This window comes from Salminus brasiliensis, chromosome 17 (assembly GCF_030463535.1).
Source record: "Salminus brasiliensis chromosome 17, fSalBra1.hap2, whole genome shotgun sequence".
NCBI classification, from domain to species: Eukaryota; Metazoa; Chordata; class Actinopteri; order Characiformes; family Bryconidae; genus Salminus; species Salminus brasiliensis.
This window is the reverse complement of record NC_132894.1, coordinates 26,604,576-26,675,999: the sequence shown is the minus strand read 5'-3', so window position 1 is coordinate 26,675,999 and position 71,424 is coordinate 26,604,576. Positions and strand designations below refer to the sequence as shown.

General features: G+C 41.8%; 5 protein-coding genes across 6 annotated transcripts in view; 2 read left to right on the top strand and 3 right to left on the bottom strand.

Annotated features, from left to right (window-relative positions):
- phlpp2 (PH domain and leucine rich repeat protein phosphatase 2) overlaps nt 1-11,902 on the bottom strand; it is a 35,713-nt gene extending 23,811 nt beyond the window's left edge. Inside the window, 4 exon segments of the mRNA XM_072660200.1 lie at nt 407-463; nt 7,206-7,284; nt 9,809-10,086; nt 11,571-11,902. Coding sequence (XP_072516301.1) covers nt 407-463; nt 7,206-7,284; nt 9,809-10,086; nt 11,571-11,759 — 603 coding nt within the window. The 5' untranslated portion in view covers nt 11,760-11,902.
- Nucleotides 11,903-19,273: 7,371 nt separating this feature from the next.
- On the bottom strand, nt 19,274-37,488 carry ap1g1 (adaptor related protein complex 1 subunit gamma 1). Its single transcript, XM_072660091.1, has 23 exons — nt 37,413-37,488; nt 29,181-29,384; nt 28,936-29,060; nt 28,437-28,578; nt 28,238-28,334; nt 27,988-28,064; nt 26,689-26,784; nt 26,472-26,552; nt 26,278-26,376; nt 25,960-26,015; nt 25,582-25,695; nt 25,334-25,474; nt 24,381-24,435; nt 23,992-24,114; nt 23,766-23,855; nt 23,004-23,128; nt 22,794-22,898; nt 22,099-22,240; nt 21,263-21,386; nt 20,955-21,056; nt 20,682-20,842; nt 20,474-20,572; nt 19,274-20,287 (listed from the first exon to the last, which is right to left on the bottom strand). The coding sequence occupies exons 2-23, from the start codon at nt 29,379-29,381 to the stop codon at nt 20,186-20,188; spliced, it is 2,457 nt and encodes an 818-aa protein (XP_072516192.1). The 5' UTR covers nt 29,382-29,384; nt 37,413-37,488; the 3' UTR covers nt 19,274-20,185.
- Nucleotides 37,489-40,910: 3,422 nt separating this feature from the next.
- znf821 (zinc finger protein 821) lies at nt 40,911-55,046 on the top strand. 2 transcript variants are annotated; one of them, XM_072660909.1, is made up of 6 exons: nt 40,911-41,368; nt 47,140-47,271; nt 47,408-47,517; nt 48,191-48,289; nt 49,540-49,706; nt 51,273-55,046. In XM_072660909.1, exons 1-6 carry the CDS (start codon nt 41,329-41,331, stop codon nt 52,141-52,143), a joined length of 1,419 nt encoding a protein of 472 aa, XP_072517010.1. In that variant the 5' UTR covers nt 40,911-41,328; the 3' UTR covers nt 52,144-55,046. The 2 variants fall into 2 exon arrangements, with proteins under 2 accessions (XP_072517010.1, XP_072517011.1); XM_072660910.1 differs by having other exon boundaries at nt 40,911-41,381.
- A 5,950-nt stretch (nt 55,047-60,996) lies between these two features.
- Nucleotides 60,997-65,876, bottom strand: atxn1l (ataxin 1-like). The gene is made up of 3 exons (XM_072660912.1): nt 65,777-65,876; nt 63,226-64,424; nt 60,997-62,527 (listed from the first exon to the last, which is right to left on the bottom strand). The coding sequence occupies exons 2-3, from the start codon at nt 64,303-64,305 to the stop codon at nt 61,184-61,186; spliced, it is 2,424 nt and encodes an 807-aa protein (XP_072517013.1). The 5' UTR covers nt 64,306-64,424; nt 65,777-65,876; the 3' UTR covers nt 60,997-61,183.
- Nucleotides 65,877-67,759: 1,883 nt separating this feature from the next.
- Nucleotides 67,760-71,354, top strand: hsbp1a (heat shock factor binding protein 1a). Its single transcript, XM_072660831.1, has 4 exons — nt 67,760-67,921; nt 68,579-68,645; nt 69,255-69,381; nt 69,490-71,354. The coding sequence occupies exons 1-3, from the start codon at nt 67,877-67,879 to the stop codon at nt 69,374-69,376; spliced, it is 234 nt and encodes a 77-aa protein (XP_072516932.1). The 5' UTR covers nt 67,760-67,876; the 3' UTR covers nt 69,377-69,381; nt 69,490-71,354.
- The last annotated feature ends 70 nt before the right edge of the window (nt 71,355-71,424 follow it).

The following is a 71,424-nucleotide window of genomic DNA, read 5'->3' as shown; positions in this document are numbered from 1 at the left end:
CGCTCTCGGGTGTAGGTCCTAATCAAACAACCAAACCATACACAATGTTGAAAATAAATAAATGAATAAATGAACAAACAGTCACTAGCATGCCAGAAGCTAGAGGTGCTCCGATCAATCCCAGTGGATCGGATCTAGACTGATCCAGGCATATTTAAGGGATCGGTATTGGCTATGACAAATCAATCTAGGTCCGAGGCTTTGCTTGCTTTGTATTCGGATCTAAACAGGGGACAAATAAATAGGGACATCCCTACTTTCAACAGAATCTTTCTAGAATGAATAACAAAAACAATGAATGAACACTGAGGTGTCCTCTGTCTTCAAAGACTGAGAGAATGTCACATGAGGCTAACATAAGACAGGAACCCCCAGTATCAACAGATCACACACTTAATTGAAATACTTCCTCCCACCACCCCACACCCATGCAGCTCAGAGGACTTGGCTGCTGCTCTGCTCCCTGAGCTCATCTTCCCCAGATGCAGTCAGGTTGATGAATGAGTCGGCTTTTGCCACATTAAGCTCGCCTCTTTCAATTTGATTATGTATCCAGCGTCAGCCGTGGCCTCGATTCAGCACCTCTAAAGGACACATCACACACACGCAGCTCCAAACTCTGCCAGAGCCTCAACACACTCAGGTTAATTGCTGTCAAATAAAGGACACACACAACTTTTACTTCCTTTGTAGCTTCCTTTTATGTGTTGTGGCCTGATGTGCCAGCAGATCAGACTCGGTACCTCCCTACGGAGATTTGCCACAGCTTGTCGTCTGCTCTTTTGTTCCTACAAACCTGAAGGAGCGGCGGAGGGATCAAACTGCAGCTCCATGCCCAGCTGAGTGCCTTTTGTTTGGAAAGCTGATAAGGAGCAAGTGGATGTGACAGTGCACTGGGTTGGGGTAAGATCGATAAGAGTGTCTGATTGCTGGGCTTTCCCACTCTCTGAGCTTGAGAGCTCTAGCTCTGGGGGCAAAAGTGGTGCCTGCAGCTATAGAGGAGGCTCTCTTGGTCAGCCTAAGGGGCTAAGGGCCTAACCTGTCAAATTCAGATCTTTAGAGCCCAGCAGGGATAGACAGATAACTAGATAGGGACTTGTCTGTCTGTCATAGGAGGTGGGCAATATGAAGATACGTAATGGTTATTGGCCTTATGTGTTTATCATGACCAATTCGAGAATTTCTAGAGAAACTGGATTTTAAGAACTATATGAATCTTTTAATTTTCAATTATTCATATTAATTAAGTATGTTAAGTATGGCAAGCCATTTTAGCCTAAAATGCCATGAGCAATACAAGAGTACTCATTTTACTAGTAAAACTTGAAATGTAATTTAATTGTAATTTTTCCTCTAATTTCAAATATTGAGTCAGCAGCGCATTGGTTATTTTTTAATGCACTATGCTCCTCGGCACTCAGTGACCTCCCTCTGTAACCATTTTTGCATGGTCTGCCACTTTGTGGCTAAGCTGCTGTAGTTCCTAAACATTTCCAGTTTTCAATAATACTACTTTAATTGGTCGTAAAACATCTATGAGGAAAGGAATTGTTCTTACTGCAACAGTGGCATCCTATTCCACTACCAGCTGGAATTCAGCGAGCTCTTTCGAACCACACATTCTTTTACTAATGTTTGTAAAGGCAGACTGCATGGCTAGGTACTTGATTTTAAACACCCATGGAAATGGGTCTTAATGGAACACCTGAATTCAATGACTAAGAGGCATGTCCCAATACTAAATGCATGTTAAACTAGTCTTCTTAAATCACAGTAGGCAAGCTGCTTCTAGAAGAAGTTCACACTACACTAAAGAGTTTCAGAGTGTCTTCTAACATCTTGACATTACTGACCCACAATAAAAAAAGATCGTCATCAGCTGTAAAGCAGCTTTTTCATTTGAGTGAAAAACCAAAATTCTCTTTCTATCTGCTATTATATCAACCAAACAATGTACTAACAAAATGAAATCATATGATGTATAATTCTGTACACTTCAAGTCACTTACATATTTTCTATTATTTATACCCCTTTATAGCAACCATGAACATATACACCCACCATATTAAATGTTAACATGTCCTTAAACCCTCAATTCTTAAACAAACCACACCACACAAGCACACACTCACTAATAACCTTCGAAGCACCTTGGCTATGTGTAAAACACAACAGTCCAGCCTTGTTTGCAAATTCTAATTGCAATGTATGGGTGGGGAGGTTGGAGACGCTCCAAAGATTACCCAAATGGGGTCAACCTCTAGCATGACACAAAAACTCCCAGAAGAAATGCATGACAAAAAAGACAAGAAAAGACATCAAAGTACTTGAACACTATACAGATTTTGTTGTATATGACATTTTAAAAAACAGAATCTGTGCCTATATAATTAAAATTCTATTTTGTACACAAAGATCTGAATATTGTCCGTATCGTATGTTATTTCAACCTTTCAAAACCAAAGCAGCATGACAAGCCTCAAAACTAAATGACATGCCATTTTTGGAACCAGTATCAGATTCATAAATGCGGTCACACCAAATCTAAGCTTGCAACATGCATTTCTAAATTGAACAGCTTACATGTAGTGCACTCATTTTCCTTAGACTGCCCTGACTCTGGAACTGCCTGAGCTAACAAGCATAAAGCAGTGCTTTTTGACCACATGTTTTAGGTGGAGTCACTGCCTGGGAAATGTATAAATATAAGCCTTCATCAGCGAAGACTGGACTGTAACTGGACATGCCTAACTACCTTTGTATCAACCATATGGAGCACCATTTCCTCCCCCGGGGTCTGTTGCACCACAGAGGCAGCAAGACAACTGACAGATCTCTGGATCTCCTCACTGAGTACCCACTCCTGCCAGCACCCTACTCCATACCTTTGGGCCCTTGCTCAAGCCTCCAAGCCTCTTGTTGACAGAAGACTTGGCTACGATACTGAAGTCTTGCTCTCCCTCCCTCAGAGACAGGGCAGGGGTCTAACTGAATCCTAGAGAATGAAATGTACTACATGTTGAGCTATCTGGCCAAAAGCTTAAAAGAGCCACACCACGGACCAAAATCTAGGACCATCCTGACTCCCACAGAAATTAGTTTGAAAGGAACATCCCATCTATTGCTTAAAAATGAACAGTCTAGATTCTTTAATCCATGTAAGATCACACATATTAAGCTTGCTTGCAGGGGGTTGCCATTGGGGCAGAAATGCTGGCTCTAGAATAAGCTAAAAGCAAAGAGCAGTTATGGTAATAATAAACATTAGCCTCCATCACTGATGTTTTAAACTAAAAGAAATTCAGCTAATGGAATTTTCAGAAAATGGTGCGATACTCTTATAGGAAACGAAAATGAAAGTTTAAATACATTAGGCTTTTAAAAAAAAAAAAAAGAAAATACAGAGACACACATGATTAAAAGACGCCATTACATTTACATTTACATTTATGGCATTTAGCTGACGCTCTTATCCAGAGCGACTTACAAGGTAACTCATATTACAGAGGTGGGTCAGTGTAGTGGCAGGAGTCTTGCCCAAGGACTCTTATTGGTGTAGCGCAGCACCCAGCCCGGGAATCGAACCCCAGTCTCCCACATGGTGTGGTAGCTCTGTGGCAGGAAGTGGTGTTATCTGTTGCGCCACACCAACCACCATTAGCGTTATGGGGTGGAATAGAAAACCTTGAACTATATCAAGAGGAAACATCTAAAAGCATCAGATTTGTAACTGCTGTGATCTTACCGGAAACAATGTCACTGACTGACATCATTTAGGTATGAAACAATGTCACTGACTGACGTCAACAGTTCTCGCTGGGAAAGAAACCGCCTGGGAAAGTCATTATACATCCAATAAATGTTTGGCCTCCTATCAGATCAGCAGAACTGCATTAATGACCCTTGCACGATGAAGACATCTCATCTAAATTACTTCATGTTGGCCCCTATCTATAGGAAAGCATGTTGACAGTTAAAAACTGAAGCTGATCCAAATGACTGTAATTCAATTACAGTGACAGAAAAGCCACCACTATGGGTTGAGGCAAAGCTCCTTACAACTGTCATGATACAACGGATCACCAATGTATGGAGCACGATTGTGTGGATCCCAAAGTGGACAGTAGAACGTCACAATATACTGTTTGTTAATCGTTAACTTGCCACTGGACTTTGCAATACTGATACCACAGAACACCACAATATGCACAAGCACTCTAATTAATCACATGTTGTTCCACTACATCCAGAGCTAGTTTTTTGCAATATTAATGTTATGTAATGGAAGTATATTGTCAATTTAATGCAGTCCTGGTGGATATCTGCAGAAGAAGCCACAAAGACATAAAGAAAAGCATAATTCTTCTCTCCCAATAAATCGTCTCCAGTTATCTGCTTCAGAACGTGGAGACAGTGTCCCCTCTCTTTTGTATCGGTATGGTCCCAGAGTAACACCTCTAAGCCTCTGCTTTCCTGTCTGCACAGACACATAAACACACACACATGCACACACTCTTTATTTAGTTTTCATTTTCTCCTCTAAGTTAAGGCTCCTGGCAGATCAATATCTCATTAACTGGCCAAAGCCAGTCCCAAAGATGATTTATTTCCTATGGGCCGCTGTGGCGGCCAGAGGCTCCAGCCGAATTTCAGTGTGGGGGGTAGGGTGGGTCTTGGGTCAAAGCTCCAGAGGAACACCCAGCCGGGACGAATGGAGTCAAGCCAGAACTCACATCTTTCTCCCCCAGGAGCTGCAGCTGGACTGGTTGACCCTCCACCCCCGACTCCAGTGCTCCAGGATCTTAAAGCTTGTGTTTTTCTAAAGCATGAACTTTATTAAGTCTGCGTTTATTAATGTTTGCTCCCTTACTTCTCCTTTCATCTCATGCTTTGTCTGCTTTGGCACAGTCTAGCCTCTTAAAAGAGGAGATGGAGGGAGAAGCTTTACAGAATGTTTTCTGCACAAAGAGATTTCTTCTCTCAATCAGTGGTATGTGAACATATGGATGGTTCTTGGCTTAGTACCACCTAGCTGCTACTTCATCTGAGAGTACTGAACTCTTATCGTACCGTTTCCCCCAGACCTTCAAGTCTTTCATGGAAGAGTCAATCCTGGTCAAAAAGTCAAGCTTGTCCAGTGACTAGTCACATATGGATGACAGTGCACCCTGACTTTCTCCTCCATGCCCCCCCCCCGGCTTTCCCCGTAATCTAAAAAATGAGCATAGAAAATCTCCCCGGGCCTGGTCAGCACACGGGCCACAAACCCAGCTGACAGCTTCAATACAGCCAGCAATCCTTCGGTCGTAGCTTCACACATCTGGCATAGGAAGCAGATATTGCCTAGATTTAGATATTGGTTTTAGATTGGATTCAGATTCTTAACATGAGCTCACATTGTAAAATAATAATTAGCATGTGATTTAAAAGACCAGGCAGCGAAGTCTTTCTTCATCTCTCTCTGGTCACTTGTGCTGCCGTCACCGTCTTGGCTACTCACTATGACACTGACTCAGCACCACATACGCACACACACTCTCCCAGTCTGGTTATTAATAGGAGCAGCATTACAGAACATCAGGTCCCCAGTTTCCTCTCAAACCAAAGCCTATCAGCAGCTTTAAGAGGATCATTAGACCTGCCTAGAGCCACACGCTGGCACAGTGTGAGTATAAAGAGAGAGTGTGTGTGCGTCTGAGGGCTCAGTGCACATCACTCTAATATGCTGTGCCCACCTTCCCCAGGAGGCTGCAGTGTACAAATGAACAGGGTGCAGGCCATTCGTCCAACATCCATAGCCATCCATCAGACTGTCATGTGGGGCAGTAGCTCACCACAGCAGCCCTGACAGGGACAGGCCACCTGGGGATGAGGAATAGCATGTCCCACTCCCACCACTATCCTGATGGATGGTCGTTTGCCCAGCACCCTGGACCAAGGGAGGATGAGAGTTACCCAAGGGGCTCTCTGTCCCACAACCACTGGCCCAAATGACCAGGACCTCCTCTTCAGGGCACCCCCATATGAGGAATTTCCAATTGCTTAGGCAACAATAGTTATGGCACTGAATTTTCAATTCAGTAAAATGGGTAGCAACACTCCAGCCTCTCACAAAGAACACTGTGGTTCAATTCCCAGTCAGGAATGCCAGTACTGGGACTTCCAAGTGGCACAAATGTCTAAGCCATTATCAGGAGATTGAGATATGAGTTTGATCCACTGTGATGCCACAGCTCTTAATGGCTGGGAGCCCAAGATCAGAGAGTAGAAATGACCTTTCTTTCTCTGGGTGAAGATGTCACTCCCTCCCCCTCACCCAGAACAATGCTAGCCAATGAGGATGTCTATTAGCTGCTGTAACATGAATGGCACTCAGCACTCTCATTGCCAAGTAACGTCAAGTTAGCATTAGTTCGAAAATAACTTTACCCTCCTTACATTAGCCTGTACTGGGGTTCAAGACAAGGAATCTTAAACCATGTAAATACTTGTAATGTAAAGTTTACAAATTAAAGTGTTTACAATATTTCTTTGATTTAGCCTTGTTATGGTTGCGTAAAAAAATGAATACATCTTCATTAAATTTGCGTTACACTCACTGCATTTCACATATGGATTATAGTAAACACATATTAAAATGTAAATGGCTAGTTATCACTAGACACTCTATTTGGGTGCATCCTTTCATCTCACTGCTGTGCTGCAAATGACAGTGGTGCACAGCCAGAGGGGAGTATCATGATAAATGGTAAGCTATCTGTGTGTGTGCACATGTGTGTGTCCGCTGCTTCCCCCCTTCAGGCACATAGCCCTCAATAAACCAGCAACAGGAAACACATTAAACTATGAAGAAAGAAAAAAAAACCTATAAATACGGCTTAGCGCATAGACTCGGCCACTAATCACACACTGACAGATTGGTGCTCTCGCTGTCTGATGGCTACAGAAACGAGAGCCAAATTGTAATAAGCTCGGCCTCCTTCTAGTGACATAAAGAGGCTGCAAGGATTCTGAATCTCACACACACAATTCCTTCGACACTAGGTGATAAGCACACCTATCAAGGCATGACGCTTGCAAAGTGTGTTGCTCAGCTCTGGGGTTTTAAGGAAGAGAGAGAGTGGGGGAAGGGGAGAAAGCTTTAACGGCACCCTGCCACCTAAGGAATTCAGCAATTTGTTCTTTTTTTGTGCTGTGTCAGAACAGGTAGAGGGTCGTGGTAACCCATGGTGGTCAAGTAGTCATATACCATTTGAAGAGGCCGCTCAGAGGAGTCTAGTCTCCTGCAGAGTTTATTGAGAGAGATTGAGAGAGAGAGAGAGAGAGAGAGAGAGAGAGAGAGAGACAAAAAGAGAGAAAAAACTGAATTTGAAACCAGAAGAGGCACATAATTATGGTCAAACATGGTTTAGTGTTTCCAAGCTCCAATATTAGCTCTGGTAGATTCCATGAGGACATCTCCTAACAACAGTGATGTCTTAATGAGATGTTTAGCATGTCAAGCAGACAGAACCTGTCACTCTGATAGTGGCATCTGGTGCGCTATATGGAAATTGTTCAGGCTCATGGTTTCGCTTGATAAAGTGTTTGGTTCATTCATCCAGGCTGACCCTGAAAAAGGCTTTGGCCTGTGACCACCAACAAAAAGCAATTTATTTCTATACTTTCTTTCTCCTTTGTATCAATATGAGCAGCTGGAGAAAAGTCTTGAAAATGGAATGTTTGTCCTACATATATGACATGTTACACCCCACCCCACCTCCCACTGTCCTGTAAAAGCAGTTCAACGGCCCTGAGACCAAATCGATCACTTCTACACTCCAAATGGAAAACAAAAGCATGTTTGGTACAATATGGCACATATGAATGAATGTTGCTTATTTGAATTAAAAACAAAAAAGTAATACATTTGTAATAATGTTTTTATTAATTCTGTTAGTACTTTCCTTACTGTGTGTTCTTGTACTGTCCCCTTAAAAACATACTACCACGTGTGTGTTCATGTGACTTGGCCCTGTCTAGTACTGCAACATGGAAGCAACATGGAGGAGAATTTTCTAGCCCAGCACTAGAGCAAGGCATCTGCAATGTACTAATAAAAGCACTTGAGCTTAGACACATACACACGTACAGACACGTCAACACCTACACATTCGCCTCAATGTACTTGGACCCTGTCTGTCTGGCCTCCACCTCAGCCCAGGGCTTTTTCCTGAAGACTAATGTGATTTCAGCCATTTCAGCAGGCCAGTCATCCTCACAAGGACAGAAAAAGGAGAAAGCATGACTCGTGTGTCTCTCTCCCTCTCTCTCAGACACACCTTCCAAATCTCTGCAGACGTTGCAGAAAGTGGACACTAGGACACAACAGGCCTATTTATGCCCATGCACACACAGATTCATGCAAAGCCACAAACACGGACACCCACCCACCTCCCCCCACACACACACAAACACACACACACTTACACTTAAATACACTCCTGCAGGAAGCTAAAGCAATGTCGCGACCATTCTCACTCCCTATATATTCTTTTTTTTTGGCATAACCATACTGTAGTTCCTCCTTTACCATTATAGCAGTTGTGCATGCTTGTGAACACGTGTCAACGTAACCTCAGCATCCTGTTCTAGGCAAATCAGGCTATTCACAGCATTCAGTACATTGCATCTGCGTGTCAGTGCAAGTGTGTCTGTGGTTTGTGGTGATCTGATGACTGCCGGTGGCATGCAACCAAACCTCACTATACCACTCCTCTCATTTAACAGACAACAGCTTTTTCCCCTTGTGGCCACAAAATGCCCAGTCCCTTCTTACTGGCATAGTCCACCCCCACCAAACATGATGTAGTACACTAATCACCCTGCTTCCCACACAACACAAAGAACACTAATATCAAAAGTAATACTCAAACAACACAATGAGTGAAACACACTAGAATGTGCATTTCAAAAGGTTTCATGGTAAACTGCACTAATCTTCACAGCTCAGTAGACTGAGCCATAAAGTTATGTAATTCTGCTCCACTTGGTTTCCGGGTACAATGTTGCTTCTCTAGGATCTGAGACAAATATGAACAAATCCTTTTTTTTCTGTGATATGAGCAGATACAAATATCACAAAGAGCATGCTCAGATTTTACAGCTGATTCTTTAAAGAGATCCTACTATGATCCTACTGTAAGTATTAAATACCATCTGTTAAGACCTTGTTGTTTCCAAAAATAACAAAGACTTTATGTATCTAGTTTATTTAATTCTAGATTGTATTAGTTGTTAGTTACCACAATAACCAGACTATGACTATAACAAGTGATTCCAAATAGTTGAATGGCAGTATTTATGTAAAGGTTTGCTGACTATCGGCTCAGTCAACAAACTGATAATTGAATCAGGGACGAGGTAAAGTGCATTCAGTCATAAAGCAAGTAACTGGCAGGACAGCTGTCACAAAAGGAATGACAATACACTGTGTATCTAAGGTAGTGCATCTTTGTGTACTGAGCACTGAAACAAGCAAGCGCTCAGCAAAAATAGCCTAAGAGGAAGTTAAAAAGCCCTTCCCAATCTCATCAGAAAGGCTAAGGGAAGGGAGACGGAGATTCAAAGTGAGAGAGAGAGAGAGAGAGAACGGGTGTAACCAGATTAGAGGTGGAGTTAGTGGAGTTCTGCTTTATTCTAGAAAACAGCCCTCATGCTTTATATGTCAGATAAAGAAGGTGGACTGTGACTTTGCTAAAAAGTCAGACCAAATGTGTGAGCATGTGAAGTACTGCTGGAAAACATCTGTGTGAGTGTGTGTTTTACCTGATAAGGTCTCCATGCAGCTGCAGGTACAGGCCCTGGCCATTGCGTTGTGCACACAGCTCCTCCACTGTTGTGCTGGTTGAACACAGAACCAGCTTAAGGTCCGGCTGTGCTGTAGACGTAGTCTGGGGTCCGGGGACTGGTGCCTGGGGCTCATTGGCCCCATATAGGCACACGCAGCCCCGCTGGGCATCCCCTTTCAGCCAGTCCCTCTCTCGTGAGCCAAAACGGGTTTTCCTGGTGACGCAGCCTCGGCTGCCATTCCGCTTCATGTTACGCTGCAATACAAGAGACAGAGGTGAGGCTCAGACCGCACAAGAAATCAATAACGACATCAATTCTGTTTTAGAACAACCCCAGAGCATCAGTGCACTTAACTTAAACAAGGTGCATAAAACTATCACCGCCTATTTTGATAACTGCCAAACCACATCGCTAAGTACAAAACAATAATCTCCACTGTACACTTCTGACAGTCAAATAGTGACGTGAAATGGTCCAGTGCACAACCATGGCTCATGGTATGGCGCGCCACCCAGCAACAGAGATCCTGTGTTAGAACCATCATCCTTGCTTTCCCTGATTATAAGGAGAGAGGGACTGATGGGGCCCAAATATTTACACAGGGCAAAAACGCCCTGGCGAGAGGCAAGAGCCAGGCCTGATTCACAGCCGGGCAGCCAGGCATCAGGTCATTAGTCAGCCTGATGAAATCATACTCCTACAGAGCTGTGCTCCCTGGCGGAGACGGAGAGAGGGCCTGGGCTGCCTGTGGCTGCAGCTGCTGCTGCTTCAGTGCCCACTGCACAGCAAGGGCTGAGCAGACAGCAGCCCACCATCCACTAAAGACACTCCTGCAGGCTTTGACAAAGATGAGTACGTTTTAGACACCAACACACACTCGCTGGTGCCATATATTTTAACACGACTATCCATCTAGCTGACTCACCATCACTAATGATTAAATGTCCCACTGCTTGCTATAACACTAGTGCAATGCACCTTAGCTCTGTACAGTAAGACCAAGATAACTGGCCTTTACAACGAAGGACTTTGCTTGTTTAATTCTGGCCTAAGACTTTGTACAGAAGGACTCAAAACGGGGAAGTAGTGGTGTTTATAACCTCCATTATACTGAGCTGTAATTACAAGCCCGTCTCCCCCGACCATCTCGACGAAAATCCTTCAGCTGTAGATTTGACCGTTGGTGTAAGCAAGCTGTATAGAGGACGACCCAAAAGACATTTCTACAGTCATGACCGATTCTAAACGAAATATCTATATGAAACCCGTCTCATTCTTGACCTTCTAGAAATTGCAATTTGTGTCAGCTTCATCGCCTTTCTTCGCCGTGCTGTCACGGGTTTCCCCTCAGACGTCCAGACAGATTTAGCGACAGTGCTAACAGGTTAGACGGGTGACTGTTGCAGTAAGTTAGCATGTCGCGCGCTCCAGCAAAAGGCAGTCAACGCGTTAACGCTAGGTTAGCGAGACAGACGTGACTGGGAGTGTTAGGTGTAAACACGGTGCAACCCTCATGCACAGCCCGGCTCCTGTCAGATATCATCGCTGAAGGGGGGGTCAATGGCGTGCCGAGGCTTTATCGATGCTGTTCACGAACTCATACGTAGGCTGCTTCGGCCCTCGTTAACGGGAACATCCCTCAGCGCCGATCATTCACGGCTCCCTATAACGTTAGCTAGCTAGCTGGCTGGCTATTCCGACACCAACGTGGACATGCTAGCCGGATATCTAACGTTACCTTTAACACCCGTATCCCCGTGCCACATCGGGCTGCCAGAGCGCTGCGCTCTCCTGCCGCCTCGACGAGCCCCGGCTTCGTCCGCGCAGCCGCCGCGCAGCTCTGGCCGCCGTCCTCCCCACTAACGCTGTTTTTTCCGTCAGCCTCGGCATTCTGCGCCGGCCTCGCCGCGTTCTCCTCGTCCTTCATCTCGCCTACATTTACGTCCCTTTTTCACCCCAAACGTCCAGCTGCAACGTCGCAGTCGACGAGCGGTAAATTCCAGCACAGGAGGCGGCGGAAACAGCCCATCCTGATTTGGTGAGACGCCATAATGGGACCGAATCGCACGGCTGTCAGATCCGCGCTCAATAAACAGTAGAGGGCGGGGCTAATTATTATTCATGAGGCACTGCCCATTCCGGGGCTTCAGATTTAATGAATTATTCATGTGGACGCTAACGCCCAAACAGGTGCTTCAGTACAAATGATAGAAGAAGCAACATTTATTAATCTGGTATATTGTTTATTTATATTGAATTACAAATAATAAAAACCAAACATATTTATAACGTATACCTGGGAAACATTCACTCACAATATAATCTATATCACCAAAGTTGTATCACACTCTGCTTATCATATGGATGGAAGAGCCTGGTCATCATAACTAGACATACACAGTTTGATGTTATGCATCACAAAGTTACTTTATCGGCGTCATCATCTTAATAATAAAGACTTAACTCAAACTTAACTTAAAGTTTATATACAGTGGTATGAAAAAATTTGGGCACCCCTGATAATTTTGATGATTTTCCTTTATAAATCATTGGCTGTTCGGATCAGCAATTGCAGTTAAATATATCTAATGGCAGATGAACACAGTGATATTTGAGAAGTGAAATGAAGTTTATAGGGTTTACAGAAAGTGTGCAATAATTTTTAAAACAAACTTAGGCAGGTGCATACATTTGGGCACCCTTCTCGTTTTATTGATTTGAACATTTTAGCACTAATTATTGGAACACAAAATTTATTTCGTAAGATCATTGACCCTTGTCCTACATACATACATAATCCAATTATGAGAAGGATGTTAAGGCGGCAAATTGCAAGTTTTCTCCTTTTTACATCTTCTCTGAAGAGTGGCAACATGGGAGCCTCAAAACAACTCACAAATGACCTGAAAACAAAGATTGTTTAACATCATGGTTTAGGGGAAAGATACAAAAAGCTATCTCAGAGATTTCAGCTGTCAGTTTCCACTGTGAGGAACACAGTGAGGAAATGGAAGACCACAGGCACAGTTCTAGTTAAGGCCCGAAGTGGCAGGCCAAAAAAAATCTCAGATAAGCAGAGGTGAAGGATGGTGAGAACAGTCAAAGTCAACCCACAGACCATCTCCAAAGACCTACAACATCATCTTGCTGCAGATGGTGTCACTGTGCATCGTTCAACTATTCAGTGCACAAGAATCAATGACAAAGTTGAAGTTGCGCCGGGGCTGGATACTTCAACAAGACAATGACCCTAAACACTGCTCAAAATCTACTAATGCATTCATGCAGAGGAACAAGTACAACGTTCTGAAATGGCCATCTCAGTCCCCAGACCTGAATATTATCTGTGGTGTGATTTAAAGCGGGCTGTCCATGCTCGGAAACCATCAAACCTGACTGAACTGAAGATGTTTTGAAGAAGAATGGTCCAAAATACCTTCAACCAGACTCTCATTGGAAGCTATAGGAAGCGTTTAGAGGCTGTTATTTCTGCAAAAGGAGGATCTACTAAATATTGATGTAATTTTTGTGTCTGCCTAATTTTGTTTAAATAACTATTGCATACTTTCTGTAAATCCTATAAATTCATTTCACTTCTCAAATATCACTGTGTTCTTCTGCTATATGATATATTTAACTGATTTGAATTGCTGATCCGAACAGCCAATGATTTATAAAGGAAAATCATCAAAATTATCAGGGGTGCCCAAACCTTTTCATACCGCTGTATGGTTTTAAAGTTAATATTTGAACCGAATGTGGCCACACACTTGTCACTTTTTTATAGATGAGATTAATATCTCATTAGAGATATGATATCTCTACTGTTGTTCAATATTTCACCTGATCAAGGTCCACATGAGCAACGGGGGCTTTAACAGGAGCATGCTATATATGGATAAGCCCACTTATCTAACCATTAGGCCACAACATGCCCTCAGCACCACAAGCATGTGGTGGTGATTCCACAGTCATCCGTGGCAGAGTCTAAGGGAGCAAAATTGTCAATACCCTGTCTGGGTGGGTAGGATGCTTGTTACTCTCTTCACATCATTCAACGTGATGTTGGGCGGCATTCTGGTAGCACTGTGTGACAGGCTATGACGTAGCTAGCTAGCGGGAGAAATGGACAGAGCTAAACTGGTATGTCACCACTGTCTCACTTTGAGGAGTTCACATGGTTGTGTTGGACTTAGTCCTATGGGCAACGAGACATCAGAACGGGCTTATTTTGGGCAATGTCACACTCCTGACACAGAGACTGAATGATATGTTTGGGTTACATCAATGTTTTTTGATGTTGCAATAACAATTTATATGAGAGGGATTTAGTGACTATAAAATTGTACTTTACATGTTAGTTAACACTGCTGGACGAAATCTCATATCTTGTCATAGATTCAATAATTCATGATGTACTGAGATAACCTTTCTGATACTGAGATTTACAGGTACGTCATTGTGTGGCCTCCTCACCAATGCATTATCTTGCTGTTCCTACAGTTCACCACAAGAGCGCAGCAGTGTAGCAACTTCCCAGGGCTTTTTCAGTACTTGAAGGAGGACCTGGGGTTATTCCCAGATGAAGATTCCTCAGGTAAGCCAATTAAAGACAATTAAAAAAGGAACTAAGGAACAATTGGGCATTATTTCATTTAGTCTCAATACATTTTCATTTAATTTTATTTTAAAGGATGTTTGAATGTTTGTGTGGTTAACATGGTACCACATTTATACATACAGTTAGGTCTAAGTATTTGGACAGTGACATAATTATTATTTTGCCTCTGTACACCACTTCAGTGGATTATATAGCAATCATGTGTAGACTAGCCATTATTTACATAGTCCTTCTATTTGAGACCATCATAGTCTCAAAAGTAATAGGATAATTGACTGATCAGCAGTTTCATTGCCAGCTGTTCCAGTCACTATTTCATGTCAAATTAAGCAGATAAACAGTCCAGAGTTCATTCTGTCAGAAGAGTTAAATTTGTATCTGGTAGCTGTTCACTTGAACTCTCAATAGTTGGTCCAAAGAGGTGTTTATGCAGGTGAAGGACACCATCATTAGACTGAAAAAGGAAACAAACCCATCAGAGAGATAGCAGAAACTTCAGGCAGGGCCAAACCAACTATTTAGTACATTTGTACAAATAAGGGATGCGCTGGTGAGCTCAGTAACATGGCCTGGAAGACCACAAAGACTAAACTAAAGAAAGTGAATGCAGAATTATTTATATCATATATACTATTACATATCATTTTTATGGTAATAAAACCTCAACAACATCTAGTCAAGCCATGTACACTCGCAAGGAGGTAGACGATCAAGATAAGCCTTCATGAACTTACAAAATACAATTTTATTACTTAAATATGCAAACCACTGGACAGAAAGGCCAGCCTGCTCAGTTCTAAAACATCACCATATCATCTGTCAAACATGGTGGAGCAACTGTTAATGCATGTACATGCCAGTGGAACTGGGTGACTGGTGTTAATTGATTATATAACTGCTGATAGAAGTAGCTCGAGTAGCTAAGTTCTGATGTGGAAAGTTCTGATTCAGTCAAATGCTGCAACATTGATAGGATGGTGCTTCATAATACAGATGAATAATAGAAAGATACCCAAAGAAACCCACAAGCTTCTCAAGGCAAAGAAATTAATGGCTCAGTCAGTCACCTGACCTCATTCCAATTGAGCATTTTCACTAAAGACAAAACTAGAAAAGAAATTCCCCCAATCAAGCATGGCCTGCAAAAATCTTTACGATTGTTAGCCTGTAAAAAGGGGGACTATGTTAAAGGAATCCAAAGCAGCTATTTTTTTTTCAAATCATTAATTGTGGTAAAAAAACATTTGACATTTGCATCACTGTCCAAATATTTATGGGCCTGTCTGTATAACCAATTATGTTTACAATCTAAGGTATGTTAACCTCACAATATTTACGTAAACGCTTCATTTTAATGCTAGCCTGTAGATGTTTTGTAGTTCATTAGCTCATCTTTAAAACTCTAAATCTAAAACTTTATCTAAAATATTTGTTAAATTGATGTAAACATGAAACTAAATATAAAATATTCTATTAAATCTTACTTTATAACATTCATTTCAACCCAAAACCTAAGCCTAGTCCTAAACCTAAGCCACGTTGAGAATCAAGTTTCTACAGATAGTTTGCTAGCAATTTGAGCATCTTTAGGGGACCATCAACATAATGTGGGACCATATTAATAATCATACTGCATAATGCAATGTTAGTTTTGACTTTTTTTTTTTATTTCTTGTGGTCATCATTTTCTCCAACCCAAAAGACAATAATACACAGCATAAGTCTAAAATATCCCATGTAATAGATTACAAGTTATTTTCATTCATCATCATCATCATCAATTATTTTCAGTCCAGCACTCACTCCTTGAAGACATGGGACACTGTGATTCAGTTCAGCATGTCAAACTCATTGGGGGGGGGGCTAATCAGGAGTATATCCACCCGTCCCACCCTGCACACGTTCAAATGTAGTCAGATAGCAGGTGTAAAATGGCTGGGGAGGAGGCACATGTATATAGATACAAGTCCAAAAGAACAACCGTTCGCTTTTACAAAGAGGGGGATCTGGATGGAGAGGGTAATCATCCAAGCATGTAATACATGGAGAGCGTTCAGCTGGTCAAACAACTACATCCAAATGAATGGTGTTATATTCAGGCCCTCTAACCGACCTCCAGCCCAGCAGGAAAGAAAGTCTGCCTCTTAATCAGCATTAACTCGAGAGAACAGAACACTGACCCAAAAAAGGTCAGGTTTTTTTTATGGAAGGATGTCAGGGAAGCAGGGAGAACCTTGTTTACGAATCGCAACTTCTCTTGCATTTTGAAAGGAAGTTTACAGAAAGAGTAAAAATGACAGTATTTACAGTTGTTTTTCACATGCAGCTCAGAAGCTGAGTCAAACAAACAAACCAAAAAAAACCAAAAAAACTTGCAGCCAAAGGTTACGCTCAGCAGCGTGAAGGTGCAGCCAGGTAAGTTGCTGTACCTTTTGCGCTTCTTGGGTTCTCTCCAACACACGCACATACTGTATTCACACACCTTTATGAGCTGATTGAAAGAAGCCTAAACAGCAGCAGGTTCCCCATCTTTTCTCTACATATGTACTCTACATTTGTAGTGCCCTTTTAGATATATGCCTTTCATTTGAACATTGTGATGATAGCTTGAGAAACACTGCATGTTGATAGTTCCCACATTAAATGTACCTAGTGTCTGGAACACACTGGTAAAGAAACATTCAAGACTGGATCGAAGACCTAAGGTTTGTTATTTCTTTCTGGCCTACTGTTTCATCAGTCCAGTAGTGACAAAAGGCATAACGTGGCATGTTGTAGATGGAATATGCCAATCAAGGTGGGAAAAGTCTCTAAAAGAATGCTTCTTCAGTGACTGACGGATTGACTTCATTAAGTTAATAACATCATACAGAGACCTGGCTTACTCAATCATGGAAATCAGTGGAGGCACAAAGAAAAGTCTGCCGTTTTCAGTAGGATGGCTTTTTCAAGTAATGCAAGTGACTCTTTGAAGTGTTATTACGGTCATATTCTAGTTTCTACTGCAGTTCTGCTGGCTTCACATCAGTCCTGTGTATTTAAATCAAATGGTGGTGGTGGGGGGAGGGGCACAGTAGGCAGACCAGAGCTCTCGCAGAACATCCCTAGATTGCATTGCAAGACCTCCTTTCAGTAGTGCATCACATTTACCACCATCAATCTCCAAGCTATCTACTCAATTAGCAAAAAGAGAAAAAAAAATTATGAAACCAAGTCAAAACCAAGACAAAACTGAAATACAGGGTTAATTCTTTACACTTGTGTACAAGTACAGGCCCTAACTAATCTCCACAGGTCTTCAAATGGGAGTTTATTTGATTTGATCTTTTTTTGTTGTCTTTTACAATTATATACAATATACAGGCAGCAGATAATACATTTTCATCTGAATAAACAATCAAACAGGGAAGTCGTTAAATTAGACTATGATTCTGTGTATGATTACTGTGCAGTACTGGAAGGAAGCTTTAGAAAATCTAAAAAAAGAAAAAAAGAAAAAGACAGTTGCATCTTTAAAGCCCTCAATATGTACAGAAAAAGCCCAAAGTCCAACAAGGAGAGACAAAGAAAAATTAAGTAACAGAATGCAGTCTTTCTCCATATACACATAACATTGCTGAAAAATATTTCCAAAGCCAAAAGGAGCATCTCTGATTTGGTCACCAAACTCAAATAATGAGGCATAGTGAATAATCATTTGCAAAATCTGGTCACTGGGTGTATCTCAAGACTCAAAAGAGGAGCAGCAAGAGAGCTGGGTAAGTTTGTTAGTGATGAGATGCAATTACAAACACTAAGCTTGTCCCCAAAACTGACTTGAAACCATGCAAATGACTTGATGAAACTGTCATGGTACTGTTGCCAGCTTTAAAAAAAAAAAAAAAAAAAAAAAAAAAAAAAAAAAAGTTAGAACTGATGTGAGGTATTTAGGTTACGGTTTTCCAACTGTCTTCTGAGAAAGTGACAGACAGCCTAGGATCCACATCACACACAAGGACCTGGACATACCTACGCCACAGGCTTGATATCGAGTCACAAAAAAAAGCCCTCTCTGAATAATTAGAATTTAAATGTAAAATGAAAGAAAACTCTTCTTGCACGCTCTCTCTCTCTCTCTCTCGCGCTCCCCCCTGTAGCAGCACCCGCTGGGCAACCTCAAGATGTCGGAGAGCTTCGGTTCTACCAGTTTCGGCAAAAGGCACATCGCTTTGAAATCAGGCAATAAATTTACTACCAGCAGAAAAAAAGGCTTTCAAAATCAGAGACAAAAAAACCCCAAGAACTAGGAAATCCATTCAGTGCATGTAACTACATTCATAATGGGTTTCACATACAGTGTATGTTTACACCTACACTGACCACACCTGGTTTGGAACTGCTTCAGTGGGCCATTGTTTAGTCAATTGATATAAATTTATTTCTAATATAAGACATATCTAGACTTCCAGTTGCTGCTTCTATATTTTGAGAATTGCACCAATATACTGTGCTGTTGTGCACAGACTTGCTCAAATAACTATTTTAAATCTCTAGCAGCTTTCAATACCTTAGATTACAAAAGCATGTGTCTTCTAACACAAGCATACAGGTGGGAAAAAAAAGTAGATCATCAAATAAGGGAAGAAGTATCTAACATGAGGGTTGTGGAAAGACTGATCCATCATCTACTCAGGTCTACTTAGTTTAACATTGGGCACAATCATCTCCTCACCTAACTACACCCAGAAGTGGGGTTTCCAAGTCAACCAGAACTGCCATCTCTTCTGACAAGTCTGTAAAGAAGCTCATTGTTCACAACCCCCCCCCCCCCCCCCCAAAAAAAAAAAAAAAGGACAGCGACCAGAGTGTGATTTAAGAACTTGTCAAGCATTGATGGACTTCCATAGTGCGTCTGTCAACCAATAAGTGCACAGAGATGCTTGTTGGTGTAGCAAATGATTTTCAACAAACACTGCATATCCACCACATAGGTTCTATTTAGAGCAATGATCTGATATTCTTTATTACAGGACATACGATAAGGAGACAAGTTGACTCTCGAGAGGTAATGAAATGCCACACAATGACTTCTAAGCCCAATCACAAACTGTGATCGACTCTGGACTCTGAAATGCCAGCGAGAGTTGGACAAGGTGCAAACATTCATAGACTTTGTTGCTCAGAGTTTATATTTCAAAGCATTTTTTTCCATTAAAATAACCCAATCCATCAACAGTTAGATTAAAAACATGAAAGAAAATCAAACAAAACAGACATACAAATCAAACAAGTGCTCATACCAACAAGCTCCTCTCCAGAACAACCATGAGTGTGGTATATTCCATCTACAGACAGCTAGTGTGCCAGCTTGAGGTGTATGTATGTGTACGTGTGCACAGAGGCGAGCACCTGGGTGCGAATGAGGAACCTTAGAGCAGACAGACAGAAAGAAGCACAGACTATGAAGAGACCAAATCAGAGAGAAGGGAAGGGGGTTATTAGTAAAATAGATATGTACTGAGATGTTTCTGGTGGATGGTTCATCATTGTCATGGTAATCTTCATCATGGTCTTCATACCATCAACTCTGTGTGTATGGGGTGTGTGTGTTAGGAAGATTCCACTGCTTCCCATGCAACCCCAGGGCAGCGATGTGCAGTGATGTCACAGGGGGATCAGTCGTGGATGGGGAAGGGCGATCTTTCCCATAGTTCCCTTGGTGGGGGTCTTTAAGATCAAGAGCAACAACAAAATCACTGCCAGGACTGAGGGGGAAAGTTGTTGACCTCGGCCAGGTCTTGAACAGGCGCACCTTTGAGGGTGTATGTCAGCTTGATCCGCATTCGCAGCTGTTGCTGTAATTTGAAATAAAGAGTCAGGCATACTCAAAAATCTATTGAGGAAAACAAACAAACAAGACAAGACACCCCACCCCCTTTCTTCCATAGGCTCTTGATACAAAAACAACAGCTGTATTTAAGTTCATTTATATGGTCACTACAGCAGGCAGAAAGGGCAAAAGTGTGCACTGGGGGCCTTACCTTCTGTGGGTTTAGTACCCTGATGACCTGCGTGACGCTTCCCTGGTTGAGTGCTGGAACAATATTACTGCTGGGGGAGAGGAGCTGCAGCTGGAATGTCTGTCAAAAATAAGAACAGAAAAAACCAAGAGCATGACAACAATGAAGGACGAGAGAAAGGGACTAATGAACTTAAAGTATGATCTTTCATAGACTAAAAGAATCAAACCTTTGGTACTGCAGCCTGAAATACAAAGTCTGTCATGTCTGCCTCAGTAGAGTTGGAGGCATGGATGGTGATAACTGAAATGTTGGGGTTGGGGTTGGACCTTTCAAAGGTGAATTCAATTTTTAGGCCATTCTTGTTGTATGCAGTCATCGGAGGAATGCCTGCAAAGGAAGAAAGATATTTGGAGCATGATGACTGCTTCTGGCAGGTTTTGCTGAGTCAGTGTCTAAAGGCACCATCACTGAAACAAATGGGGCATTGCAGTGAGCTCACCTGCTGCAGTGTCATTGAAGAGGGGTTGTGAGGAGAGACCATCCAGAAGGAAAGGGGGCTGGGAGATGGGCACAGAGGGAGCGGGGGCAGGGGCTGGACCACCTATGGAGGGTGGAGGAACAGACTGGTGTGGGTGGGAATTAGGGAAACAAAGAATCATGTACCTGTCACTAGACATATCTACGCTATGACGTAGCCACATTGGTGGGGGGTGGTCAACACAGAAGGAGCAGAAAGATGGAAGTCCAACATGGATGTGGTCTTTTAACTACAGGAGCAAGGTCAGGGAAGGTGGAGTGCTGGCCTACCAGACAAAGAGAGGTCCCCCAAAAGGTCAAGTAGCTCCCCTCCAGCTGAGGCAGGTTTAGTGGGTAGAGCCGTTTGGATAACAGGCACATCATTTCCTCCAAGCAAGTCTAATAAATCATTTGCCTGCACAATATAAAAAGTTATTGGAACCCGACATTTTTGTTTGTAAACCACCTAAAAGGATTTGAATTTACATAGTCCCTTCATTTTTACAGGCTCATAAATAATCAGACCTTCCACCATGTTTGGCTTATTAACCCTTCATTTCCTCTTGCAAAAAAAGGTCTGTATCTTGTTCCAGAACTGGGAAGATTTTTTTCCCCTTGTATTGTAATCTAACCATTCTGTTCTCAACTGTTACCAGAAGCTTGTATCTTGTTGTAAAACCTCTGCATTTATGTTTATTAAGGTGTCACTTGATGATGACACACCTACCTTCTTTGAGTTATAGACATGACAGATGTTGAAGGGTTTTTTCCCCCCCCAAAGAGAGAATTAAGATTATATATTTTAGTTGTTACGAGTGGTGCTAGCCAGTTAATTTCTTACGTACCAACGTACCAAAGTGCAACATTTCTGCCATTTCAGGAGAGGTTTGTTTTTGAGTTTTGAATCCCCTTCACCCTAATGATGACATCCATCCAACCTCCGAGTTGCCAAATGCAAATTTAACTACTTAATTTGCCATGTAAGAGAACATGGCACACCTGGTTGTCCAACTACTTTTGAGCCTGTAGAAATTGAAAGGCTATGTAAAAATGAAGTCCTAAATGGTTTAAGCACTATTCTTTCCTCTCCCCCCCCCCCAAAGCTAACAACTGAGGTGATGCCTCACCTGATTTGTAGGCTGGGTAATGCTGGGTGGGTGTTTTGAATCCAGCGCAGAAGATTCTGTCTCTCCATTGGTCTGTACAATCTCTGTAGGGCCATTAGTGGCCGTTTTCTCCATAATGGGCATTCTCTCTAATAAGGCAGGCCTTAGAGATGAGAGGAGAAAGATGTTAATCAAAAAGCTACCTAGTTAGTAAGCAAACATCAGTAGGATGCTAGGAAAGCACAGTCAAGTCATCTTAATCTAATAATGATAATATCCAGCTAGGGTACACAGTAATAAAATAATAATAATAAAAATCAAGAACATGTGTATGTTATAGATACATAAATCAGAAAGCAAATTGATGTGTAGGCCTGGGTAAAAATGAAAATAAGCCAAATTACTGTTATCTGCAGGAATTCAGTGATAACATTGCAATATTAGGAAGCATCTTGTGAGCGTTACAGTACTTCATGTTTGAGCCAAATGACCTTTTATTTTAGGCATCTCCCACCTCTCCGTGGCAGAGTGATTAATTAAACGATCGAAAGTTAATTATGCAACACCACCACATTAAATAATAAATTGGTAAAATGACAGCTTCTCACAACAAGTGTGGATGTTAATGAGAAAGCAGCGTCTTCTACACATGATAACTTCAGATAACTGTCAATTACATGATGACATTAGTTAGTAATGGAACACTGAGCCCTTACCTCATGTGATCATATTTCTTGAAAAGTGCATTGTACTCCACAGCTCTTTGCTGTAACTCCACATCTATGCTGCTGCCATATATTGACACGACTTTCTTTATTCGACTGGAAAAAGTAAATGTTTTTTTTTTTTAACATGGGAACTTCACACAGTAATCCAGCAGAGTCTATACTGAATTCTTATACATTGTACTTGACAATACTACTTACTTCACACTGCTGAAACGTGTGGACAATTTCATGATGGCAGTCAGTGAATAACCTCTGGTTACAGGGGTAGACAAGTTGGAGACAAGGAGACCTTCCAAAACATCCAAAACCTCATCTTCTGTAACCTATGATCAGAGGGCAAATTTAGTTAGTATGTACACATAGCAAGATGGCAAATGAAAAGAAAAAACTTAATAGGAGCAGATTCCTTCAGATACTGCATGACAATTAGGAATTAGAAATTAACATCATAGTAATTGTCTGCAGTGTGTATACAAGTGCGGTAAATAGGACTGGAAATTGTGGATAAATTTAAAAGAAAATGCACATTTAACGGTGCAAAAACATCTGCATTGATCTACACAATACAGCTGTCCACATATGGAAAAAGTGCTATTGCCAGAAGAGTAATCCTTCACAATATTCTCTACAGGTGGGTATGTGCATATGGGCCATACACCAAGAGCACAGTACAGGCCTGAATGTTTGAATCTCTACAGGGTTCTCCTGACTGATCATCTTTATTCTATGTTAATGAACATTGTCCTGACGTAGTATCCTTAAAGATGGTAATGCTATGACCTTCATAGTTAAACTAAACTGAACATCTATAAAGCAGGACAGATTCTAGACAGACGTGTTGGACAACACTCGCCACCATCAAAACACGCACAGAGGAGCTTTTGGAAAAATTGTGTCCCGTGGGCTTGAGAAAATGGAAGCAAATGAGGGAGAATCAGAGAGCAAGTGATGTAGAATTACCTGGATGGGTTCCTCCTCCTCACACTGGCCTGAGACCAGCAAGTCTCCGTATTCCCCTATACACCAGGACGCCACCTGCACCAGAGGTTGCTGTAGGAAAAGTCAAATGAAATACATTAATGTCCAAGACACCACAAGATCTAGCACTTCTTCCTGAGGTGATTGCATGAAAAAACACCCAAAAAAACCCACACACGTTAAATAAACGGGGAGGGAGAGGGTTCACCTGTGAGATGTCATCCAGAAGGGCTTTGTAGAGCCTCTGTACAGTGTATGCATGCATCTCCACACTGTTTGTGATGAGTTGGATGAGGTTTGGAACAGAGTCATCTCTGACATAACTCCCCGCCTACAATGACCAAAAAGTGTTCATATGTATCAGCAATTAAAAAAAAATTTAAAATGTACAGGAGTCACTATTCATAAAAGAGCTGTTGTCAGAACTGATGAACTCATCTGCTTTTGTTTTCAGTCAATGGATCACTCATCGTAATCATCATTCAACAGCAAGCAATGCAAACATTACTATAACATCTGCATTCTGATTTACTATGAAGACTTATACGAGAACAGCATGGCCTACAAGCAATGTGATTAATATATATATATATTTACCGTTGTTAACACCCTCATTATGGTGTCTATGTGCCATCTTTTGGAGGGTGCATACCTGGCAAAGGACAAAGGCATAATTTAAATACACATACCATGTAAGCGGCCTACAAAAAAAGTTTTTTTTTTTTTGTTTTTTTTTTTTGTTTTTAAGTGATGCTGTCAGAAATGAAGGTGTCAACAGCGTCATACTCTGACGATGGATCACTTATTTCATCATCACTCAGCATCTAAATCACTCACTTATTTTAACATTGACCTGTAAACAGTGAGGAGGAGCTTTATAAATCAACTAGGTAATTGGTTACTTGTATTTTTGTTGCTCAAGGTACTTCCAACCAATAGTGCCATTTTGTGTAATAAGTAAACCTTCCTCATTAGCTTCAGCTTCCACTGCAACGCAAAAGTATGTTTGTGCTTTAGAAGACGTATGGGGAAATGCATTTTAGGCTGTGTTCACACAACGCTTTTTGGACATGCACGAAACGCACAATAAATACACAATGCTGGTTTGAGGGTGGATATTGATGCGTGCAAGTCATTCAAACATGAAAGCTCAAGCGACAACTGCAAGCGGATGCCGATCTCTTCATCAAATGCAGCAAAAAAGATGCATGTTTTAAACAAAGTCACTTGACGCCTTGTTGTACCTTTATGGTTGGATATGTGGCTCAGTATGCAAGCTGACAATCAATTAGTTACTTCTTAATTTAGTTTAAGATTCCCATGACCCCTCCCCCAGAGTCTGCTAATGGGATATGCTGGTGTCTGCTGCCCATCAACATTGTTCTCACTGTAATTAATGACAAGTGGTGCATTTGTATGCATACAAAAACACCTGTATGAACAAGGCCTTAAAACATTTTGAAAACAAAAAGAACTTCGAACACATTAAAAGTCTCTCACGTTGTGGTTCTTTTGAGCACAGCAGGAGGACTAAACAAACTTGGACTTACTTCTCAGCAGCCAGGAAGACCCCTGATGCACAGTCAGCTTTGAACTCTGGGTCACAGGAGTCCAAGAAATACAGCAGCTCCTTCATCATGCCTCGGATGTTATTGCCATTTACCAGGGCAAAGCTCAGCTCCATTGCACGTCTGTAGAGAAGGACAGACCATAGTTGGTCTTTCATAACCGTGCCGTTCATAGTCAAAATGAGACTATAAAAAAAAAAAAAAACTAAAAAATACTGCTGATGAATTACCTTTTAATGGAGACATCCAGGTCTTTCAAACAGTCCACAATGGTGCTCCGATGCCTCTGCACTGCATTGTGGTCTGTCTGCACAGTTTTCAATAAGGACGTAAGAGCCACATATCTGTAGAAGGAATGAAGAAACACAAAGCTTTATGATGCAAAAAGCTTATTCTGTTTACTTCCAATTATTTAAAAGTGGCTTTCAGGTACTGCTGTCAAGGATTAATCTAGCCAATGAATAAGCATGGGGAAATCATGAGGTGAACACCTTAACCAATGCACCATTTAATACGTGGAATTTATATATGAGAGACAACTCATCCTTTACATCTATTTCTGTGCCGAATAATCTTTTTTCAATTCTCTATGAAAACAAAATGGCTACCTGATGTTTTTGTCATTGTTCAGAAGAAAGCGTCCCAGGATATTAATGGCTAATACCTGCAACAGTAAATTTATATTTGAAGAACACACAAAAGATCAAAATTTCAAAATCACTTTTAATATTAATACTTAATTATTTTGGTACACAACATCTAAGCATGTTTTTTAATAATTTAAAGATATCCAATGACATCAAGATATTTCAATTACATTAATTTTATAATTACATCTTTTCATGTTATAAAATATTATACCGTAAATCTCAGTGTTACTACTAACTTTTTAGTTTGCTGCTCAAACTGTAGTGCACTGCACTCACCCTTAATCCACTCTCTGATTTGATGTCCATAATGGTAAGAACGGTTTCATACAGGATTGCATTGCCTACATTTTTACTTGTTTCTGTGTTTGTCGCAACCTACAGGAAACAAAAAATCTGTATGTTTAATGGCTCAATTGCAAAAAAACAAAAAACAATTATATATGAACTCCGATCTATTTAAAATGTTTCACCTGTGCAAGAATGTCATTCATAGCTTCACTAGAATCGTCGTCACTCTTTCCAAGAATTCTTAGTAGCCTCAATATCCGCACCTGATATAAATTCAATAGACAGTGTGAAATTGTGTCTTGGGGATTTAGGATACAGGAAATAATTATCAACCCAGGATACAAAGGTACATTTATACAAATATCGAGATAGGAGCAGCATAAGAAAGGGGAAAAATACCTGCAGAAAGGGGTCACTGATGCCAGACACATCATGCTCAGGAGAGTAACCAGACATGATGAGGTTCTTCAGGATTCTCACCAATTGTGGAACCAACTAGAAAAAAAGTAAATAAATAAATATATAAAAAAAACAAGACTATCCAGGGAGTATAACAATGCATTAAAAATAAAACAAAAGAAAAGTTACACATAGCAAAGAAAAATGAGTAAAATAGGGGGTAAACTGTAAACTCAATGGGGTGGCAATCATCTTACAATAGTCTTTTTCCCAGCTCATTGGGTTAAGACAGCATTACCCAATCATAAAGCTGGAGAATTACCTACACTGCTCAGTGTTTCCCTGTTCCCAACACACCTGAATCAACTCAATATCTGTGATCAGCTGAAAGGGAGGTTTTTGCAGCAAAAACACAAGGATGTCCAGTGTAGGTGTACTCCAGCTCTGGGACTGGGAACAACTGTTAGAATGTTCACAGTGAATCAAATGAATGGTCATTAAAATATTTCTAAAAGGATTTACGCTAATTCATTAAGTTTCAGTTATCATCAATAGCCAAGATTCCACTTGCATTCAATCCCATGTTAGTTGTAGCTAAAAGCCTAATTTCACATGTGCTTATGAGGTAATCATATTAAAATTAGTCTTTCCACAAACCAATTGTTTTCAAATAAATGACAATTAAAATTAGTCTAATGGTGAGCGCTGGACTACTGAAAAATGTATGCAAATTATACAATCTTGTGATGACATTCAGAACCAAAACCAACAGGTGAAACAACAAATAACTTTGAAAAAGAAAAGAAAAATACTTTGAAACCAAGTAGTGAGAACTACATCTACAGTAACCACGGTGAAGTGAGTTTCTTTAAGAGCATGCACCAGCTATGAAACCAGAATGTCCTCTTACCTTTTCATTCTAACACAATGCAGGAATTGTAACAGACAAATGACAGAAAAAATATGAAGTAGATGTTAGGGGGGGGAACTAGAAGAGAGAGAGTTCACTTTCAGAGAAGAGCTTAAAATAAATGTTACGATCATGAGTATGAGAGGTGGGTGTGCTGGCACAGCTTAGGTTGAGGGAGAGCATAGCAATAGATACAGAGAATAGGAGAGGAGGAGGAGCGCCCATATTCACCTCCAACAAAAAATACCAGTGGTAAACACAGTGCAGGCATCAAAAAGAGCATCTACTAATTAAGTCAAACATACAGTAACAATACTACAGCAATGAGGCAAAAGTTAATACCCCTATCCCACGCCATAAAATCATGACTGCTGAGGATGGCCACGTACTTTTCTAAAGTGAGTAAGCATGTCCGGACTTCGTTCACACATTTCGGTGAGTAGGACAACAGATGTGTGGAGAACTCCTGCCAAAAAGAATTAAACATACAATTAGAGAAAGTTCTGTTTTTGATGCCAGGAACAAAAAACAAACAAACATGTAAACAAACAAAGACTGAAATGCTGCACTGACGTTCAGAAATCCAAAAGCCAAAATGACATACAAGATCATAATGTACAAGAAGACTTCATCCCTCACCATGATTTTTTTCACTGAGCAGGTTTTTCGTTGCTGGCAGAAACATCTCCATCAACTCCGGCACCTTGCGAATAACATGAACTGCACACAATGCTGCCTGTGGGAAGAAATTCATCTCACTTACTAGAAATTCACACATTCAGAAATTTAAACAGAAAATACTCAATGCCCCTCAGCAGGCTGGAGATGGGTAAAATACCTTTTTCCTCAAGTAGGAGTTTGATGTTTTGAGGAGCTTCTCTACTTCCCCAGCCAGGTCACGACACATTTCAGATGAACCCATGCATCCAAGAGTGCACAAGGCCAGCCCTTGAACATACTGCGTACTGTGATTCAGATCACTGCAATTGATAGAAAAGGGCAAAATGAGAAAACTAGAAAGCCAGGTCAGAAACAAAGATAACACTATGTTAAAGGTTACAAAACCCATGTTTTCGATGTGCAGATGTGAAGTGAGAGTTAGGTAGGGGTGAGGTAATGCAAAGAGACAGTTGTTGACAAAAAAAGGTACTGGGCGCCTGTGTCAGGGCTTTATAGAGCAGGCTAGCAGAAGAGTGATTACTGCATTAACCTAGGACAATCTGCACTTCATGCCCTCAACCCACTCTTCATGTCTTATGTAAAAACTCCACTAATCAGACAGCTAACTGCATCTGACGAGAACAATTGAACAAGTCACATTGTCGCCACTTTCTTACTTCTTAATGCAGTTTGTCATTAGTAGATGTACATCCTGCCTCTCATCCAACAGCAACATGGCCCCCAAGTAGCCTATTCGCTTGTCTGTGAACTTCTGTGATGCAATCAGCTTTAGGCACTCCAACTGAAAAAATCAGATTTGACACATCACAAATGGCAAAACTCAATAAGACAGCAAATAATGCCCTTCAGCAATCCCACTAGAAATGAAAGTATAAAATAATTAGTGGACCATTTGATTTACCTGCCCAAAATGTGCTGGGTATCCCAACATGTGCATATAAAGCAGCTTTGCCACATTTCTACAGCGGTATGTATTGTCTTCTTCTCTGAAGGATGACCTGATGGCAGCACACTCTTTCTGGATCATCTCTCGCTCCTCTGCCTGGGTCCGAGCCGTCCGGATGGTCCGGATCAGCTCCCGCAGTCTGATCGGAGCTGGCATCCTCTGCAAAAAAGACACAATGTCAGCCAGCAAGCCACTGAAGTAGTAACACTGGGCACACTTACAAAGATAAACGAGAGCTAACTCTACAGCGTCAGCAGACACAGACTGCAGCTGCAAAGTCCAGCAATCAAAAACCAGGGAGGGGAGAGAGAAAAAAAAAAAAAAAAAAAAAAAAAAAAAAAAAAACACAACTTTAAAATGTTAAATATTTTAAATAAATAAATAAATAAATAAATAAATAAATTCAAAAGAACTTGGGTTTTCAGCGAGATACTTTTCTAGACTAACCTACACCTTAAGCCAAAATATAGTACCAGACTTCTACACAGAATTGGGCTTTCAGTCCAGAGCCTGTACTTGGCATATAAGAACACCTGAGCCGACAGAATCATATCAACTATGGTAAGGACGAGATAAAGACGAAAATGTTCTGGGGTTTCCGCATAGTACAGCAGCCTTAGCACTGGCTTAATCATCAGAATATTACCGGTTTGTTGCCAGGGATTCCTCTTCACAATCATTCGGCTGACTTAGGACATTCAGAAATTAGCCTTTCCCAAGCGTTAAGTCACCCAATGACGTCACGTTCGAAGCAGTTCAAAAACGATGACTCCTATGACTCAGGGTAAAGGCATAATAGCCTTCATCCTCCCAGTGATGGTGCCACTGTGTAATATAAGTCCTAGCTCCACCATCCATGCCCTTTGATCCAATGCAAATTGCTAATTTTGAAATTACTAGCCCTTTGAAATTTAATGCCAACTGCTAATTTCAGTTTAACAAATTCACCTTAGTAGTTTAAATGGAATAGGTATCTCCTGTTTTACATTTCTTGTATGCATGATTTAAAGGGGCCAGGAAGGTAGTTCCATCCATCTGCATCCAATAAAATGTTTAAACATTGGTTAAAAGTAGAATTAAATGGATAACTCTGCTCTTTTTTGTCCTTATTCTAATGACCACGAGGAAGTGACAAGTGTAAGTGCCACAAACTTACATCTCTATTACATATAAACAGCATTTTTAGATGTGTACTGTTTCACTACAGAACCTGATTTAATGATTTCGAAAGTACTAGAAGCCGAACATAAATTACTTACTTGCTGCATTCACAACAAAAAACAAGTTCTTCCTTCAACAAATGGCAATTTCCAAGCTCAGCATGCCACAGCAAGTCCCTGATCTGTACCCAGAGGTCTCACTGTAGAGTTCTGAATATCATTAAATATCTCAATAGGAGCACAGCAATTTATGACTGACTAATGCTTTACACAGACTATACTTTTGCTGAAATATGCAGGAAGAAAGCAAAAAGGCAAAGATTAGCATGATCACACAGCATGATCAACAGCTGTGATGGATAACAGTAAAACCGCATGTGAAATTCCATTCCTTTTTCATGAGCCTTCAGAGGCATGCACTAAGGTTTCAGTATGCTGGAGTCTGATTAAAAATTAAAGAAGCACATGCGTAGTGGTAAGATTACATTCTCATCTATTTACACTCAGCTGGGTAGAGTGGGTATTATCGGCGACCTGTTTCTCAAACATTCGATATGAACCAAGCCTAGGCACACCAGAGACCAGCGGAATTCCTGCTGCACAAGAACAAGGAAACGGACAGGCTGATTTTTTTTTAGGAGTTTAATCTCACAGTGGGCCATTAACACAGGTCTCAAAAGCACTGATGTGTGATGATATTTTGAGACAAATGTTATGCTAGAACAAATAAAAGACTGGACAGCAGACTAGACATCTGGTCATGTAATAAGTGACCAGTCTAAAACAACTGCCTTTTTGTTACCTAACAAGGACTGTGCATACATTCAGAAGCTCATTTACCTGTCGCCCATTTGCAAGGTGTGCAGCACAGCAAACGGAAGCTAGTGTAGGATAGACTACCAGCCAGCTGTACTAAAATACAGATTAGGCTCCATCTTGAGCTCAAACTGAAGGTAGCCTACATGTGGCTTGAGTACCGAGGCCACAATACAGACTACAAAGTGGGATAGATGGCTCATGTAACTAAGCTCTTAGCTGTAAGCAGGGGATCTGGATTAAGAGTCAATTCTCTACAAATATGTTATGTATCGGAGACGGATAAGAAATTTGAATGTGTGCGCGCGCACACACACACACACACACACACACACACACACACACACACACACACACATAGCTGAGGGGACAGGAAATGACTCACAGCTAGCAGCGGCTGAAAGGATTATATTTAACGTGTCTTTCTGATTCTGACTTCGACATCAGAAAGCACAACAGCTTTTACAGAGTGACCAGCACGTTCCATTAACCGAGGGACAGAGTATGCCCAAGCACTGGAGCTGGCACCAGAATGAGTCCTGAGAACCTCAAGAGTCTTGAGAGTCCTTTGTTTATCACACCAATAGGCCGGGTGAGAGCATGCATTAATCACAACTGTCACACCAGGGGATCCATCAGACACAACAGCACAAAACATGCACAGAACATTTATTTCCCCTGCCTACCTACATGAGGAGAAAAGACAGGCTCCATGACTTGCCGTCACAGATAAACAACATTCTTTTATCTGTAAGCATGCAGCACATAATTAAGCTGCTACAGCAGGAGAGAAACTACAGTGATTACTTGCTGAACAAAGACATTTTCAGCATCTTACTCCCTCTCAGCATAACTGATGTTGCAGGGGAAAAATGAGTTTGCTCAATGGACAGTGTATAAGAAAACACCACTGAATGAGCACAGCAGAGTTTCTATTTAAGGCAGCTAAAGAATATTCAACCTGCCACAAGAACTAGATATGTCCACCTTACAAAAACAAGACAAACTCCAACTCAATCAGGACAGTAGAAAGGCTCATCAGCTGTACTTTGCTAAAGCTTCTCTGCCACACACACACACACACACACACACACACACACACACACACACACACACACACTAAGATCAAAGGCATTGGGACACCTATAGGTCACAGATACAGGAGCTTTTTTGACATCCCATTCTAGATCCATGGGCATTAATATGGAGCTGGTCCCCCTTTTGCACCTATAACAGCTTCCACTGCTGGAAAGGCTTTCCACAAGATTATGGTGTATCTGGAAAGTTTTGCCCACTCATCCAGAAGAACATTTATGAGGTCAGACACTGGCGATGGACTAGATGGCTTTGCTCGCAATTTTAAAAAACACCACACAACCCTATAGCATTATCCTTTCTCCGCCAAATTTTATAGTTGGCACAACACAGTCAGGCAGATAACATGCTCCTAGCATTTGCCAAACCCACACTCACTGCCAGATGCAGGTAGAGAAGCATTTACACCACTCTATGACACATGGCATTGTGCGTGGTGATGCATGGCTTGCATGCAGCTGCTCTGCCATTAAAACCCATGCCATTAAGCTCCTGGTGTTAATGTAAACGCCAAAATAGGTTTGGAACTCTGCAGTTACTTTGCAACTTTACGTAGTCTGCCACTTCACTAATGTGTTTAAAGGCAGACTGCATGGCTAGGAGCTTGATTTTATACACCTGTGGCAATGTGATTGAATGAGACATCTAATTTCGGTGATCAAAAGGTACTGGGACACGTGTTCATATAATGTACATTACAGCAGACACAAAGCATGCTGGCAAGATTATAGTCAACACCTCTAACCCTGGACATCACCTCTACTGACCACATCTTTAGGTGGAAGACTCAGGACCATCAAAACCAGTACAACTACAAATGCTAACTAGGTGTAGCGTGCACCAATCTCAGTGGACCCTTGTACATGTACTTGTCAAGTCACAAATGAAACTCCCCAAAACAAATTTCTTGTCTGTAATAGGTCATTTGTTATTTGAAGATAATTAATTCAGTTTTAAAGTTAGACTTGCCAATAAATGAGCTCCCAAAAGGCGCAGCCATCTAAACACTGGCCCAATTGCTGGGAAATCACTAGTTCACAAGGGGTTCTGGCCTGGCAGAATGGTACTCCATATGGGCTGGTAATCCATAGCCTAGTGCTGGATTGTGCAAACAAGGCAAAAAAACTAAACAAAAACATCATTACTTTAGACTAACAGCAGCAACAGCAACCAAACGGAGAGCATTAGAACAACAAAGATCATGTAGACGTTTTACTCCATCATCAAATGAAACATCCATGTTGCAAGTTTCCATTTCATTGATATCACAGAAAGCAATTTCTTACTTAAACTAAACATCCAAACCCAGACAGATGCAGAGTTATTTACTCCACAGTCAGTGATGACAAAGCTAAGTGACGCAAATGCACTTAAAGTTCTGAGTTCCACACTGTCAATTTGGTGACCTAGCTGCTATGCAACGTTTCCCCCATTCATAGATTTGTCTTAAAACTCATTTACAAGAGCAAATAACACCCTTTGAAAAATCCTTCAGGAAGAAAATTCCTGAAAATTGTCCTCAAAAGCAAGGCACACAAGTGGAGGGAAGGGGGAAAAAAAAAAACACCAGCTGATGACCCCAATGGCATTTTTAAATGAAATGTCAAGATGGTTTGCGTGTAATAGCAAAGAAAGAGAACCTTAGAGTCAATAAGTCCAGGCTGCAGTGATAAAGTAAGAATTCAGCGATCAAAGCAGAATGGGAGGTCACAGCACTCTGCATTCCTTAAAACCAGGAGCCGTTTTTCCTCATCCACTGCTGAGGCCTTCGTTTAGGGGGAAGGAAAAAAAAAAAAGAAAGAAAGAAAGAGCCTGTAAACATCCTGGGGGCAAAGGTAGAAACCAATAAAAACATTTAATTGACAAATCAAACAAGTGGAAATTCATATGTTGTCCCAAACACCAAATGAACACCACACAGTAGATACACTGGGTGACCAAGAAATTTTATACTCTGCAGCAGCAGGAAAACAACAGCTCAAAGGCTATTTTCACCAAAGTCAAGATTTGTACGGCCTTGCCGCCAGTCTCAGGACAAAGTGCACTGTTCCACTGTAGGTTGCTGGTCCCAGGAATTTCATACTATAGCCTTTAGGTTATTTGGTCAAAGTTTAAAAAAAAAAAAAAGAAAAAAGAAAAAGAGAGAGAGAAGTAATCAGGGGTTGCTGAGTTGTGAGGCTGTCTAAGCCTTGGCTGCCGATCCCAAGTGGTGCCAAAGCCATCCGTGGAGAAAGCAGTCCCAGAACGCACAGTCGGCCTAATATGCAGTGGTCAGCTTCAGGAGCTTCAAGAACATGCCATCTTTAATCCTTCCAGCACTGGTGGCATTGTGTGATGGAGAGTCCTAGCTATTGGTTAAGAACTGGAAATGACTAAAAATAGGATATAAAACTTTTTTTTTTATTATAAAGTTAACAGAACGGGAATAGGTATATTAAGTGATGTTCAGCTTTAATTGGAGGTTCTGTGTACACAATGTTATAGCAACATGATTAATACCACAACTGATTTAAACTGCACAAAAAAAGGAGCTGTGCCAATCTACCTATCTGAAATTGATTCCCTTTAAAGATACTACACATATTTCCCAAAAACATTTTAACAGCAGACAGAGCAGTTTGGTGCACAGAAATGTACAGATCTGATTCATACTCAAAACAAGTGAAAGTTATGAAAGGCATGTTCATTTATTTAAGCAATAAATAAATAAAAACATTTTCATTTGGCTACTATTTTTTGGTGTAATGTACCCAGCGAGAATAGAGCTAAAAGTGTCCATAAGCTTCATTTCCTTCCATTTTGTATTTGTCCTTGAGGGCCACTTACAACCCTTACATGTCTTTATTTTCCAAAAGAAAGGAATAATTACTTTTTACAAGACCATTTCCCAACCCTCTTTATTCTTTAGAACAATGCTGAGAACTGCAACATAAATGGACAGGGCTAACCTGAGGTAGGCTGAAAACCTGCAGTAGACTGCCACAAAACATTATGTCAAGTATCAGGCAGTGCACTCGTAACCATTTCATGTAATAACTTTGAGAGACTATCTTTAGCTCTATTAAATGCATCTGGTTCTTACTGCAGTCAATGTAAACTCTACAATATTTCAAATCAAGTCGCTCTGAATGACTGTTTACACATTAACAGTGAAAACCCACATCTCCCCTGGATGGAGAACCAGTTTCCAAACCTGAAAATAATGAGAATGTCAGACTTCATTCCCACAGTCATAAAACACAGGTGAGTATCTGAATTAAGAGACTGGGAAAAGAAGTGAATTAGGGGAGCATCGATGCATCTTTGCTCTCATCAGGATTTTTATCATCATTCACCAAAGCAGTCTACCTTTGCCTCAAGAGAATTGGCTCGGTCAGATGGAGGACGAGCCTAGCAACCAGACGAGGAACAAAAACAACCAAAGTCTCCACAGGGAACGGACCTAGTGACACATTCAGTACTGGCCCATTCAACACCAATATAGGCCAAGCAAGAATGCCACCACCACATCAACATTAATGGGAGAACTCCTCACTACATTCAAAAGCTCCAGAAAACTTTAAGACACTTTTCTCCTCATGTTGTGGTAATTTTTTTTAATCAAATAATCTAACAGGCACACATCCCGGAAACCTTAAGGGTTTTCTCCAAGCTTTCTCCTTTCTATAATACAAGTCTTACTGAATTACAGAGCACGTTAACGCTTCCTTAACACATCAGTTTGTCTGAGGTTTTACTACACGACACACAAGGGAAAACACAACATGCAAACCTGTACAACCATGAATGAAAGAACTGCAAAGAGGGTTGGCTTTTTTTTTTAACACACAAAATGGCTTGACCCAAGTACACATTCGTACGTGAGGGTGACAACTTCCTCTATCCAGTCCTGCTTACACAAACCTATCCCATTAAGCAGAAACCACCAAATGTGCAGATCATCTGTGAAAACGAGCTAACTACGTTACGTGATACCCATATGCACTGCCCATGATCGAGCCTTTAGCTAGCTATCTACCACTACATACAAATATTACACGTCCTAGCTACCAAAATCTGTAGGCTACTAACAGACCCGACCTAGCCAGTAACGCAGCTAGCTAGCCAACACTTCCCTGCAGCTTGTCACTGCGATCCCTACCTGCTGTACAGTGGCAAACTGGCTTCGGAAATCACATTCAGGCGAGCACATTCATCTCATCTCATGATGAAAATGTATTCCTTGTAGAATTTCTTGCCAATGGTGCAAAATGATGTCTCGGCAGATTTGGCTCAGTGAGGGAGGCCGCAGCACAGGCTCCACATCAGACTGCTCACTCCGCCAGCTCGAAAGACTAGACAGCCAAGTTACTTTAACAAGCCCCGTTCAATCCACAGTTCATTTTCTCACCGCCAATTCCTTTACAACGCCGGTGAACTAATGGTTCAATCAGCTGCGCGTTTCCTACTAGTCACGGGTGCACTAGCCTTTCAAATAGCAAGGCCTCAACTAAGCATCGGTTCGGCTACGGATTAACGTTAGCCAGCGAACTGTCTGTCTGTCTATCTATCTGATCCGGATGAGACCTGCACTAGAGCAAAGGAAGAGGCGAGCTTGAAGATCTAGCTAGCTACAGCTAGCTACACTACTACACGGACATGGTTAGCTAAGATAGCTAAACGTATGAATGCATGTAGTTGAGCGCAAGCTAGTTAGCTAGCTAGGTTTGGCAGTATGGACACGCCTGGTCTCCAATCAGTCGCTGATGGCTAACCTGCTCTCAATGCACACGGTGCTACGCAACCTAGCTAATGATGTAGCGGAATAACGCTACGGTTTAGCTCAGCAAGCACGCAAGTAATAGTGTGAATGACAGAACCAAGGTTCACATTGCCATCAGCAGTCGACTGAGGTAGTAACTCGCAAGCAAGCAGGCTAGCTAGCTAGCTAACGCTGCCGAGCTCTGTTAGCTGAGCGTTACTCGCTTGCTCCACTTCCCGACCCCCCTTACTCAGCCTTTACAGCTCCGGACAGCGGTAAAACGGGAATCGTTTCGAAACCGCCAAACGCACCCCGACCTCACTAACCGTCAAACGAGTTGTTTATTGCTGCGGTTTCAACACGTACCGTACTCACCAGCCGTAATGACACCAGAAAACAACTGGAATCTTCTCTGTTGGCGACGGAGGGAGGAACGGACCAGACATTCAAAATGGCGTCGGCCCTAGCCTCAGCACTTCTACTGCAGGCGGAAGGTTACTAGCGAATAATCTCTCAAACTTCAAGGTGGACACAGCGCGGTGCAGAAAGGACAGCAGAGAATCACGCACACACTGCAGACACTTCGTTTTTATGTGCCTTAAACTGACATGCAAAAACAGTTATTGTCTTAATATGTCAGACTTTAGCTTATGGAGTGCATTTAGTGTCTGTTACGACGTGATTACAATAGTGTCACAAGCCAGGAAGCTATAGCTAGCCACCTGTCCATCACACAACTCGGGTGTTTTATGGCCGTAGATAACTCTAACCGGTTAAAACTGTACAGGTTTTAACCGGTGCACAGTTTTGTCATGTTTACGTCTTTGACCTAAGGTAACAACGGGGAAGAACGAGCGCAGCGTTGCTTTATTTACAACAACATTTCTGCTACGTGTCAGTTCGGCGGAGGACTAACACATGCTGTAAGGGCGGTACTGCGGCCTGCACCTAACCTCGTGGCAGTCACTGATGACGCCATCCAGTACTGTTGTGGCACTTCTTTAGAGAGTCACTAAACAGGTTCCTTATTGAACCATTGCTGGCAGTGGGTCCAAAGCCATGCACCCCCACCCTGTCTATCTGTATATCTATATATCTATATATCTAATCTAATAAAACCATGTTCGGTATGGAGATGCATAGTTCTATAGTGTTATGGGAGATAGGAACTACTTTAGCAAAATACAGCAGTCTCACTTTAAAACTGCACCAGTGAAACCATGTATGACACCTATTAAACAATGCAAGAAATACAGTACAACAAATGATCACATTTCTTCTGGTAGTTGCACATTTATTGTCCAGCTTCTTGCAGTGCTATGAGCCTTCACTCAATACCAATATTGATTGTTCTGACGATTAGTCTTGACGATTTAGTCTTGACCTTGGCACCTGAGTGGTACTGGGTTAGAAGTGCAAGGTGTTATTAACTGATTATATTCAGTCCTGTGTCATATTCCACCAGTGGCCTTAAGTAAATTTATAGATCACCTGAATGTTCCCCTGTTCACACAATAATTCAGGTAATTGGTGCTCTCTTCCTGATATGCTAAGCAGTTTAAATAGTGCTCAATATCTCATTAATGTCATATGGTTTGAAGGAGCTGTTGACTTTTACATCCCTTGACCTTGACACATTTCCCCCCAAAAAATCAGTCAGTGTTGAACTGATAATTAAACCTTTAACATCAAGTGTAAAATATATTGAACACAGCTAAAGTTTTGCCAATTGGTCTGTACACTGAATGTGTAGCCTGTTTGTAAATACAGTGAAAAAACACAGGCAAGGATCAATAGGTCAGAAACACAATGATACTGGGCGCCCTCTACTGTTTAGAACTGGCATTAGCACTAGATGAACACAAAATGCTGTCGCCTAGGTAGCACGTTTTGTTAGACAAAATATCTTCACGTGTGTATGTATGGCATATGGAGTTCACTTCACAGTAAGTAAATTACTCATTTGAGTTTTTTTCCATTGCTTGGGCATTAGGTTGTAATAAGTCATGTGATCAATAGTAATATAACATAACATATAACACAACATATAAAGTTATAGATGTGCATACAATGGTTTTCCTTGTATACAAATCATTTTAACCATTTTACCAGGTAAAAAACAATATATGCATTTAAAGCTTCGAGTTGACATGCTTCTATATATAACAAATAATAATAAAACTCTGCTGATCAGTTATTTATCTCAGTGTTACTGAGCTCAGCTAAAGCATGAGTAGACTGATAAATCACTGTGCTGATCAGTTATTTATCTCAGTGTTACTGAGCTCAGCTAAAGCCTGAGTAGACTGATAAATCACTGTGCTGATCAGTTATTTATCTGTGTTACTGAGCTCAGCTAAAGCATGAGTAGACTGATAAATCACTGTGCTGATCAGTTATTTATCTCAGTGCTACTGAACCCTACTAAAGCATGAGTAGACTGATAAATCACTGTGCTGATCAGTTATTTATCTCAGTGTTACTGAGCTCAGCTAAAGCATGAGTAGACTGATAAATCACTGTGCTGATCAGTTATTTATCTCAGTGTTACTGAGCTCAGCTAAAGCATGAGTAGACTGATAAATCACTGTGCTGATCAGTTATTTATCTCAGTATTACTGAGCTCAGCTAAAGCATGAGTAGACTGAAAAATCACTGTGCTGATCAGTTATTTATCTCAGTGTTACTGAGCTCAGCTAAAGCCTGAGTAGACTGATAAATCACTGTGCTGATCAGTTATTTATCTGTGTTACTGAGCTCAGCTAAAGCATGAGTAGACTGATAAATCACTGTGCTGATCAGTTATTTATCTCAGTGTTACTGAGCTCAGCTAAAGCATGAGTAGACTGATAAATCACTGTGCTGATCAGTTATTTATCTCAGTGTTACTGAGCTCTACTAAAGCCTGAGTAGACTGATAAATCACTGTGCTGATCAGTTACTTATCTGTGTTACTGAGCTCAGCTAAAGCATGAGTAGACTGATAAATCACTGTGCTGATCAGTTATTTATCTCAGTGTTAATAGGCTGTTTTGATCATCACACTGAACAGTTTCCTCTGTAGAAGACATGTTCAGCAGTGATGAGCTTAGCATCCATGTTGTTACTCTTACTTAAAGAAAAAAACATCAATAAAACAACAACAACAACAACATAATAATAATAATAATAATAATAATAAATCATCTCTGGATGCAGTGTTCGGATTAACACAAAGTAATTAATGGTGGTTTGATGAGAAATGCTCTGTTCTAGAAAATACAGTGCTTAGCTTAGATTGACTCTAAAAGCATCCTCAAAGAAGTGTATTAGACAATATGATTCTGAACACTTTTAGAAAGTTTTGAAATAAGTCTTTCACCTAAATGTTTGCTGTTTTTATTTTTGAAATGATTTATTTTGGCAGACAGCGAGCGACAGTGGCGCAGCAGGTAGTGAGTGTACACGCATGGCAACCTTTAGCAGCATTTCATAAGGCCATAAAAATGAAGAAGTGTAGATTGCAAACTACCTGAATGAATTTGTTTCGGTCTCAATGGCTGAAATATGCAAACATTTTGAAAAATCTGTGGAATGTCCCATTAGGTACAAGCAGTCAGTTTTTTTTTTTTTTTTTTTTTTTTACATTTTAACCGGTAGCTTAGACTGAAGGAAGTCATTAAATACAAGTTGTCAAATCAGTTCGTTTTTGATGTTTTCTTCAGTGGAAAAAATATGATTTTAAGTTGTTTTCAAGTAAATCGTTGTCTTCCATTTCTATGGCATGCATCCCACAATGCGTTTCGGCTCCCCCCTTTAGAAAGCTGGCAGCTCTTATTGCGTGGCTGCGCTCAATCTGCGCAGTGTTTCTGCGACGCTGCGGCGCAAACAGCGCGGAGCATCGCAGAGAGCAGCACCTCCATCAGCGCTGCCGCTCCTGACACTTTCTCTACATCTCTCTCTGTCCCTGCGGCGATGTAGCTCGGACATTCCCGTCCCAAAATGACGGAGTTGGTCAGCCACGGCGAGAGTACGACGACGCTGAACGCAGAAAGTGTCCCGTTTTGTGTGACTGAATGAACCGAGCCGGACTGCGTTGGCCAATGTAGCGGAGCTCCGACTCAACTGTGCCCGGGCGAACATCACCAGGCTCTCCAATGTTATTGTTTCCCTTTTCTCTGCGTGAGCTGCTCGTCCACAAAAAGAGGGATTGTTGGAATTCTTCGTTGCTGGATTGGCCGAAAAATAAGTCAACCTGTCGGGTCGAGGAGGGGATTCGACTTTTTTTCATCTGGGAGTGGGGAGGAATAATATGTCAAGGCGCAAACAGACCAACCCTTTCAAAGTGAATTGTAGGTATCGCAGGTATTGTAAACGCTATTTTAATTGATCTACGCAGTAGAGCCACACGAAACCTGGCGGGATGCTCACAGTTTGATTCGGGTTAAACTCTCGTTCACGCCAGTGGAGGCAAATCCAGGTCCATAATGCAGAGATCTACCCCGGGATTTCGCTCCAACTGCACGGGAAGCTCTGCTCCTCAGCTGGGCTGCAACAGAGCTGCCCAGGCAGTGGGAGCAAAGTCGCGGGGTGGAGTTTTGCCACCATTGGTTCACACGCTCGGTATCAGTCTCGGTAGGTTAGCTGTAGCGTTGTGAAACATCCCAATTACTTTTAACACCCACATTGCTTTATAGAGCTGGGCTGGGTACGAACATGCTCTTTTACTCGCTGAAATTACGACTAAAGTGTTGGCCATTTCTCCCTGTGTTGCCAAACTTAACACGCTAATTCTGAGTGGTGTTGTTCGGAAGCTAGGCTAATAGCAAGCTCTCGACGTTGGTCTCCCTCAGAAGACAGAGGTGTTAGCTAGCTACACTATTTGTTGTTGCCCTCTGTGTGGACCCACCATTGCTTGTTTGAAGCAGTGTGTAGTAAATATGTAAATACCGTGACTTTTCTGCTGTTTTGGGACGTTAGAAGGTCTCTAACCGAGGGAATACCGGTCTTTAATGAGGTCCCTATGTTGAATGAATTGCTCAGTATTGCTCATCATTCTTCCTGAAGCGCAGTTTAAGGTCCTTTGGATCTATGTACGCTTTCAGTACCGTTTAAAAAAACCCTTCACCACCAAGACTTCAACGTGATGAGGTTTTGTCTCATTCAGTAACTCTGGCAGTGTCCTGTTTTTGGTCACTTCCCTCGCTTTAAGTTAGCTAGCTAGCTACACTACTGGACAGTTTCATACAAATGGATTTAACTGGGCTGGTTCAGATCTACTGGACTTTGACTTCTCTTAACAGACATTGTGGAGAAGATCTGTGTAGTACTGCTGACATGTTTAAGCTCATATATTCAATTGCATGTAATGACTATGTTATAATGGCCTGCTTATGGTCAGAGATCTTTCCTGCTGTAGTAAGCTCACGGCCACCCACACATCATCCACAGTTTACCTCTGCCCTTCCTTTCGGCTGTTGTCAGATGCAGGCAGGTTTCTTGTTAATAACTTGTCACGAACCTTTCCTGTCCTTTGAATGTGACATTTGCCTAGCAAACTTCTGACACAGCTTATTTGGTGAAGTTTCTCTCTTCTCTTGTGTGGCAGGAATGAGAACATCAGTGATCAGTGTATTCTCTGTTTCTGCTGTTTCTGCTCTTTCACAGTGTTGTGGGGCTTACAGAGCACACGTCCACTGGAGGGGATTGGCAACAATAAGCTCTAGCAGTTATAAAATAGCCTTTAGGCCTCTTTTCTAAATGTAGCATCTAAGATTGTTTTGAAATAGGCCTAGTTTACTCGTTGGGCGTTCCCTTTAGGTGGCCTGATGGACAGTATTCAGGGTCTTTGACTTTTTTTATTGGACAGGGTGTTGCTGTGGACAGGTGCAGTTTTTTCTGTATAGGTAGAGTCTTATTTGTTAGCTTGCTCATGTTATTTCAAAAGCAGGGTCCTAAATAATAACACTCTCACGAGTTAGTGGAAGTTGGGGTGTGTGATTTGACTGTGCACTCGCAAAAGCAGAGATGCATGAAGATGTCATGTGATATCAGATATTAAGGCAGGTGATTATTAAGAAAAAATAGACAGAGGTTTAGATTTGCTTAGATCAATATTTCAAAACGGCATTTGATGCTGTTCTCTGCTTGGATGATGCTGGGATACTAAGCTAATTTCTGTTTACCAACGTTTTCTAAATGTTAAAAAATATTGAATATTAGTAGTAAAGCCCATTTTCCATTTTGGTGCATGGCTTTACAATGGTGGTTGTATAACTTTCATGTAATCTTGCCACACGTTTTCACTCAGTCAAACAGAGTCGAGTCAGTATGCACCTTTTCTGCCTCAGTATGAAATACAATTGCAGTTAATTTCAACATATTGTTCAAATTGCAAGTCAGACAGAGTGTTGAGCTTTTTATTGCCTCTTAAACCACGGGGAACAGTACTTTCAGCCGAAAAAGTGTGAACTGCTGCTTCTACCTTGACAGGAACACCACTTTACCAATTAGGCAAAGTGAGAACTGAATTGGATGACTGGGATTATCAGATGTCTGCTTTTCACCATCACTCCCCCCTGAGAAAGTAGAGCACAGATAACCCACAGACATGGGGCCCCGCATAACGCCCCCACTCGCCCAAATGTTTCCTGTCTGACGTTCTGTCCGTCTGGGTTTTTTTTTTCTTTTTCTTTTCTATGGTTTGATTATTTGGAGGGGGGGTTGTGAGTGTCTTTAATTCAATCGCACCCCCTATTGCTTGGTATTTGAGTTAAGTTTTGGCGTTCTCCCCTTCTTTTGTGTGTTTTGTTTTGCCTCCCCCACCGTCCGCCAGCCTTAGCTGATTCTTTCTCCTGTGTGTGTGTGTGTGTGTGTGTGTGTGTGTGTGTGTGTGTGTGTGTGTGTGTGTGTGTGTGTGTGTGTGTGTGTTGGCTGATGAGTTTGTCTCTTTGTCTGGATTCAGTCAGACACTGCGTCACCTCCTGCCTACAGTCACACAGACTGAGAGATAACATCAGAGTGGCAGAGAGAGAGAGAGAAGGAGGAGGGAAAGAGTGTAGAGAGACAGATGTACAGACAGAGCCTGGCTGTGGGGGGATGGGCATCTCTCACATCAATCACCGGCTGCTTGCCGTAGATCCAGTCTGTTGGGCAGTTCATAGTTGAACATACAGAACTCGTCTTTCCCCATGAAAAAATCAGACACCCTATTTGATGGGCTCAGACACATCATGAGTGAGGTCAGGCTGTTTGGCGGAGGAAAGGAAGGGAAAAACTACTACTCATTCCAGTGAAAGAGTTATTGTGCTCATCATGTAGGGATGCAACAGTTCACATTATTTAGAACTTGGAGATTTTGGAGCACTACCTGCTTCCATCTGCTGACGAGCTTAATGCAGAAGATGAGAAACAACCGACCCAGCACTACAGACTAGGTCACTATCAAAGCAACCTGGGCTTCAATAACATCTCAGTAGTGCCACAAGCTGATGTATGAAACAGTACAAGGATGCAGTAATACGTGCAAGTATTGAGTGCGTAAATGACATATCTGTCACAGGTTGGACATTTCTGTACTGTACATCCTTTTCTGTTTAGTCTCAGGAAATATTCTAATAATCAAAGATACTAGTCTGATTATCAGATATTTCTGAGTTCCATGAGCGATCAGCCATACTAATCAAAACAAACAAAAAAGACTTAAAATATGTTTCAAAATTAAATATGGCCAAAGATCAATTTTTTTCAGTTATTGAGATGCATATAGATGTTCATATAGAGATCATGGCCCCTGGTTCCAATCACTGTAAAGAAGTCCAACTCTACAGTGTACTGTTTGACAGCAAACCATTCTCAATGACCTTGTTTAAATCTGTTTATTAAATTATACAGAAACTTTGAACCATTGCCATAATTTTCCTTCAGTATGTTAATGTATCTGTTCCTAGTGTTTTTAGAGCATTCAACTGTGTAATGGCACAATATTTTAAACACAAGCTGAGCTTTTATGATATTCCAATCTAATGCCCTAGCCACAAGCTAATACGCTAGTCCTAATAAGACAGTTTGATACAATATGACATGTTGTTACATTCATATAATCAAGCAGCCAATCCCTGCTAATTCATTTTAATTTGAAAGCTGAATTATAAAACTGAAAGAGAATGTGACATATACAGTATTTCATGTGAACGGGACCTCTTTCCTCTGAGAGCCTTATTAGGAGAAAGTCACAGTAATTGTGTCTAATTAGACTTCAAAGTGGTGCTATGCCTTCTGAAGGCTGAATGGTAGCGTTGCTGTAATGAGATGCGTGCTAGTTCGGAGGACAGAGGGAGAAGCAGGTCTGTGTGGGCGGACTAGTGCTTTTGGAAGAGTTGATTTCTCACAGTCGAAGCACTGACTCGCAGGCGGCAGAGCCAGGCTGTTTCCTTCAGGGCTGCAGTGTTGGGTGTGAATTTAGTCACTGTAAAATGGCGCTTGCATGCAAATGTTTGCATATGTGCAAATGCACATATTTGTTAACGCGTTGATGCGTTATTGTAGGCAGTTACACAGTGCATGTGTTGACACATTCTCTAGCCTGGTTTCTGCAGTTGCGGTGCGGTGTTGTACAGAATATGTAAGAACCCTGATATTAATGTATGCAGAGCCTGGAGCTACGGTGCAGGCAGTTTCCCTGGCACAGCAGAAGCCTCTGGGCTGAGTTCACTGCCTGCACGATAGTGTCGGGAAAATGTTGCTTGCATTCTGATTTTGTTCTGAGATTAGGTCAGCAACAGTACAGTGGACTTCAGGACAAACTGGAACAAAGTTTTAGCAGGGCCATACGTTCTGCTGAATTGGTGGTTTTATTGGGTTTGATGGGATTTTTGCCTCAGGTTCTGCTATATTCTGCTGGTTATATCAAAACCTTGTAACTTTTTTACAGCATTAAAAAAAAAAAACAGCTGCACTTTTCTTGCTAAGTGGAGCAATGGAAATCGCCCAGATGTATTTAGAAAAAAAATCTCATTAATCAACGTACCCTGATTGACAAAAATAAAACATGAATATGAACATGAAAATATGGAATGAAACTGTGTGAATATAAAGATGATATGTAAGTGATTACAATAATGAAATGTGGTTGTGCATGGAGGCATACAGGTTCTGTATGGCATCCTGCAGCACATTTGCCCACAGTTGTTGCAGCTAGGCCTGCAAACTCATAGGCTGCTGAAGCAATCAGTGGATTTTTACCACCGTGTTGAAGTTCGATAGATTAGATACAATACAATGGTGTCTTTATATGATTTTCTGACACTTCAAAAATAAAAAGTGACTGATGAGTTTTGTGTTCATATGTTAATGTTTGGACTATGCACATATCTTGTTATGTTGCACATACAATTTGTTTTGAATAGCTGACTATATAGTCAGAATAGCTGATTGTTTGATTATATCTGACACAGTTTAGCTTGGATAAAAACAAAACTCTCCAACTGAACCCTATAAGCTTTTGCTGCACCAAAAATCCCAATGCCCAGTATTTACAGTCCATTTATTAAAAGCCAAGTCATTTGAGTGTGAGTGCATATACATAGCAAATTCCCTATTTTACCCCAATAGGCCACACCCTGCTGCGTAGGTTTGATCATTGACCATGCTTTTAACACAAGAACAAAAGCCTTGGAGGTCTCTCAGGAGTGTTAACTGGCAATACTATTTTTAAATTTCCACACAAAATCAGATTTTAAGAAACTGTTGAACTCTTATGACAGTAATGACATGCCATGTATACAGTCCCAGTCAACATTTGGAAGCACCAGGTTGAATGTGTGCTGACCATCATCTTAAAAACAAGTAGGCCTAAGTTGTAGAACTGTGGCAATGTGCATGTAGATGGTTTTAACTACAGTGGATATGCTTGTGTCCCCAGTATTCACCATTTTTTAAATACAAACATAGGCTCACCCTAGCATTTGGATCAGGTGTTTTAAGATGATGATTAGCACATGTACCTTTGACTGGTACTGTAAATGATGAAAGTTTCAGTATGCTGATACCTTTAATTGCAAGGCTTTCACCTTGGCTCTCCACCTGGCATTTTCCCACTCATTGTATTTTCTTTCATCCATAGGGCCGTTTCACATGACAGGGTTCGCTGGCCCACAGCACACTTCAGAGATGGAGGCTAGAAACGACTTTGTAGAAAACCCTGCCTGTCACAGCAATGACTCCCAAGAACTTGACGATCAGGACAACATAACTGGTGAGTCTCACAGCCACCAAGTGAACTTCTCAGTATGATTAGCCGTGGCTTATTGTGTGGAATATTAAAGCTTAATGAATGTCTGATATAGGGCATGTAATCTGTGCTTTGTTAATGGGATGTTTTGTGTCTCCAGATGACAGCGACAGCGACTTGGACAAGGAGAACTCCTCCAGCTCCTCAGTTGATGAAAACATGACGAGTAAGGGCAGCCAGTGTTCGATACATGGTGGAGACGTGAAGGAGGTGAGTTTGACTGTCATGAAATGAGCTTTATAGAGTCAGAGAATTTGCCTGAGTTTGATTGCAAGTAATGCACCTTTCTTTTCATTTTCAAGCTGCTCTGCTTACTAAGCTGTTAAGTAATTGTGTATATATAAATTACTTAGTGTAGGTTGATCTCCTTTTCACTCCTTTTCATGTTTCTGTATAAAACATGTACTGCCAGTAAGGTCAACTAAGGCAAAAAGAGAGCCTGACTGCTAAAACAAAGCACAAATCAGAGTTTCTGTGATGTATCAAATCGGTGCCTTCTAAGGAGCTCTTGTGTGTAGTAAGAAATGTGCCTGGTTATTTCTGAAGTGTGATTCATGCCTCTATGGCAACACAGTATAAAGTGCCACCAGGACAGTTGGGGTGACTCACACAGACTTGTGGGATATGCTCATATGCCACGCTAAAGCCTCCTCCTAGTCGTTGGCAGTTACATTAGCCATGAGCACAGATAGTGTATAGCGTCATACACTGTTACTACTGTAGATTCTCCAATTGACATATACCACACACACCTACACCCCTGCCAACAGGACACCCACTCTATGTGGCTAATTTCACTGCTTTTATTGTCAGACTAAGTCTTTACCGGCACTCTGGGAAATGTCACTAACACTCTCCCTGTGTGGTACATTGTGTTCATTAGGAGAGCGAGGGGGGGACAGACCTGGGAGGTAATTATATATGTCCCCTCTGCACTCTGGAGTTCAGCAGCCCTGAGCAGCTCATTGCACACGTCTACCAGGTAAGGACACCACTCCCAAAGCTTCTTAATTTCCGGTCAGGGTGCTAATAAGCTAGCAAGGCCTAATGACCTTTTAAACCCACATGAAGCAGCTCACATATACACATATGTGACACAGCAGAAGGTGTTTTATCATAAGCTGTTATGATCCAATTAAGGACTGTGTGGTTTGTATTGTTGACCACTTTAATTATTCAGTGTTGTGAGCTATGAATTTTCACATTCTGTAAAGTTTATGATGTATTAATACCAATAGACATTACATCCTGAGACAATGCTTTGAATTACACAGTCACAGAGCACTATAGTAATAACACTAATACAAAAACTGAAGCCTCCCTTTGCTCTCAAAACGGCCACAATTCTGTGTGGCATATATTACACAAGATATTAAAAAACTTTCCTTTAATATGGGTGGCCCATGTTGACATGATTACAATGCAATGCAGTACACTTATGTGCTGAGAATCTCCTCTACCACATGCAAAGGTTTTCCTTTGGATTCAGATCGGGTGACCGGAAAGGTCACTGAGGAACACTGAACTCTTTGTCATGTTCATGAAACTAGTTTAAGAGACTTTTGCTTTGGCATTCAAGCGATGGTTGATTGGTATTAGCAGGCCCCACACCATTACACCACCTCCAACAACCTGGAATGTTGACACTAGACAGATTGGGTCATGGTTATCTGAATCTTTCTGTCAGCTTAAACCAGTCTGGTCATTCTCTGTTGACCTTTCTAATCAACAAGGCGTTTCTGTCTGTAGAACCGCCACTTACTGGATGCTGTTTCTTTATTGATTCTGAGTAAACTCTAGAGCAGGGGTGGGCAAAGGGGGCCAGAGTCCTGCACAGTTTGCTGCTTCTCTTGTTGTAACAGGCCTACTAAACCTGGTCATTAAAAGGTGAGTTGAATCAGGTGTTCCTGTGCAGAAACCCCAGCTCTTCTGGATGGGAATTGCCCACCCCTGCTCTAAAGAATGTTGTGTTGATGATCCCAGGAGAAATCAATCTGGAACCAGCAATCATGCCATGCTCAAAATACCTGAGGTTGCTTGCCCTTAGCTGCATGATTTAATGCATGGCATTGCTGTGACATGATTGACTGATTAGATGATTGCATGAATGCATAGATATAAAGGCGTTACTTAAAAAATAGTGCTTGGTGAGTGTGTGCATTCATTTAACCCATGTTTTAAACTTGCCTTAGACTAAATTTACATGTATCTTTTTATTGTTTATCTGAACAGCACACATCAACGGTGGGCAGCAGTAAGAATTATGTGTGTCCAGTGTGTGGACGTGCTCTCAGCTCCCCAGGTTCCCTCGGGCGCCACCTCCTCATTCATTCAGATGACCGACTGTCCAACTGTGCTGTGTGTGGAGCTCGCTTCACTGACACCAGCAACTTCAACAGGTCTGTAAACTACACCTTTGTGGACCACATCAGAAGTGTGAATTGGCATGGTTCCAGGAAGCCTCTAGAGGAATTAAATTTTGTAATCATTGAGAGGTTTGCACACACTATATTGTCATTCACACTTCATCATATGATCCTTCCACCATCACCAAGATCCAACAATGTGTTTAAATGGAAGAGGAAACTGATGAGAGGTGGCGAAATATATAGGTAAAGAACAAGTACGCAGGGGCTGAAAACCTCCTTGACTTAAATACTCAAGTACCTTAATACTTGATCATCAATCTGTATATAATTAGATATTATACAGTGTGATTGACCTCCCTTATTGTTTGGCTCCCTGTTATTCTAAAACAGTAAATTGGTCAAATAATATGTTTGACATTCTTGTAACATATCTTACAGATATATTTAATTACAACATTTCCCTGTAGCAAACTGTAATGTCTGTTAATGGAGTATGCCAGAGGGAGCCCTGTAGGAGTGGTAAAACACGCAGTCCTTATAAATCAAAAACGCTCACTAGCTACAAACCCATCTAAAGTCTTAAAGGTTTTAGAAGACAGAACATGAATTATCAACTGGTTTGTTAATCTTTTAGGCTGTTTTCACCTTGCTTCAACATGCTTTTTCAGAGATTGGATCATGTGCAAATATACTTGCCTGCATGAAAAGCCAGCTGTATGGCACACACAGAAGGCACTGTGATCTGATTGTGATCAGACAACGATAAATGAAATGCATATTCTGTGCCTGCATATGTTTATGAAAGAGTCTGTGTAGTTAAACCAGGCACAGTTCTATCCCATTTGTGTTGACTTCTGTCTTGTCCATACTACTGTAGACATCACAGCAGCTGCAAGAAAAAGCCTTCTGCTTTTTACGATGTGGATGATGTGTTGTCTGTTTTAAAGGAGTTAGTCTGATATTTGACCGTGTGTAATGCTAAACTAGGTGTGTGTGGATGTGCTTTTTATGCTGTAAAACACACATCTCATTTGGTCACAGTCGGCATTCATTTTTGTGAAAGATTCAGAGATGACCTGTAAAATGAGTTATATGCTGTTTGGCTAGCAAGAATATAAAATACCATTAATATATGATACCATAGATTGTATAAATAAATAAACATAAATAATTCTGTAAAGAATAAAATAAAGACCCTAAGTATATTCATAACAATACAAAAAGGTGGGTAGTAACAGAATATATTAATATTTTCATTAAAATATGTTTATTAAAATTTTTTCTTCCTCTTCTACTTCTTTAACAAAAATGCAAATGCAGGATATATTATGTGACCGGCCAGAGAGTCTAAACAAGTCCCTGTTCATCATTAGCTTTAGACATATAATTTGCTTTCTTAAAATTTTAAAGAGAAATCATTTGAAGTCTGTTCTATGACTTAATGAACTAGTTGTTATTTGTTAGTTCAAGGATAGACATCCCTTCAGAAGGACGGTCAGTTTTACTGAAGTTGCTAAATTAATCCAAGCAGTGTTAAACTGAGGCTACCGAGGTAAAATAAGAAATTTAAGAACATGTCTTGTTTACCTGTTGCAGGGAAAAGCTGAAAGAGTTCCTTGACCCCAGTGGCTTGGAGAGCAGTAGTGAAGACCAGGCTTGTTCCATGTCTCAACATCTGTCTGCTGGTCCTGTGCCCAACCATGGCCCCAGTCATGGCCCCAGTCATGGCCCCAGTCATGGCCCCAGTCATGGCCCCAGTCATGGCCCCAGTCATGGCCCCAGTCATGGCCCCAACCATGGCCCAAGCCCTGGCACTGCTCTTCCCCCCCTCCAGGACAGCCTCCTCTCATCAGGGCCCTCCTTGCCCTCCCTACCTGATGCTCTCCATTCCTCACCTAGCCTCTCACCTCTGCCCGACCTCATCAACCCCATGCCTGTGTACCCAGCTGGTGTCCTTCTGGTGTGCAACAGCTGCATAGCCTACCAGCAGCTAGTCGGCAGCCAGTCACCCACCATGAGGAAGTGGGCAGCACGGCGGAGGAACGAGCCTGTCGAGGCTCGTATGCAGAGGCTGGAGCGAGAGCGAGTGGCCAAGAAGACCAAGCGAGCGTGCGAGACGCCCGAGGAGCGTGAGCTGCGACGGCTGCGGGACCGCGAGGCCAAACGCATGCAGCGCATGCAGGAGACGGACGAGCAACGGTCACGGAGGCTGCAGCGGGACCGCGAGGCCATGCGGCTCAAACGGGCCAACGAGACTCCCGAGAAGAGACAGGCTCGGCTGGTGCGCGAGAGGGAGGCCAAGCGGCTCAAGCGTCGACTGGAGAAGATCGATCCGACACTGCGTACTCAGATCGAGCATGACCCAGCTGCCATGGCCGCTCTTACCGCCGACATGAACTTATTTCAATTTCCTTTCCCCATGCCCGTCCCCTCCATGGATAACGGGCTGTACATGAAGCTGCCCTAATCAAACAAACACAAACTTTAGGATGAGGCCTCTGTTTGCTTGTTACTCTTGAAAGGAAACGAAGGAAACCATTCCCAGTGTGGAACTGCTTCAGAAGCTAAAATATAGTTCAAGGTTTCCAAGACTGCCATTAACACAAACTACGCTTATTTATATAAGAAATCTCTAAATTAACAGCAGGGTAAAGAATGTTTGATTTCCTGTGATTTGAACAAGCATGTTATATGGAGATTTTTCTTGTTCCATGTTCAGGGCCTACATAGTACAGTTCTAGCCCTCAAAGCAGTAAAACACTTCCGTAAAGGAGGGCCTCTACTATTTGCACAAGGAACTACAGTGAGGGGAGGGAGACATGTAGCCACATCCCACATTTAGCCCACTGATACAAGCTTTGTCAGGCTCGCGGCTGGAGCTAGGACTCCCTCCTCCTGCCAGAACGTGTCACTGGCTAGCTCAAATCCACGGATAAAACTACCTCACCACAGGCCTTCTCAGTGCCCAGCCAGAAACTGGCCTCTGCACGGGTCATACAGGCCCACAGACGGACAAAATGTTCGTTAGGCCAACTTACACTTGAACAACACTCTACTACTTACACTTTCTCTGCCAGTACTCAAACACCACTATGTCTAAGTACTGTCGTCAATCATGTTTTCCCTCTGGTACTGCGTTTTGTTTTCTGCTGACAAGAGGCCCAAATGTAGATGATTGTTTTGCTACAATATGCTTCAAAAGGACTTGGCAGAAAAAAATGGCTTCATACTAAAAACCTCTGGCTCATGGTACAGTCACTCCAGGCCTCCCGATGCCTCCGTGCTACTCAACACAGGTTCATTCTCGTCCAGGCACTCAGGGATGCTGAGGGCCTCCAGTTGTCCTCCGAGCCTGAGAGTGAAACGCTGCGACCCACTCGCACACTGTTGTCTCTTACCGGTCACATTGACCTGCTCTTTTCTCCTTCGATTTTGCACATCACTCACACTGCAAATTCCTCAGCTGAGCCAGGATATCAGTAAGGTTTTTTTTGTTTTGTTTTTTTGGAGTGCTTGACCAACTCTCAACCAACTCTGTCTCTTCCTCTGCTGTTGTCACTGTACTGTATAATATGTTCATTACCTCTCTTATACCAGTGAGGCCCTGCATCTCACGACGCTAGCCGTTACAAGTTGAGGCGTGTACAAATGAATGATAATGTTGCCTTTGTCACTGGAGAGTTGTTTTGTGTTATGCTTTTATATGGAGACAGGTATGATATTTTTTAGGTTCGGTATGATTTGTGTGAATAAGATATACTATTGTGTGAAAAAGAAGAAGAAAAAAGGCTTAATGAAATATAAAACAGTCGGATTCAATGCATATGTCACAGGACCAGATATGTGGTGAAGCTTTCCAATCTGAGGTATTGCGCACATTTGTATTTAACAGGCAATTAATTGGAAACTATAGATGCTATAGAAGGTAAATCCTTGTAATAACTGAGCGTGCATATTTATTAAATGCTGTTTACACTCATTTTACACAAGTTTAGACCCTTAGGACAAATGGTTTTGTGGTGTCTAGTCACTCATGCCAATAACACACCAGTGAGTACCTCTTGAAAACAGGGTAAGCTATTAGATTGTTCATTGCTGTAGGCTTTGTTGATTTCATTCCAGTTCTTCATTCTAGTTATTTATTGTTAACATGACTGACCTGCTACTCAACATTAAGGTTTACAAAGGTGTAACTTTTTGTTCCACATTATCTTTATTAATACCTCTTCAAAGTTAAACAGATGAACACTGCGGCACTGAAACAGCAATGTAATGAGCATACAGGTTTCTTGTTTAAGCCATTCCTAGGGGTTTTCGAGAAAGTAAAACAAGCTTGGGAGGGAGTATGTATGTTTAAACACTGCTCTCGTGAGTGGCTTGAATCACTATGCAAAGATCTGTTCTCAACAATTACATTTGACACTTTCTATTCTTACTATGCAGATAATGTGAAAGGAAATGGACTCAAATGCAGCAGACCTCACAACTCAGGCAAATGTGGAGAACTAGGGCTGGTATTTGCAGAGCATCACAGAATATAAATGCTGATCTTGCTGAAGTTGGCTCCCAGAGTACGACTGAATGAGAATCTAATGAATGGATGCTTCAGGGAATGAAGTCACATTTAATGCAGAATGTTCCATGGAACTCATCTCCTTGGCTTGTACATAGCAGCATGTAATAGGTACTGCACAAATTGGGGCAGGATCTCATGGAAAGCTGTTTAGAAACATTCTGCACTCAGGACTGGTCTTCACAAAATGTTTCGGAGTAGATGGTCGCCCTAGGATGGTCATCTTCTGGCAACCTGTTCCAAAACCATGCCGCCTACTCTGCTGTTATAAGCTTTGCGATAACAAGCCTGATCTTCTCTCAAAATAAGGTTCAGAGGTGAATTATTCATGAAGCAAGTGATAGGATATGCATTGCTGTGTTGACATTTTATGCATTAAGAGCGTTTAACTGACGGTTAGTGGCCACTTGTGAAGCTTGGATTGGGACTGCTTTAGCTGAATCCTGCATGTTGTATGCTACGTCTTCTAGATGTTTTATGAGCTTGTGTTATTTTATTGTATGCCTGCTTAGTTCTGTTCTAATGAACCTTACAGAGAGGGACCTAATGATGAATTGCCTTTTTTTTGGATATGTCTTATCAGGATTCTCTCTTTTACTATGTTTACAGATGTCTACAAAGGCCAAAATGAATGAGATGGAACAGTGGGTGATAAGGTTGAACACTGTATTTATGTCGTGTCACACGTCCAAATGCTCCTTTCAGAAAGCCATTCTCTGTTACTGGATTAACAGATTTAAAAGACTATGATGAAAACCAGGAGTATAATGTGGAATAAACATTGACCTAACTGCTCAGAGGATGTCTGTCTGTCCGTCTCACTGCTTCTGTAAACAGTGCTCTCTGCTCTGAAATGAACTGCTGCTCGCTCCTCACAAAGAGCCCTCTATTCCTCGCCACAGCCAGACAAGAGCTGTGAAACACTCCAAAGCCTAAACAATGCTGACTTGTCTCTGATCCAGCCCAAGGGTGTGAGAAGGGCAGACCCAAGAATACACCCTTCTACATCACATTGAGCACGGGGGTGTTCACATGTGCACACATACTCTACCTATGGTCGTCAGATGCATGGCCCATGTAGATCAATAAGAAGACGAGTCAGGACACTGTGGTAATATTATATATATTATATTGTGTTTACTTAACAAACATGATAAATGCAATGTTTCCAAGAAGTTAGCTGTAACAATAAAAATACAATATCTTTGTGTCCTTACATAGAATTAAAACAGCAAAACAAGAAAAAAACAAAAACAAAAAAACAGAAAACCAAACAGCCCTAAGTAGTTCACAGAGAGGTACAAATATACAGTACAAATCTATTTTATTCAAAAAGGGTACAAATAAAAACGCAACAAAATATAGTTATTAATGCTTTGTAAAGTTCAGGTAGGTGTAGGGTAGTCTAAGGGAGCACTTTGGGTAGACAACTCTAAGGCTTTTGATAAGAATTAATACATATTGGTACGGCCATACAATATTAAAACTCACTATACAAAGTTCATACAACCTGGATTATACTTGAGGATTGAATATTACATACACATCATTGCATATATTTTGCAGATCTTTTATGCATTAAAGAAAGATGCTGTTTCTTTTTAAAACTGGTCACACGTCACATAAAAAGCAGTGTCACTTAGTGCCAAAAAGTACAATTTCAAACTCCAAGGTACGGAATTACTCCTCTGAAATTTTTTAACCGTTAGAACTTTCTCCTGATGTTTATCTCTATTACCTACTCTGGCCTGCAACGATACCACGTTCAGTCTGGGTTCTAGAAAAACACAAATATCACGACATGTCAACTGTGGAAGGATCATAAAGCCTCTCAAAGTAAAATTCAAAATATCACAAAAACCAATGACAAGTGATACTTGTACTGCTAATAATAAAAATGTCACCGATTCAGACTTTAAACCTTCATCCAACCCTCTAGAGTGCAGTTAGCACCGTTTGCTGACCTGTTCTTACAAATCCGAGTCACCCGGAGAACCACTCCTCCATTCTTTGATAGATCTTTCCACTGGGAGCTGCAGCTCAAACGTTCTCTGCCAAGCATTCCCCAAGAACCATGCCTAACAGCAGTCCTGACATCAACCATGAGGTGGTTTATGAGGTAAATGCTTGCCAGGAAAGCCCGCTGAGCTTCAAGGGTTAAGGCTCATTTTTGCTTAGCCTTTGCTCTTTGGATGAGATTAAAATGAATCAGCTACATTAAAGTTCAGGATGGGGGAGAAAAAAAATAAAATAATAAAAAAATAAAATGTACACTTCATATAAAAGAGCTCACATTGTGCATGATACAGATACACACTGGGAGTCAGTCAAATAGGTCATCATACAATCAGTGAGTAAGACTTAACCTACTAATTGGTAAATGAACAGTCAGGGGTGACCTGAAGAAGGGCGTCAAATTGAAATGGGCAAAAAATGGAGACGCGGCCTTAGCGTGAAATGATTAGCCAGAGTGAGGAGAGAGAGCGAGTCACCCGTAAGCGTCATTCTGTGGACAACGAATGATGCACGTCTTAAGGCGTTATTGACAAGCTTGATACTATAGAAACCTTACTTATCATCTTCTATCTACACAAACATATACACAAGTGTCGGATGATTGTTTTAACATGGTTTCGCATAATATTTGACATTAGAAGAAAGGTCACCACGTAACCGACATGTGGGGGAGAATAAGTGCAAGACATCTTTCATTTTGTTTAAGGAAGGGCTAGTATAGTGGGTGACTAAGGGGGAGGTTAAGACTTTGGATTATGGGGGACATCCTGCTAAATTCATGCACACTGAAAGCAGTGGCTCATGACGCATGTACAGGGGGGCGCTGTGCAGTGTGCATGCAAGATGTGAGGTTTAAGTGGGGACACAATCTAGGCTATAAACTATCCTCATGAGGCTGTCCATGAGTGTAAAATGAGTGCGCCTGTTGTGATTAAGCACTGGCAGAGGGTAGGGGGTGGGGTTGGGGGTGGAGAAGGGAAGTGACTGTATAGATGGACAGTAATAGCATGTGAGAGAGAGCAGACCAGGGGAACTGCACACAGACTACAAGTAGGGAGCCAGGGCCGTGGCAGGCCAGCGTGATCAAACACAGACGAGACGGTGGGGAAGGCACATACATTGCGTCAACTCTTCTCGGTTACAGTGCACAGGATCGAAGCTCGGTCCTTATTCAAAGCGTTGTACGCGGCCCGTCTTCGCCCTGGAGCGAACAGGCCAGAGAGATACCAGAGACGGCCGGTAAGGCAGTGCATTTGAGAAGACGTGGAGCAGCGAGGACATTGATTCAACATACAGTAACAAAGCAACAGAACAAACAACATTGAAATCAACTTCAAGTTACGTCACATAGTAGCAACATATCTGGCTGACTGGTAACAGAAGGAGGTAACTGACCATGTGGATTATTACTGTACAAAGAATGCACCACTCATTCAAGGAGGACTTCTTAAAAGTGGCTGCATCAAGGTTGAGGGGGAAAAGTGAAAAAATGATGAAGGGCATCAACCAATAGTGTAATACGCAAGAATAAGTTCAATTGCTTAGTGGGTAAACAAGGACACTGCTGCAAGAGCTGGATCTGAGCATTTACTGCATAGCACATAGCTGAAACTGTACATCGTTCAGGTATTCGGTGTGTACGGGTATTGCTTGTCTTAAAGACATGTCAAATACTTCAAAAGAAAACTGAAGGAAAACAGGTTCATTGTTCAACTGAGAAGAATGCCCTACCAAATGTATGACACATCCTTGAATAAGATTTGGTCACACTGCACAGCAGATCTCCACTGCCTGCAAAGGAATGAGATACTAAGACTGCTGTCTGGCCAAGACAGCTGTAACTGACTGCCGTGTTCCCTTTGGACAGCTCCTGCCTGGCGGTCCACGCAGAGAAGACGAGGGCAGTGTCATGGGACAGAAAGGACACAGAGGGAAGAGCCGGAACTAGTTCTGACACTAGAACATAAATAGCACAAAAATGGAGCGCTATCAAACCACTGAACGCATCTCCGCACAAACCAGCTAAAGGTCAACTTGAATCGCACGGCTAAGTTACTTGAAACACAGAAAATACAACTGTGCATTTGCTCCAAAAGCACAAACAAGAACAAAGAGTTAAAGCCCAACATGGGACACTGGCAACGACCGCTGATTGATTATCGGAATATTAAATCATTTAATTTACTGGATTTCTTTAAAACCATTCAGAATTGTTAAACGTGATTATTATGCCAGTCAAATGTCATCTATATGAGGTCAAACCACCAGCCACTCTACATATGAATATTAGTGGTAGGGGTTAATGCTACCTGCACAACAGCATCATCATTGGTCAGATATGAGAGCTACAAAAAAAAAAAAGGTAACCATTTCCATCAACCTAAATAAATATTTTTCTTCCTTTAAAGCCATTTAAAAGCTCATTAGGTTGCACAAAAAACTAGAACATTTCGAAAAAAGAATAACACCATTTATGCGGAAATGTAATCCTGGCCCAAAAAGTACTACTATGCTTTTGCAAAAGCCATAATAGACCAAATATCAGAGGTCGTTTTCCAGAAGGAAACGTGAATAAAGGTTTCTCATCTAATGAGGATTAAAACTAATTGGTCAAACGGGATGAAACGCTGAACATACAGAAACATAAAAATATTTTTTTATGATTTACATGGGAATCAATGGGAATGTCAGGCTCTTATTTGGAATGCCTTTTTAAATGAAATTATTTTCTTTAAAACACTTGGTCTAATTGCACTTAATCTTCATTTAATTGATTTTTAATTTATTCAGTAACTAAATCAGTGTATGTAAAATGAAACTGCAGCATTTTCTCTTGGCTAATTTGTAAACAGTGTCAACCACGCCTGTCAGTTTCTCCAAAGCCCAAAAAAATTTAAAAAGAATTTCTAAAATAAATAGACAAAGAAAACCTCATTGCAAAACTAAGCAAAGTTTTCCCTTAATTTAAAAAAAGGAAATATCTGATTCCAATTAAAAAGGTCAGTGTGAATCAACTATGAACCTCTCTATGTGCAATTACAAGACAGTTTTAAGAAATCACTCAAGAGCAATATTGCCAAGGACAGAGAAAGAAACCTACACTGTACAAAAAGTATTAGAAAAAAAATAATAATAAAACAAAGAAAAGAGGGCTAACCCCCCTGCACAGAATTTAAATCAAGCCTCGTTAGGAGGTGTGCTTAGATAATTGGGATTTAGAACACCAGCGGTGACAACGTATGTCCGGCTCACCGCTGAGATCTTATGAAAACAATACACGCCGTTTTTAAAAGGTCAACTTTGTGACCTTCATGATTAAAAACCTACATAGTAACTGTTAAAATATTTCGCCAAAAAAAAAAAAAAAAGAAAAAAGAAAAATCCATCGTGCATCAGTATGGACTAACAAAGCTGGGTTGGTTATTCATACAGACTGCAGCTGTTGTTTACATTAAATATGTAACATTAAATCTGTAAATCTGTGACATGGGGGATTACAAACACCCTTGTAAAACTAAGTCGTGAAAATAAAACAGCCTTGTGCTCCACCAGGACTATTGCTTGGATTTTGGTTACTGAGCTGGGTTTGCCAACCCAAAAGTGGGGATTCCACACCACTGGCCATGAGATTTCCAGGGGGTTTGCTTCCACCCGCTTTGTAGTGACCGCTGCGGTTCCACAGGAATAGGTCAGTTGCCAGCAGCCAGAACCTGCACCACGTTTGGTCTTAGCTTGGATAGTGGTGATGACTTTGGTGGACACCAGACATCGTCTCCAGGACAAAGATGTGACAAATGAGAAACAGTCAACAGCCAGACTGAGGAACACTTCTGGCCGTGAGGTACTATAGAGAGGCTATAGAGAGTTTTCTTAGGCAGGTCGCTGTGGGGAAACATGGATGTTTTCGTGTTTACTAACTGATGCTGAGAAATCTAAACTGGAATGCTGATTCAAAACTTAATACTAACATTAAAAAACAATATACAAAAAAGAAAAAGAACACACATGCACAAAAAAAAAAACGTGGCACAGGTAGAGCATGATACTGTGGACAGTGTAAACATGACTGCGATACAACGGGAGCCATATCTATTCTTTAGGCCAGTCCTAGATGTTGATTGTTGGTTGGTTGATTGATTGATTGAGGAAGAGACGCCAGGCAATCACTCTCAAACTACAAACGACAGCCCCGTCAGCACAGCCGCCCTGATAAGATTTAGGGACAGGGGCTGAAGCGTAGTCACATGAGAACAACATGCCTCTTGAAAAAGAGATGTAGAAACAAAATACCAAAAACTTAAGACATTTTTGAAGTCTCAGTCAAAGCAAGAGCTCGGTAAAGCAACAAGGAAATTCGTCAACACTCGGAGAGCGAGCCTTCAGGTGTCTTTTAGGTAGCAGAGTCCAAACAATCTATCAAGTAGGAGATCTTTTTAATATATATTTATATATCTATATATATTATATATGCGGGATAAAAAACAGGCAGGATGGCAAAGATCCTATGGCTGCATCCCATTCTTCCTCCACAACCTTCCTTCAATAAACATTTAGTCAAACAGCTGCGAGACATCTCTGTGAAAGTGATCATTGTCGAACGTAAGGATATTTTATCCGCAAAACAGGACCGCAGACTGTGAAGGCTTTGGTAGATGATTTACCAGTTAAAGCAGCCAGTGCAGATGTTCAGCATCACAACTGATGGCAGTGAACTGGCACTAACTACTTCAAGTGCTCTCCCTCAAGCCTGGAATAACTGAAAGGAAAAGAAGGGATGTAATCTTCTGACGTGTGCAAAATCTCAAAACATTCTGAGGCTACATTCTCGCTCCTGCTCCTTCTTTCCCGTCTTCTCACTATTTGACACTTTCCTCCCGCCGACAATCTCTTGCTATTATGTCTCTTGCCACGGCTGTTGCTACTTCCCGGCATTGGAGCGCCCCTCAATGGACAGTTTAACCTCCTGAGGGATAAAAGAGGGGCGGGAGGAGCCTGGGGCGGTGGCCGGGGCTCGGCCCCCCTCCTCGCTCTTGATGGCGTATCTTTGGAAGCCGGGGGCAGACCAGCGTCTCTGGGATGCCCCCGCCGAAGAGGTGGCCAATGTCACCCCAGCACGGGCATGCTGCCCCTCGGTGTGCAAATAGTAACTGCTCTGGCTTCGTGTGTGCTCCACTGAAGTCCTGTTCGGCCTGGGGGGAACGTCATTGTGTCCTGAAGCCCCTACCATCATGGGCTCCTCCTTGTCCGCCCTCTCTCGTTCCCGTTCTCTGTGAACCCGCTCCATCTTAAACTGGCTTTGAGGCCGCACATGCTGGGGCGCTGGAGGCCCCATGGGCTGTGAGGAGGAGGAGACCCCTGATGTGGAGTTGGCTTTGGTGGAAATTCTGGTATGTATGGGCTGCTGCTGCTGTGATGGCGGCGGTTTCTGCTGGGGTGCCTGCTGCTGCTGCTGTAGAGTGATGGACACACAAACGTCGCCCACTTGCAGATGGTGGCAGGTGAGGCCGTAGAGTTGGGCTGTCCGTTCAGGGCTGCAGGACGACCAGCCCTGGCCAAACACAAAGAAAGGGTGTTCTGGGGGCACGTCAATGGTCACTTTGCTCTGCTGCTCTCCAACAGTGAAGTGCAGAGACACCAGGCCTGGCCTCTGCTGGCTGACCCGGATGTCCACCACCATGCTTGAGTCGATCTTGAGCCCTCCGCTCATCTCCGCACTGCGAACAAAGTCCTGAGTCTGCAGGTCCTCCACACGCTTCAGCTCACCCGTAGCCAGCTGGATGATGGCGCCCTTCATGAAGTGTGAGGGACCAGTGGGGGCAAGGGGCGGCGGCGGTCCCAGAGCCTGGGGCAAACCTGCCGCCGCACCAACTGCAGGGTGCTGAGAAGGAAGCTCCACTACCGCCCGCTCTGTGAGGCTCATCGTAGCTGCAGCATCTGAGACTTTGGAGTGCGACATAGGAGAGGCAACAGTGGCTGCAGAATCATTATGTTGCCCTGGGTAGTGCTGCTGCTGCTGCTGATGATGATGGTGATGATAATCCAGGGGCACAAGAACCGGCTGCCCGTTTGCCAAGATCACAGCATGTCCAGGCTGTACTGTCTGTTGCTGATGAGGTTGGGCTCTTGGGTCCAGCTGAACAGTAGACTGTGAGGCATACGCAGTCCTACCGTCCCCCTGAACCTCTCGGTTCTTTTGTGAATTCTGAGACACTTCCCTACGACTATGGACCGGTGAAGATAATCGCCCAACCACCTGCTGAACCTATAGAGAAACAAAAGATTTTTTGAGGTGCCTTTCCCTCCAAATAAAGCTACTACACATTCTTAAAGATGAATGCATGTTTTCAAATCTACAATTAAATCAATACAGTATAGTTTACAAGTAGATTTATGATCTGTTTCCTCTAACTTAGTACAACTTCCTGGTCACATCCGATTCCCTAAGGCAGTTTATACCCACAGTAAATCAAAAAAAGCTATCTCTGCCAATTTCGAAGAAGTTGCTGTCTGACTGCCTGTTGCTCAATCACTAACACACCCAAACTACAGCTAATAAAGGAAGGAAGTGGAGTAAAACACATGGGTGCAATGCTCATTTAAAGGAATAAGCCAAAACTGTATTAAGAAGAGGTGATAGAAACTAGTTAGTGCTGGCTGGGAACATGTGGACATAAATTAGAAACACTTAACATTAAAATGTTATAAGTAGGTACTGGCATAATATATATAACGCTTATGAAAATCAACAATATAGAGATAATTTCTCTCAGTGTTACAAATGGATTCTATTAAACATATGCAAACATTATACCAAATGAATAATGATTTACAAAACGTTATTATTACAATTATTTATTTTTTTTAAATCACAGTGACATCAAAGACTTTTCATTTAATGACGGTAAACATATTTTAAAACAGAAACACAAAGACTAGTAAACTAAATGAAGACTGCCTTACCTCCAGGTCCATGTCTGGGGTGCTGCGTTGACCAGGTGAGGCTCTGCCGTCCTGTCTGCGACTTTTTAGGCTCCTGTCCTGCTGGGGTTCAAGCGCAGCTGCTCCGGGCACTGCTTGAGGCGGCCGTGCATTCCTTACCACATAAACCGCATCTTGGTGGGGCTCCCTGCCTCCGTGTTCCCTCTCCCCTCCGTTTACCTCTCTCTCCTGCTCCAGCGAACCACCATGGGGGTCTCTCTGAGAATGGACAGCTCTGGCACTGCCAGAAGGGTGATAGAACATGGGCATTCCCCTCGGACTGAGCTCTGCTGCTGGCAATATCCCTACTGCGCTGAGCTGTTGCTGAGTAGCGGTCTGCTCTGAGGACAGCACCAGTGGGACGCCTCCAGGCTGTGCCACTTTGGCATATGCATGGGTCGACACCTGCTGCTGTGGGGGCGATGAGACCATGCCATCCTGAATCACTGACGGATAGGGGACCAGGTGAGAGACTGGGTGCGGCTGGGGAATTGCAGACTGAGGTGATATCAAGGGGCTGGGAACAAAGCCTGGTGGGACAGCATAGGGAACAGCAGCAGCATAATGTGAACTAACAAACTGTAAGGAGGAGTGGGGGATCGGGGTGTAGCCAAGAGGAGGGTAGGGGATGCCAGGATGTTGCAGAAGCGGGGATGGAATCGTGTAAGCAGGTGAAATGTGCACAGGGTGGAGGCTGGTTGGAGAGTAACTGACAGAGGGGAGAGCAACTTTGTAGAGCATGCTGTATTGATCGACAGGCAACCCAGTTAGGCCTTCCGGTCCTTCCACTCCATAGTGCACGCCAGTCCGCACCCACTCACCACTCCCTCCACCACCCTGGGGTTCTCCACACACTCCAGAGCTCTGTGAGGATGGGGTCTCCTCTCCTCCTCCTCCTCCTCCTCCACCACCAACACCACCACCACCACCACTGCCGCCGCCAACCCCACTACCTCCTGCACTACTGCAGCTGTTGGATGTGGTGGTGGTGGCATTGTTAAGTGGAAGGTCCCGCTTCTTCGGAGGGAGGCACTCCTGGTTGCGCTCGTGGGCTGGCTTCATGGCGGTCCAGGTTAGGTATGGGCGATGTTAGTGAGCGGTGGCAAGGCCCGACAGCTGCACAGACAGCACCACTGGAATCAGCTCTGAGAACTGCCCGCTGACCTCTTCCATCGCATTACCTAAACATGCACACACTTTGTGACTGTCAGTTCCAGGTTACCCACCAAAAGCTTATAAATGCTTTATTAAACCTTCCTTATGATAATGGCAGCAGCAACCAAGCCTTTTTTCTCATTACTGTTCAGAGAAACTCATGCAACTATACTACAATTCTCATGCAATTATGTTAAAAAACATAACCTACAAAACTTGTTAAGAAATAAAAAACATTCCCCATCAGGTTATATTTACTTTGTTTTATATTTCAGGGACAAGCACCATACCATATTGAGACAGGGCATGCTGTGAAGGAGCTGCAACCATAGCAACAAGAAATCTGATCCTCAAATATTACAACTCAGGATATATTTTGCCCATCCTAATTGCATTGTCCAGTCACATGTTGTTTTTGCGATCCCTAGATTTAATCAAGATATAAGTGAAACAGACAGAGGCTTAGGACACATGACGTGCCTGAGGTTGGCCTTCCTGGATTCTATCAGTTTATACTAAATGCTTTGTTTGGTCTCAGAACCACTTGGGAAATGTGTCTCTCACATTAAAAAAGGTAATATGCAACTAATGAGGAAATCTGGACTGGCACATTTTACCTAACGTAAAAACATCATACTTAATACACACAACCATAAGGCTGTTAACCTTTAATATAGACAAAAAACTAACGTACATACATTTACACAATCTTCCTTTAAATTGTGAAATAACTTAAAGTTAAGATTAACTTTAAAGTCTGAAATGTGCCACAAAAACAAGTCCTTTCCACAGTGCCACTGTGCCAGAAGTGGGAATAACAGAAAGGTAGGCTCATCAACAGGATGAAAGTACATACAATAGTGAATGTAACTACACTATAAACACAATATTTACTCAGTATTAATCTGAAAGTAAAATCTGCGGTTTAAAACAGTGGTGTGAACCAAAAGCCCGTGGGAGTTCATGTAAAAGTTGGTAAAAAGCCAAAGACTCCTATCTGGGGCTCGTGGGCAGAACCGTTTCGCTGGAAACAGGCTTTGACATCATTAAGCCCGGAGACGTAGCAAGTTAGCAAGATGGCACAGAAAACCTCAGACGTTCATAAACATTAAAAAGCTTAATACTACAGCTGTACACTGGTTAGTTACACGCGAAAACCAACAGAAAGATCGCGTATTCTCTGAAAAACGGCACTATTAATACGCGTACCGTAAGAGCAAACTATTAACGTTAACATTTCCCTGCCTGGACATTAACGAGGGCATCCGCGCTAGCCGAAACGTTAGCCACCCGCTGCTAAAATGGCTAACCGCCTGTTTTAACAGTCGGAGACATATTTTTCCGATCGTATCGAACTGTTTTGTACACACTGACTTACCCCCGCATGTCATGGTGTGGCCAGTGGTCCAGCTTTAGGCTTTCGACGAGTCCATGTAATAAATCAATGGTGAAATCAGGGCTGGTGATTTCTGCCCATTTCAGAGGCCAGCGGCCGAAACCCCAGCGGCGCCCGTGGATGACGTCAGGATAGTAGGGCTGCGTTTGGGGGAGCTGCAGATTCACAGATCTGTAGACAATGCGGATGGGAACGTTGCTCTACAATCTAAACCAGAAACTGCGCTCGAAACTAATGTAAGAGTTTACAAAAGCGTACGACTAAGGGAAAGTCCTGTGGGGGGTCTCCAGCTTCTGGCACTAAATATAATAATTAAGACGCTGATAAATGATGATTCTTACATATTGGTTTATTTTTATATTATTTTTACAAGTTTCAGACCATGTCAGACCAGATTATGTGAAAGAATATCCTTACTGTAACTAAGTGATTTGTTGAATTGGGTTGAATTTTGTGGAGAGACTCTGAGCTACAGGTGAAGGAAATGAGTCTCTCTACAGGTTAAAATCATGTCAGTGCTGCTTCTGATAAAATTCTACTCTTAAACGAAGGGCAATTATATAAGATCTTGAACAGCAGAGATAAAACATGTTGATTAGATTCAGGCTGTTCTGTCAGACCAGGCCAGTAGCATCTTATTACACAACTGCCATTTAACAAGGGAGCACGAACTGTGCATAGCTCATAGATTTGTAACCGCATTAGTATCAGATGATAGTTGATTTATAAACAGTTATTGGCATTGCATCTACAGTACTCCAGAAGTTGAAACTAATGTTTCAGGGAAGGGGAAGTCCTGTGGGGGGTCTCCAGCTTCTGAGCACTGATCCAAACAGAGTAAAGACACGACAGCGGTGTGGGAGCTAACATTGTTGTAGCTTAAACAACAAATATTAAGCATTTCTTCAGTTATATTTATTTAAGCACGATTAAGATGTAGTTCCCCGTATCTTAGCAGGGATACGGGGGCACAAAATACAATAATAAGACGCTCCCACTGATGATTCTTACATATTGGTATATTTATGAGAAAGTCTCTTTGCTTAACATAAGAATAACGTTTCTATGCTGATAGGTGAGGGACGTACAGAAACATTCTGCTGCTGCTAATAGATTATAGATTAGGTTATTGGTTATTTAAGTCGATCATTTTATTTTATCATTAGTTATTTTATTCCACTAAAACTCAGGACCTCCACTGCTTTACCCCCTCTTATGCATGTCCATTTTAAATGCTTGTTATTGATTTTTTCAATTAGACACCATGTAATCTCTCTAGACACATCATGTACAATTTTCCAAATGTCTACCTTATTATTGTCATTACCTCACATCATCATCATCATCCTCACATCCTAATATGTGCAGTTGGTATTCATTAGGCACCTCATTATGTATTTGTTTGGTGTTGGTGTGGCGCAACAGATAACACCACTACCTGCTACCACACCATGTGGGAGACCAGGGTTCGATTCCCAGTCTGGGTGACTATGCTGCGCTACACCAATAAGAGTCCTTGGGCCAGACTCCTAACACTGCATTGGCCCACCTCTGTGATATGAATAACCTTGTATGTTGCTCTGGATAAGAGCGTCTGCTAAATGCCATAAATGTAAATGTTTACTTATTTACTTAACATTTCATGTGTTGATCATTAGATGTTTACTGAATGAGTCTATGTTACTCATTCCTCAATCCTTCTTCATCCAGGAATCTGAGACTAGATCTTCCAAAAGTATGATTAAAAAAAGAGAACTGAACATCTAAACGACTCGTATTATACTGATTAAAATCATTTCAGACGAGAGCCCACTAAAGTCACACTTCCACATTAAATCCATAGAGAACTGAGACAGCAGGAAAACGTCCCTCCTTTGTTAAGCCCCTCCGTCCCGGTAGGTGGCGGTGTGTCTATGAGTCGTTCACCAACGACCAATCACAGCTTACTCTCTCCGGCGCTGTCAGACTGCTCTGTGTGGGCAGTCGTTTACGTAGCGATATCTCAGGCACAGAATTTACGAGCAAGTTCCCACAGACTGTCGCTGAATTTGAGGCTATCTCACAAAGCTACGACTTAAAGCCATGTCTGACGCGGACCCCAAATCAGCCCAGGATCTAACGGTCGTGGTAGGTGCTGTTTTGGCTCGTAGCAGCAGCTGTATCGTTAACGTTACCGCAGCTAGCCAACCGAGCTGTCGACTGAGCTGCAAAGTAAGGGGATTCCATCCTTTCTGTGGGTCCTTGAATGTGTTTACTAGCTTTTAGCAGGCACTTTAACCGAAATGCTAGCTATATAAGCTGGCCTTTTGTTTATAAACTCCCCTCTTGTGTAAATAGCTGTCGTTATTTCTCTGCTAAATTAACGTTATTTTGTCGGAAACGTCCATTCATTGAAGACGTAGCTAGCTAGGTCTGCTTGTTTCCACGGAAACGATTGTTTGAAATGGGAAGCTGTGTCTTAGTTACCATGTTAAATGAATTAAATTCCAGTTGCCATGGAGTTTATTTCATTTTTAGTCGACTGGCTTCTATTTGTTCGCTCAAAATACTTGGTTTCCATGGTTTCAGCTGCAAGCGTAGGCGCGTGGCATGACTTTAAACTGCTTTTATCTACCCTCTGCTGCGGGCAGGCGATAGCGACCCCAGACACCCACACAGTTTGAGAGTGTCTTGCGTGCACACTGTTCGTGACTTTAACAAGCGTTGTATTTACGTCTAAATGATATTCATACATCTCTCTCTCTCTCTCTCTCTCTCTCTCTGTGTGACTCTCACTCTTTCTAGGTGCAGACCTTACTGCAGCAGATGCAGGACAAGTTTCAGACCATGTCAGACCAGATTATCGGAAGGAATATCCTTACTGTAACTAAGTGATTTGTTGAATTGGGTTGAATTTTGTGGAGAGACTCTGAGCCACAGGTGAAGGAAATGAGTCTCTCTACAGATTAAAATCATGTCAGTGCTGCTTCTGATAAAATTCTACTCTTAAACGAAGAGCAATTATATAAGATCTTGAACAGCAGAGATAAAACATGTTGATTAGATTCAGGCTGTTCTGTCAGACCAGGCCAGTAGCATCTTATTACACAACTGCCATTTAAGCTTGACTGACTGTTAAACATCATTACGTGTAACAAGGGAGCACAAACTGTGCATAGCTTATAGATTTGTAATTGCATCAGTATCAGATGATAGTTGATTTATAAGCAGTTATTGGCATCCTATTCCAAACTGTTATTTGAGGATGCATTTACAGTACTCCAGAAGTTGACCCAAAAATCGAGTACATGCCTGTATAGATTCTAAGTGTAATTAGAATCTAATTCTAATACTGTTTTTATTTATTCGACCTAGTATATAAAATAACTGGCCCAATAAACCTGCACAATAGCTGCCAAAATAAACAAACTGTTTTATGATTCGTGGTTAAATATTATGAGATTCTCTTTAATTCACGCACTCGATGAGATGAGTACACGAATTGATGACCTGGAGAAGAATATCTCTGACCTCATGACTCAGGCTGGGGTGGAGGAGTTTGAGGGGGAGAACAAAGTCAGTGACGCATCAGGAACAGCTTGATGAAGGTGTGTTTTTGATATTCTATTGAACTGATAGTGCTAAAGCCTGAATTCAGTTCAACTGGCTTCAGTTTGGGAGTGCAGCAATCCAACACCATTTCTTTGTTCTTCCAGTTCGCCAAGAACACAATGAAGACTTTCCATAGGAGTGGCAGAGTTCTCTTAATATAATGGTGTGTATGTATGTATGTGTGTATGTTTTGTTTGTTCTTTTTGGGGGGAGGGGTGGGGGTATTTGCCATATGTGTAAATAATGTTTGATATTGAACATAATAGACTGCTCTGATTTTGTTGAATGCTGCACTAAAATGAGTTTCTACAAAAAAAACCTCTACAGTGTAGGATCACCATGCCCCTTCTCAGACTTTTCAGACAGCAGTGGGTTTTGCACTTCCAGTGGGTTTGATTTACACCTGTTCTTTCAAAACCAAGAAGCCCACAAGGAGAAATATATATTTGTTAGAATAGCCAGAGATAGTGGAGGTTAAAGCATGATTGGATAGGCAGTGTTATTTCACACTATTGGTATGGATTGGCATAGTTACCAACAGCCTTCTTCCACAGCAATAAAGTAGTGTTTTATTCTGACTTTGCAGGCATGGGTCAGGAAAGCATTGACCGGTCAAACATCTATAACTATGCAAACATCTGTAATGACAAATTCCATTAGAAGTCTTATGTTGCATTTTAGTTCAGAGGTGGAACTGTTTTGATTGGATAGGTAGAGTAGCTAAGGGTCAGGATAGAAATCATTCAAATGGTCTAGGCAAAAACATCAAGTCCATTGCTTCTATCTGATGTTGCGTAGGCTAATGGAATTAGGAATGCTTATGTAAGCTGTGTCAACTGACAGCTTGGTTGACAATAAAACTTTACTCTGGCATGTTGCACACATACATGTTTGCACATTGAATATATCCCCTTCATAAGTTTGTGTTTGTGGATTTCTAGAGATTTATAGAGGCCTACTAATGTCTTTTCATTCACAGTGTTCAAGTTGTAGTTGAGAAATAAAAAAATGTCTTCAAAGGGTGAAACCTTTTTGAGTTGAGGCCAAAAAATTGCTGCGTTGCCAAATCAGACAAAAAATATTTCTCTCTTATCACTAAAATGCTTTTTGGGAAGCCCAGTTGCTAAATATGTGTCTGCCACTGTGTATATATAGCTTATATACTTTTCTGTACTTATACTAATAAGCAAGGCTACTGTAAGGGCTGGCTCGAGAAATTACAACTGTAAGAAAGCAAGTGCATTCGGTGCCTGGCGTTTGTCTCCTTGAATCGCATTCTGGAAGTGTAAAACCCACTGAGCCATCTCATCTGTACACCTTAACCAGATGGTCTTTCATTACTTCTTACAATTTCATATGACCTACTGTTAGCAGACTGTGATGCCATGTTTTTTTCGTCTCTCAACGTCTTTCTGATTATCTCGCTGTCTCTCTAGCTCCTTTATTCCTTCTTGCTGCACTTTCTGCACCAACAAAAAAACAGCATAGAACATGCTTAACAGACGCCTGATTTACTGTGACTTAACACATAAAATTTTCATTGGTGCTGTTCATGAGAGATTATCTGCTAGGTCAGTAAAGTAGTAAAACCATCATAGGATAGACTAATGTAATCAGAGTTGAGAGGTGTAACATAATGCCCAGTATGATTACTGTTTTTAGAAGTTTGATTAAAAATAAGAAAACAAATGTGACAAATGTGTTGACATTTAAAAAGGTAATTAAATAAATAAAAAATGGTATTCTGTAGTATCAATAAATGAGAACATGGTATAATGAAAAATGTAAACAGTGTTAACTACAGACTTAATTTGAAGTACATTAAAACATTTGGTTGAAGTTTAGTATAATAACATTTTATTGTTGCTATATTGACAAATAGTTTGGTTAAAGTCAATGTCTCGCAGTTTAAATTGCCAAGTGGATGTTGATAATCAGTTGACTTATTAAAGTGCTTTCCTTAAGAAAATGTATGACCTGGTTGTTCATTGTTTCACTGAGTATGACTGCTAATGATTTATACTGATGTTTAAGCAATG

Bases quoted from the DNA above. Each gene is read 5' to 3' on its own strand.
- ap1g1 (XM_072660091.1), bottom strand. From the start codon at position 29,381: ATGCCAGCTCCGATCAGACTGCGGGAGCTGATCCGGACCATCCGGACG. The intron at 21,057-21,262 runs GTAGGCCAGCAC...CACCCTCCATAG, and splicing joins GGGGGACCTCTCTTTGTCTG to GTGGTCCAGCCCCTGCCCCC. The intron at 20,843-20,954 runs GTGAGCTCACTG...CTTCCTTTGCAG, and splicing joins CTTCAATGACACTGCAGCAG to GCATTCCTCCGATGACTGCA.
- znf821 (XM_072660909.1), top strand. From the start codon at position 41,329: ATGTCAAGGCGCAAACAGACCAACCCTTTCAAAGTGAATT. The intron at 41,369-47,139 runs GTAGGTATCGCA...TTTCATCCATAG, and splicing joins CAACCCTTTCAAAGTGAATT to GGCCGTTTCACATGACAGGG. The intron at 49,707-51,272 runs GTCTGTAAACTA...TACCTGTTGCAG, and splicing joins GACACCAGCAACTTCAACAG to GGAAAAGCTGAAAGAGTTCC.
- atxn1l (XM_072660912.1), bottom strand. From the start codon at position 64,305: ATGAAGCCAGCCCACGAGCGCAACCAGGAGTGCCTCCCTCCGAAGAAG. The intron at 62,528-63,225 runs GTAAGGCAGTCT...GTTTCTCTATAG, and splicing joins CCCCAGACATGGACCTGGAG to GTTCAGCAGGTGGTTGGGCG.
- hsbp1a (XM_072660831.1), top strand. From the start codon at position 67,877: ATGTCTGACGCGGACCCCAAATCAGCCCAGGATCTAACGGTCGTG. The intron at 67,922-68,578 runs GTAGGTGCTGTT...CACTCTTTCTAG, and splicing joins CCCAGGATCTAACGGTCGTG to GTGCAGACCTTACTGCAGCA. The intron at 68,646-69,254 runs ATATCCTTACTG...TAATTCACGCAC, and splicing joins AGACCAGATTATCGGAAGGA to TCGATGAGATGAGTACACGA.